Source organism: Rana temporaria, chromosome 5 (assembly GCF_905171775.1).
Source record: "Rana temporaria chromosome 5, aRanTem1.1, whole genome shotgun sequence".
Lineage (NCBI taxonomy): Eukaryota > Metazoa > Chordata > Amphibia > Anura > Ranidae > Rana > Rana temporaria.
This window is the reverse complement of record NC_053493.1, coordinates 152,597,085-152,669,173: the sequence shown is the minus strand read 5'-3', so window position 1 is coordinate 152,669,173 and position 72,089 is coordinate 152,597,085. Positions and strand designations below refer to the sequence as shown.

The window sequence follows — 72,089 nt, the reverse complement described above, 5'->3', positions numbered from 1 at the left end:
CTTCGGCGCTCACGGCACTCACGGTCCCACGGCCCCATCGACTCCAACGGCTCCACCGGCTCCTCGATCGCGGCAGGTTCTCAGGTTTGATTCCTTCTCCTCGCTCGGCCGCTACATTCAGGTATCGAGGGGAGGTGTTGTGCATTACTGGCAGCGCAGCGTCACATCGAATCGAAAAGGGGGGGTTCTGTGGCTCTCTGGCTGCATGGTAGGTGAGGAGACCTTGGGTGGGAGGGAGGGGGGGTCCTGTGGCTCTCTGGCTGCATGGTAGGTGAGGAGACCTTGGGTGGGAGGGGGGGGGTTCTGTGGCTCTCTGACTGCATGGTAGGTGAGGAGACCTTGGGGGGGGGGGGGGCGCTGTGCTCAGGGCAACCAGGGATTTCTGCATTATTTTTTCTTACTTGAAGGAGACCATTTCATCTGCAGTTCATGCCTTTTATTCCCTGCGCAGGATGTTTCTGTAAAAGTATTCCACATGGTTAAAATTTTTCACACATGTGTCCCAGTTAGGAGATATCTGTTGATCCTCCGCATCCCTCCAAGCTGCAGCTGGTTAAAAGTGTATTGCTGGGACAGAGCCCTATAGGTGTCACTCTGAGGTCCTGGTCTCCCTGGGGTGAACCACTCCAGGTGAACGAAGTGCCTTTCCAGGTAAGCCAGCCGAGCGCATGCGTTTGTACGCTTTTTATACGCCAGTCGTGGTACAATCTCCATTTCGTTTGTTATCTCTCTCAGTAAATATTGTCATTTTGATACATGTCTATCGTTTTCCTTCATGGCTATCGTTTCTTCTCTGTTTCAGGACTGTTTTCGTGCAGTCTCGTTCACGTAAAGTACAGGGTTTCGTGTCAAAACTGTTGCAGTGAGTGTCAGGCATGTCGTTTCATTCTGCAAGGGTGCGGGTTCCACGTCACTCAGCGGTCACGCAGGTGTCACCAGTAGAAGGGGGGGGGGGTCGTGGTTCCACTGGGGAGTCATCTTCCACGACGGTGGGCTGGTAAGGTTTGAGATGTTTCGTTCTTAATTGACTTGGTCGGTGGCAAGTTCTCCTCAACCGGCTGGTATGGGTCACCTTCTCCATCTTTTCATGCTTCACGTGGCACTTTCGTAGTACACTCGTTGTACCTGGTTCGTCCAGGGGGGACTGACGCGCTTCAGTCCCTTGCATCTATTGTTTCAGGTACCAGACGCAAGGTTTTCCTGTTAGGTGAAGGACTTCCGGTAAAGGTAAGCCGGGATTCCGGGAACCTAACCCGATCTGTCCCAGGTCATCAAGGGTCTGCCTGCCACTGAGGGTTGCCTAAATCGTTTAGGTTGTAACGGGTTGAGTTGCTTCGTTTTTAATTGACTTGAGCAGTGGCAAGTCTACTCACCCGTTCGGATCCTTTTTCATCACCCATATAGTTACTCAGCAGCTCCTAAAGCTTGGGACCTGTCTCGTTTCAAGGTCCGGGGGGGGGGCCTGAGTGTTTCGTTTTTAATTTGTCTGCGTCGGCAGATGGCTCGGCCCTCCCAGTGGGGGGGGGATTAGGTTAGTTCCGATCCAGGTTAGGTGGGTTCAAGAGTGGGGGGGGGGGATTAGGCGGTGTTTTTCTTTATTGGTCTGTGGAAGGCTCTGTCACGGTGTTTGTTTTCCATCAATTTTCAGGGCATGTCGCAAGCGGCGGATATCGAGGAGTTCGTCTCGGGTTCCCCTGCTTCAGCTAGGGGGTCGGCGAGGGGGTCAGATAGGGGCTCCACGCCTACCTTGAGAGCCTGGACCGTGCCAAGATTGATTGCAGAGTTACGGCGCAGGGGCATTTCCCACCCGGCTTCGGCACGCAAAGCCGAGCTGTTCAGACTTTTGTTCCCCTCCCCGGCCAGTACAGACAGCGCGGAACAGGTCACTCTTCGGGCCATGGCCGCATCCCTGACGCAAATCCATTCCACCCTCAACTCCCTAGCATGCTCTTTTCAGGACCTGAGGGCCAGGGTGGAAGTGCTGGAGGCCAGCCCAGTTCCTGCCCCAGTGGTCCCGGCTGTTCCGGAGGTCTTGGTAGTCCCTGAGGCTCCCACGATTCCTGGGCCTCTGCTATCAGGTACCAGTCCCGGTGTCCCTTCTGTCACCCCAGCACATTTCATCCCGGCAGGCATCAGGAAGGACATCCTTGATGGGAAGGACGTCAACCTGGCGTCCTTGTTGATAGCCACTCATGACATGGCAGACAACAAGTCCTACGCCTGTGGGGACGTTTCTGTGATTATCAAAGCCAGGGATCATAGACTGAACCGGAAGCTTTCTATCCCCGAGTTCGTGCTGGCGTTCAGCTTGTTTAGGGATGTAGTCAGCTCTGCGTGCCCCCTCAGAAGAGAAGAGTTGGACCACTATCTTTACGCTGTTGTGGAGTTGGGTCACAAATTCGGAGGCTCGGCGTTCTATGACTACCACCGTTCATTTTCCGCCAAAGTGGCCGCTTTGTGGGCCCAGCACCAGGTGGTGGCAGTTTGGAGCCGTGTAGATACGGAACTGTTCTGCCGCCATTTTGCAGGGTTTGAGGTCACCGGTTTGCGCCACCTGCCAGTCGTCATCCCACACGGCCTATTGGTGCCCCAACTCGGAAGCTTCGGCCCTCCCGGGCACTTCCAGAGCATTCCCCGGGTCTCTCCCAGAACCTGCGCAGGCACCCACTGTTGACAAATTGGGCCGGCCTATCCAGTATTTGGGGAAATCCCCTATTTGCAACAATTTTAACCATGGGGTCTGCAACTACGGTCAGTGCCGGTTGCTACATATCTGTTCAGGATGCTTCAGGGCCCATCCGAAGTCTACCTTTTCACTGAGGCTGACAAAAAATAGTTGACTAAGCCGCATCAACGTTGGGTTGCTGCAGGACTGGCTGTCCTCCCACCCATCCGCAGAGCTAGGCCCTTTTTTGGTGAAGGGTTTTACTCAGGGCTTCCACACCGGGTTCATTACATTGCCACTGCAGACCTTCGAATGTCCCAATTTCAGGTCATGTTGCGGGGACTTGAGGGCGGTGGACACCTTACTACAGTCCGAACTGGACAAGGGTTTTGTCATCGGCCCTTTTGCTGTGTCTCCTTTCCAGGCTTGGAGGGTCAACCCGTTGGGTCTGGTCAAGGGAAAGTTCTCAAATAAACAAAGATTAATCTATGACTTGTCCGCCCCTCATTGCTCCGCTGTTCCCAGCCTCAATTCATTAATTCCATCGGAAGAGTTTTCCCTTAAATATGCGTCGATAGATCAGGCCATCCAGTGAGTCATCGAGGTAGGGCAGGGCGCCTGGCTGTCCAAGGCAGACATAGCGGACGCCTTTAAACTCCTCCCGATCATGCCGTCACTCTGGCAGTGGCACGGGATCAAGTGGAGAGAGTTGTACTATTTTGCCACCAGACTCACCTTCGGGTCCAAAAGCAGTCCATGGCTTTTCGATGTGTTTGCCCAAGCGCTTGAGTGGATTCTCGTCCATAAGGAGCGATGTCATGCGGTCATCCATTATCTGGATGACTTCCTCCTCATCGAGAGTCCCCGGCGCGCCCCCTTGGATTTGCAGAAACTACTGGCAGTTTTTTCTGCACTCAATGTGCCCCTGGCTACCAAAAAACTTGAGGGCCCGGCGTGGACTCTCACCTTTTTGGGGGTCATTTTGGACACCAAAGCCATGCAAGCCAGGCTCCCGGCTGACAAACTCGCCAGGATCAGAGAGTGTATTCACACCTTCTCGGTCTCTCGGGTTTGTACCAGGGTGGAGTTGTTGTCTCTCCTGGGCATGTTAAATTTCGCCATGCGTATTATCCCGCAGGGTAGATCTTTTATTTCCAGGTTGTTAGCCTTGCTGCCATCAGCACCAGATTCGGACTCACGGGTCAAACTGGACGCAGCCGCGTTGGCTGACCTCCGCATGTGGGACGATTTCCTCCAATATTGGAATGGGGTCGCTATGTTCATTCCTGGGGAGTCTTGCTCCTCTCCCCAGGTAGGAACTGACGCGGCGGCCATGGTGGGTTACGCTGCTATTTTTGGCACCCATTGGTTGGCAGATCCCTGGCCGGAGGAGGTTTTGGCCATTCCGGGGTTCACGGAATCATCTGCCTTGTTTGAGATCTACCCCATAGTGGCCGCAGCCTGGGTGTGGGGCAGTTCTTGGGCAGGGCAGACAGTGGTGTTCTCCACAGACAACCAGGCGGCCGTGGAGATCATCACCAAGGGAAGGTCCCGGTCCTTGGTTATCATGTCCTTGGTACGCAGGTTAATCTGGTTGTCCCTGCGTCACAAGTTCCATTTCCTATGCAGGTTTATCAGTGGGGTGGAGAATGGTGCGGCTGATGCCCTTTCTCGGCTCAATTTCCCATCTTTCTTTCTACAGGTCCCGCATGCCGATGCACAGGCCACACCATCCCCACGGGCATCTCTGCTAATGCTGGACTAGACACCCTCTTGCTCGAAGCGGCAGAATTAGTTGGGGCGTCTCTGGCGAGCAACACCAGGAAGGCTTACGCCACGGCCTGGAAGGCCTTCCTGGTCTTTCAGTCTTTGCACCCCTGTGGCAACGGCATCGATGTCAGTTTTTTGTTGGCGTTTGTCACTCACTGCCACACTTGGCTGAGGTTGTCTCATGGCACCATCAGGACATACCTCGCCGGGGTGCAGCACCACCTGTCCCTGCAGGATCCCAATCATCCTTCCCCTTTTTCAGCCCACATCATCAAGGCTGCATTAAGGGGTGTCCAGAGGAGGTGTCCCCCAGTTACCACTTGCCGTCTCCCAGTCACAGGGCACATTTTCCGTGGCATGTCCAGGTTGCTGGATGGGCTGCCGTTCGGGAGGTTCCTCAGTGGGGTGCTAAAAGCAGCCATTTACTTAGCTTTTTTTGGGTTCCTCAGGCCAGGCGAATTTTGCCGTTCCGGTCCTGGTTCCCGGGTCCTTACGGTCAGTCAGTTGGGCAGACATCCACACTGTTATAATTTACTTTTGACAGCTTGTAAGACCCAGCAGGTGGGGGCTGGCACCAATGTGACGTATTTCGAGACTGGCGGGTCGTGGTGCCCCGTGATGGTGCTAGATCAGCTCAGGGCGTTGATTGGCAACAAACCCATGGACAGTCCCTTGCTCCCTTTCCCGGTGGCTCCCCTCACGACGGCCCAGTTCTCCAGCCACTGCCGCACGTTGTGGGCTAGGTTGGGGTTGAACCCAGCAAACCGGTCGGGTCATTCATTCAGGATTGGGGCAGCCTCGGCAGCATCCCGTCAGGGGATCCCGGCCCACATCATCAGAAAGTTGGGGAGGTGGAATTCGGCTTGCTATGCCAGATATATTCCAGATCCGCAGGTTGAGATGGCTCGTGCTTTCATGCACCTTACTGATTAGGTTGTCATTTTCTTGCATTAAACATATTCATCATGTACCCCTGTGTCCTTTGCTTTTTGGCCCCGTTTAGGCATACTGACCACGTGACCATTCGGCACACTCTCAGGTCTTGTTTAGGTTATCTTTCCATGTTCGCATCCTCAGTCCATGTGGAGACTCCAAGTACAAATAGTATTATCATCATTACCAAATTTTTTGTTGACCATAAAGGTGGTTTAATTTCAGCTTTTCATTTAGTGTTTCCCTTAATATTGAACCTGAAATCGAAGTGGAGAAATCAACCTAATGTGTCAGATGACACACGAGTAACAAAAATCTCACTACTTGCAGTGATCTGTCATCGTTATATGAATGAATACAATAATATCCTTTTTTTTCTTTAGGCTGTCCTAGTTATCCGTATGTAAAAGAATACAAAGTTATGGACATCTTTCAAAGTCATACCTAATACTGGTGATGATGATGATTTCAACAGTCTGGGAAATGGGGCATGGGTATATACTGGGGTAACCACCCTGACTACTTCTATAGGAGTGTCTGGCTTTATCCACCTTGTGCTGAATTGGTAGATGGTGCTTCTTTCCTTTGGTTTGCCCTAACATCCCACCTGATTGCATACTCCTGTCTGTTATCAGGGAGTGTCTCTAGTAATAGAGAGGGGAGAGGCAATAGGATAGGGTGACCAGACATCCCCAGTTTCAGGGGAAAGTCCCCTGATTGAGGACACTGTCCCCGGACCAAGTATGTCGCTGGTTTTGTCCCCAGATTGGATTTAATAGGGGGCATGGGCAATTTCAAAGACAGTCAGTGCAAAATTAAAATAAAAAAATTAGAATTGCACAACCCCCGCTCCGCCGTGGCTACTAGCATAGGGGGGTTGTATTTTTCCCATTATCTGTGCCCCTTATCATGTGCTGGTCAGAGCGGAGGGAATATTTCTTCAGTTTCGGGCGCATGCCTATTCAGCTTCGCTCGCATGTTCTTCTGCCTTGGCTCAAATCCTGGCCAGCCTCCTGCCTATCTCCTTGCCTTCCCTGGCGTGGTGATCTTCCTCCATTCCAACCATCAGGGGTTTTGTTGTCTGTGGTGCATGCTGGGGAAGGGAATAAATATTTGGATGGACCTTGAGGAGAGCATCTTTTCTGATAAGTTTAGGATTGGAGAAAAGTGCTGTTAGTTGTCTGTTCCTCGAGTGGTCACAATAGCAAGCCGCTTGCTATAGGGGCACTCATATAGGTTTGCTCCCGAGCCAGCTCTGTGTGTCCATAGACAAACAGAGAGCGCTCACTTCCTGGTCACTAGCTGAATTAACAGCAGTGGGAGCCAATAGCTCCCGCTGCTGTCTTTGAGGAGGGAGTGAGTGGAGATAGCCTCTGCTCTTGTGCACAGCACTGGACCAATGCATTTTAATGCATGAAATGCATTAAGGTAAAATAAAACCTTCAGCTTTTACAACCACTTTAAATAGCGTTTTAGGCTTGTGGTGCTCAGATACACTTTAGTCATGCTTTAAATTAACATGACTTTATGAAACAAACAGCTGCCTAGAGTTCAGTTTGAATTGTTTTACATGACATTACCAATTAAGAGCAAGCTAAAATGTGACTAAAATATTTTCTCTGTATGTTTTACATTTATTTTTTTCTCTCTGGAATCCAATCTATCGACATTTCAATACTCCTTTGAAAATACAATTTCTTCTCGGGTACAGCTACTTTCTACCATATACAGTATGTACTAAAGTCAGAATGCCAATCTTCTATATCAAAATAAGGCTTTTCATTAACAATTATACTCATTTGACCCAAAGTAGTAATTGGATAACAGGCTCATCAGGGACAGACTATGACATACTCTAGATTGATAAACTTGTCTTTTGGGAGGTGGCTGTTGTGTAAGAAAAGAGGATTTTTGGTGTGCTATGGCCAAAAGATTGACCACAAAGAGGACTAGGCTGCAAAAAGCGCCTAGAGGCGATTCAGTTTGCATGTGTAGCGCTGTACAAGTCATTCATTCATTGCTCCAGAGCATGCATGTTTGTATCGTATACACGATTGGATAATCCAACAGCACACATTTGGTGTAGGAAAATTTTAAAGCATGCTATCCAACATTTGTTTTCGCTAAATCAGACAATTGTCCAATGGAGCATACAAACGGTTGGGTTTTTCGACAAAAGCCTGCCATCACACAATTCCCGTCGGAAAATACAATCGTGTGTACGGGCCTTTAAGCTGAAAACTGTCCTTTGATTTATTTGAAATCTGTCCTATAGATCAAAATTGTAAAAATGACCAAAATATACATTTTTATTCATAGAAATTCTAACAAACTGTATAAAATGTATACGCCTCAAAAAAAAAAACATTTTCATAATTATTGCACTAATCATATTCCTAATTAGAAATGATCACCATGTTTTAAAAAATGGCGGTTCATTCGCAATTTACTCTCATTCACTACATTAATAGCCCTTTGAAAAAAAAAACGAAATCTAACTAATTAAATCTGTTTAATCATACTTTAATATTCCTGAAGTGCTTACCGGAGGGCAACAGGTCAAATACATAATGACCCGGATGCAAGGAATCCTTCAAAATGGTTCCTGATCTACAGAGACAACAGATGCTCGAAATATATTCCAGAGATGACAGCTCACATGCAGTTTTGAATAAATGGCTCTATAATTTTAAGCTATATTTGCACTATTCACCAGGAGTTCTGAATGTTCATCTAGCTGTTAGGAGATATGGGACTGATTTGCATTTCTATCCAAACTCTTTTATTTAGGTTTAGATAGCTTCCAAAACTACTGTATAGATTATAGAACAATGGTCAATGTATAATTTACTTACTAATGCACTTTATTCTCCTCTGTATACATAGTTACATAGTTAGTCAGGTTGAACAAAGACACAAGTCCATCCAGTTCAACCACAAAAAAATAAATAAACAAACAAAATAAAAAACACAGCACAATCCTATACACCCAACTCCATACCCACAGTTGATCCAGAGGAAGGCAAAAAACCCCAGCAGAGCATGATCCAATTTGCTACAGCAGGGGAAAAAAATTCCTTCCTGATCCCCCGAGAGGCAATCGGATTTACCCTGGATCAACTTTACCTACAAATCTTAGTACTCAGTTATTTTCTGTACATTTAGGAAAGAATCCTTTCTTAAAGCAATCTACTGAGCTGGCCAGAACCACCTCTGGAGGGAGTCTGTTCCACATTTTCACAGCTCTTACTGTGAAGAAACCTTTCCGTATTTGAAGATGAAATCTCTTTTCCTCTAGACGTAAAGAGTGCCCCCTTGTCCTCAGTGTTGACCATAAAGTGAATAACTAAACACCAAGTTCACTGTATGGACCTCTTATATATTTGTACATGTTGATCATATCCCCCCTAATTCTCCTCTTCTACAAAATAAGCTTTATCTTTAAAGTGGTAGTAAACCGCTGGCAATTTATTTTAATTTTTTAACCTACAAGGCAAAGTTATAATGTGCTAGTATGCATCGCATACCACCACATTATGTGAAACTTGCCCTCCAGCTGAGAGCTATCACCACTGACATGGCTTCCATCTTCACCTGGTCTTCCTTCCAGGTTCGCAGACTCCTGCTGTGTGACTGGCCAGAGCCGGGATGATGTCACTCCCATGCATGCACGCAGGAGCCGCCGTTTGCGGCACAAGACTCTGAAGTAATGGCCAGGGTAGCCATTCCTTTAGAGAGCGTGCCCCTCAGACGTCACCGGCTGCATGTACAATAAGTATCTCCTAAACAGTGCACGTATAGGAGATATTTACAATACCTATAAGTAAACCTTATTATAGGCTTACCTATAGGTACAATTCATGCATGGGAATTTACTCCCACTTTAACTTGTTTCACAAATGCTTAGGCTTCTATGGCAACAACCTGAATTTGACCATACAAGAGTTTACTGCTGTACTATTGTCAATCAATTTCCATGAATCTAATATGATTATTATATCATGTTGTTATTTATTTAGTATCATATGATCTCAACAGGAGATATATATATATATATACACTATATTACCAAGCATATTGGGACGCCTTCTGTTACATGCACAGTTACAATCAAACATGACTGCATACCAAGTGCACAAACAAGGTCCATAAAGACATAAATGAGTGAGTCTGGGTGGAGGAACCCTACATACTAAGACTGGGATGCCATTAAAGTTCATGTGCGTGTAAAGGCAGGCATTCCAATACCTTTGGTAATATAGGGCCAGATTCACGTAGAATCGCGGTGGCGTAACGTATCATAGATACGTTACACCGCCGCAAGTTTTCAGCGCAAGTGCCTGATTCACCAAGCACTTGCGTGAAAACTTACGCCGGCGGCCTCCGGCGTAAGCCCACGTAATTCAAAGGGGCGTGTGCCATTTAAATTAGGTGCGCTCCCGCGCCGGACCTACTGCGCATGCTCCCTTTTGAATTTCCCGCCGTGCTTTGCGCGAAGTGACGTCATTTTTTCGAAAGGCGACGTGCGTAGCATACTTCCGTATTCCCGGACGTCTTACGCAAGAAGGAAATTTTTTTAAATTTTGACGCGGGAACGACGGCCATACTTTATACAGCACATACGTGTGCTGTGTAAAGTTAGGGCAGCTAAAACGACGACTAACTTTGCGACGGGAAACTAGACTAGCAGCGACGTAGCGAACGCAAAAAACCGTCGTGGATCGCCGTAACTACTAATTTGTATACCCGACACTGGTTTACGACGCAAACTCACCCGCGGTATTGCATCCTAAGTTCCGACAGTGTAAAACAATTACACTTGTCGGATCTTAGGGCTAACTATGCGTAACTGATTCTATGAATCAGTCGCATAGTTAGGAAGACCCTAAAACAGAGATATGACGGCGTATCAGGAGATACGCCGTCGTATCTCTTTTGTGAATCTGGGCCATAGTGTATATATGTCCTGGATGGGAAGCAGTTATACCTTGATCATGGCTGTTGCTGCTGCCATAATACTGGCATTGTTTTTTAGAGCCAGCATTTGGCTTTCATGTAATAGTGATTCGAGCAGCTTGGCAGCCCCCCTGCCATCATTCCTGGATCCTCTCGTTTCACTAGGGAGCCTGGGACCACTATAAGGGGTGGGGTCAGCTTCACACAGAAGAGATGGAGGAACATCTATTCCCTGATCTTCTCTTTGATTCATAAAGCCATACATAATGAGGATTTTATCACGTCCAGTTCAATGCTGATGCCATTACAGCCAGAAAAACATCTGATCAAACATATCTCTGTTTGATCAAACGCCTTGGAGGGCAGGGGAGAGATCAGGGGACTAATAGACCAAATTTATCACAAGGGGTGTTGCTCATCTTTTGTTATAGGTGTGTATGTGAAATGAAAAGAAAAGTGTAAAACAATTTAACTTAACCACTTGCTGACCGCGCTATAGCTAAATGATGGTTACAGTGCGGTCTTCCAGTTCTGGGAGGCCGTCATATGACATCCTCCCATGATCGCACCTGCGGCACCCACTGTGGAGTGCAGGCGGCGCACTTTGTGATCGCCGTGACCTCCAGACACTGCTGATCACAGATTGAGGTCACAGCTGATCACAATGAAAACAGAAACTGGTTATCGGCATTCCTTTCCTCACACTGACAGCATGAGGAGAGCCAATAACTGGCTTGTGTAAAAGGGACACTTACACTGATTATACGTGCAGTCCCACCAGTGCTACTAATCAGTGCCATCAGTGCTGCCAATCAGTGCCCATCAGTGTCACCTATCAGTGCTGCCTATCAGTGCCCATCATTTCCTTTTTGCACAGGCTAAGAAGTTAACTTTATAATGAAAGGTATGGAGCCGCCTACCCCCAGTTAGTGTTTATTTGGTAGTAGAACAAGAGTGAAAGAGAAAAAAGAAAAGCTATAAAGAGAAGGGGAAAAAAAAGGGAAAAAGTGAGGAGAAATCCAAGGTGGTGCAAAAGTCTGCCCGAGAACAGGATTTTAGGAAGAAACATCTACTGGATGAATTAAAGTCCAAAAAGAGCTTTCCCTTCATCAGAGAGGACAAACATATTCCACAATCCCCAACTTTTTAAGTATTTTTTGGAGTTATGTTGCGCCGTAAGTATCAAATCTTCTACCTTATTGATTTCCTCTACTTTATGGAGCCAGCAACTCATAGTTGAGGGTTGCGGGTTTCTTCTATTCAGGGGGATAAAGATTTGGTGGCATGCAACAGGTGACATACAATTGATTTTTTATAGATTTTCTCAGGAATTTTTTAAACATGTAATAAGAAAAAAGCTGGACCCTCAGGAATCTCGTGAACACTTGAGTAATCCTCCGGACCTCTGTCCAGAAGTGATTACGTTTAGGGCAGGACCAAAAGATATGGAGCAACATTTCCCTCCCCTCCTGACATCTCCAACATTGAGTATGGTACCACCTAGTCAGAATTTTTAAATTTGTTTCCTGAATTCTTGTACTAATGGCTGATTTTAGGGAAAAAATTATAGGTGCAAAGTCAGTCTCCACCAAGCTCTCTCAGGGCCTCCGCTTGTCGTCTCGGAGTGCCAGCTTTCGACCCGCCTCCTCGGCCATGTTTGGCCTTCTTCGTTAGTCTCTTGTCCCGCGTGGAGAGCGGGGATTCAGGGGGGCTCCGTTCAGGTAGGGGATGGAGAAACTCTGCATACCAGTCAGGCAATTCTATTGGGCCAAGGTCTAGGGCCTCACAGAACTCAGGCAAATCTGAGGGCACACGAAGCGTAAACTGGTGACCGTTGAGGGTAACATTCAGTGCGAAGGGGAGCGCCAGGTGTACCTGATATCTTTGTCCCTCAGCTTGTCTAAGAGGGGGCGCAAAGCTCTCCTGTTCCGCAGGGTGATTGGGGAGAGATTCTGAAAGAGCATGATGTTGGCCCCATTGAAAACAAGTTGTTCACTCCTCCGCGCCTTGTGCATAATTTCCTCCTTGAGCCCAAAACTTTCAAGGCAGCAGATTATGTCCCTCGGGGGGGCTGTGTCGGGCCCCCTAGGCCTGAGCGCTCTGTGTGCCCGCACAAAGTTAATCTCTGCATCCTCCTGTCGCTCCAGGAGGCTGTTAAAGACACTGCGTAGCATTGTGACAATCTGAGCTGGGTCTACTGACTCCGGAATCCCCCTCACCCTCACGTTGCACCTCCTACCTCTGTTGTCGAGGTCCTCCAGATGACGGTTCATATCAATAAAGTGCTGTGCATGAACCCTCGCTGTCTTCTCCATCCTCTGTATGGCTCTGTCCCTGCGTTTCCCGGCTGTCTCCATGGCGGCCATCTTCTCATTCAGCACGAGCATGCTGGTCTTAAGATCCGTGATGGCCGCAGAGAATGCAGCTTTGATGTCTGCCGCTATCACAGACATGTCCGCGAATGTTAAGGGATGATCCGAGGTGGATTTATTCCTGGACGAGCTCTCCGGGGCCGATTGGGAGTCGTCGCTGTATTCCTCCTCATGGCGGGTCGGCGCCATCTTGGGCCCAGGCACAGCGCCGCGTCCCGCCGTCCTCGGTTTAAAGAGTTCCTCAATGTTCTTGGCCGAGTAGGACACTGAGCTGTGGCGCGGGCGAGAGTGTGGGGTGGTGTACAGTCTTTTGCCCGGCATCTGGACGCTGATGGTCGGGTGAATAGCTGCCAGAAGGCCGTGCTTGTTGAGGAGCTCCTTCAATGTGTGACCATCCTCGCTGCGCGCCAAGCCACGCCCCCGGGAAAAAATGATAATGTTTTGTCGCTGTTGTGGTGTGAAAGTTCGGTGTTGGTCTGTTTTCAAATGTTTCAGGCAAGATAAATCTGAAGGGGTAATCAGTAAATTGTAGGTTTTGTAGAGAGCCTGTGGTAAGGTTCCTTCGGAACAGTACTCCTCAAAAGTGGTCAAATTTCAACTGAAACAAAGAATATAAATAATGGTGCAGTTGACATGCTCTCCAGAAGGTTAAATGATAAGGACCTGAGGTTTCCATTAGAACTTCAATGGAGGGCCAACAACCAGCTGACAAAAAGTGAGATGCTTGGTGACATCCAGTTTGGTGTAAGATTCGGAATGTCTGTTCATGAAGGTCCGGGGGAAAATGTGGATTCCTTAATGTCCAGAGAGTCCTGTGTAGATAGGGAGGCTTTTGAAAAAGGAGCTTTTACAAATTGTAGCTCCTATCATAGGATGTACTTTTAGCATGCGTGATAACGCTTAGTAACAATACGGGGTTCCATTCAAAGGTATGTCCATTTGAGTTTGCTCAATTTGAGCCCAAAGTTTGACTTCGGCATGACAGCGCCAATCAAGGAATCTACTTAAAGTGGTTGTACACCCATGTTTAATGAGCACACTGCTGATCATTGCCTTATGGGCCTCCCAAAGAATACTGGCTGATGGCAAATATTAAACAGCCAATACTAGTGTACATCTCTGGCTATATCTACTTGACTTGTTTACTGGCAATTTTGTAAATTTACAATCCAGTGGCGGAACTACCAGGATCGCAAAGGTCACAGTTGTGACTGGGCCCTTCCGTTACATCACCGTGGGGGGCCCCGCAACTCCAGGAAGTGAGCAGCTGCGGGACCCTGCAATGGGGATAAAGGGCCCAGGATCAGTGAGAAGAACCCCAGACCCGGAGGGAAGGGCCCTGGGACCAGAGGTCAGGAGGGCCCTTCGTGGTTTCTTGCACCAGGGCCCTGAAGGTTGTAGTTATGTCTCTGGGTTAGTGGGTGATCTGCCAGCAGGTCAAGATCATCAGGTAGGTTATCGTAATTGACAAGGATCTACATTGTTGGACGATGTGATTGATTTGAACAAGATGAACTTGTGTTTTTTTTTTCAACCTGACTATGTAACTATGTAACATGGAGACAAAGTGCCCCCCTAATGTCAAAGGAATGTGGCCTGGCATGGTTTGGGAAGGGAGCGGATGCACACTTGCTGCCCACTTTTTCCCAGCCACCTCAGCTGCATGCCTGGAGGGGGACTCAACACGTTTTTTTAAAGAGACAGTACTTAAAAATTGTTTCATGAGGTTCCCCCTAAATTTCAAACCAGAACCGAATCCAGGCATACAGCCTGGGTGGCTAGGAAGGGGAGGGCAGCAAGTGTGCACCCCCCTTCCTGACTCATACCGGGCCCCATACCTTCAGTATTGGGAGGGGAAGGAACCTTACACAGTCTTCCCCCTCTTGTTAAGCACCTTGTTCCCATGTTGAGATCACAAGAGCCTCATTCTCCCCACATCTGCTCTAATATTTGTTTTCAGTCAATTCTACTGTTCTCCAATTATTAATTTGCAATACTGACATGAACAAAGGCATACACATGGTGCAAACTCTTCTGACTGTGCCATCAGTAACAGGACATGCTGAGGGAATTGGAAATGATACATTGCTAATAATTATTAGTACCAAACATACACTGAACACGGTACATTAAAGGGATTTTTGAAGTTTGAAAATGTAAATATATTTGATTTTCAGACAGCTTATATTTTCCCTAAAAGTTTATGTGTTGCTTTCTCTGTGGGTTTTTTTATGTATGCATGTTTTACCTTGCTGGAAAAACTGACACCATAGCCTTGAATCTACTTTAATGCAAAATACAGGCAAGCTTAACAAACTCATTATCTGGTCCTGCATTTTCTGTTCCATTATGATAAATACTTTCTCAGAGTGGACCAGTGGACGATAAAGGTAAATCAGAGGAAAGCCAAAAGTTCATGGGCAATCAACAAAGAGTTATTATGTCCTATCAGTGCATTTATTAATGAATATTTTCTTTTTCACTGTTAATGATTTAGGCAACAGGCAGGTGTGTTATTTTCTTATACCATAAATTATCTGTTATATGATATATATATATATATATACTGTATATATTCATATTCCTAGTATGCTCCATGGAAATGTTGGACTGCTGTGGTGACTAGGGATGAGCTTCGAGTTCGAGTCGAACTCATGTTCGACTCGAACATTGCCTGTTCGCCGAACAGCGAACAATTTGGGGTGTTCGCGGCAAATTCGAAAAGCCGCAGAACACCCAGGAAAAGTCTATTGGAGAAATCTAAAGTGCTAATTTTAAAGGCTTATATGCAAGTTGTTGTCATAAAAAGTGTTTGGGGACCTGGGTCCTGCCCCAGGGGACATGTATCAATGCAAAAAAAGTAAAAAAAAAACAGTGTTTTTTCAGGAGCAGTGATTTTAATAGTGCTTAAAGTGAAACAATAAAAGTGAAATATTCCTTTTAATTTCGTAACCTAGGGGGTGTGTAAAGTATGCCTGTAAAGCAGCGCTTGTTTCCAATGCTTAGAACTGTCCCTGCACAAAGTGTCATTTCTGAAGGATAAAAAGTCATTTAAAATTACTGCTCCCAAAAAAACAGCCGTTTTTAAAACTTATTTTTGCATTGATACATGTGCCCAGGGGCAGGATCCGGGTCCCCAAACACTTTTTAGGACAATAACTTGCATATTAGCCTTTCAAATTAGCACTTTAGATTTCAAACGTTCGAGTCCCATAGACTTTGATGGGGTTCTAAAGTTCACACAAACTTTTGGTCTGTTTGCAGGTTCTGGTGCAAACCGAACGGGGGGGGGTTCGGCTCATCCCTAGTGGTGACCCAGTTTTAAGCCTAACTCCGGGCAATATAAAAATTGGAGGGGGCAACAAGTCCAGAGTTGGGCTTTATGGCCTTAGGAAAACACAAACAATGTTTATGTTTTTGAGCACTACCGTATTATGTCACCAGTTAGGTAGGCTACAAACATTAAAGCGGGGGTTCACCCTAAAAACTATTTTCTAACATTACATTGACATGACTCTCGACAATGACAGTATGCCGTTTTTTTTTTTTTGCTGTACATACCTTCGTACAGCTATTTTCTTCCCTGGCTTCCGGGTAGTAAATCCCGTGGGAGTGGGCATTCCTATCCAGCAGGTGATTGACGTGATGACAAAAACTACCTCCCCCCGTCGCATAAGGAGCGTCACGAGTTGCCAAAAGAAGCCGAACGGCGGTGCGCAGGCGCCGTATAGCGCCGACTCGCCGCTCGGCTTCTTTCGGCAACTAGTGACGCTCCTTATGCGACGGGGGGAGGTAGTTTTTGTCATCATGTCAATCACCTGCTGGATAGGAACGCCCACTCCCACGGGATTCACTACCCGGAAGCCAGGGAAGAAAATAGCCGAACGAGGTATGTACAGCAAAAAAAAAAACGGCATACTGTCATTGTTGAGAGTCATGTCAATGTAATGTTGGAAAATAGTTTTTAGGGTGAACCCCCGCTTTAAGGCTGGGTTTACAACTGAACATAGCAGGAACTTGCTCACGTTTTTTTTTCTTTGTGCATTTTGCGCTGCCAGCGCATAGGAGATGCTCCTGTATGCAGCTTATAACATACTGTGCTATTTTCTAAAGGGGACTGAGAGCTCTAAACGGATACAGAAGTTTTGGGAGAAAATACACCTTTACCGAATATATACGACCCATCCAAGAGATACTAGGCACATCCCAGGAGGCAAACAGTATTGCATTTTTCTTGTCACAATCTATGTTTCTCTGTACACAATTTTGAAATATTTGATGCTTTTGATTTCTTAAAACGATACTAAACCCACAACCAAAATTATAATATTGCAGCTTACCAATCATTAGATTGGGTGGTTGCATCAGTTTTCTTTTCTATTGCCTTGTACACACGACCGGTTTTCCTGGCAGGAAAACTGCCCTGAGAGCTTTTGGCTGGGAATCCCGGCCGTGTGTATGCTCCATCGCAGTTTTTCCGACAGGAAAACCGCCGGGAATCCCAGCAGTTTTTAAGCCGGCCGTTTCCCTATGGGGAAAACCTGCAGTGGAACATACACACGGCTGGTTTTCACGACCAAAGCTCTAATGGCAGTTTTCCTGTCGGCAAACCCGGCCGTGTGTAGGGGGAAAAAGCTCCGAGCAGGTTCTCGGTTTTCCGGCGGACTTTTTACCGCCGGGAAAACCGATCGTGTGTACAAGGCATTTGACTTTTTTCCCTCTGTTTTCACCTGGTGGTCTAACTAACACACCTCCTGTATTAGGGAGACACAGCACAGTGTGGGTAATGGGTAGTATCAAATGTATTAGCAGATTTATATACAGTACACTAACAAATTGAAGCCAAATTCCAGCTCACACTTTATAATCAGTTACAGCAAACAGTTTTTTCCTTTTGGGATAAATAAAAGCTGATAATTTTAACCGATTGCCGACCGCCCAGCGTAGTTTTACGGCGCCAGGTCGGCTCGGCTGCGCAAAATCACGTAATATAACGTGCTGTTGCATTGCGCCCCCTGCTCGCCCCTGGTGCTGATGCGAGTGCCCGGTGGGCGTGATCACCGCTGGGCACCCGCGATCGCTCGTGACAGAGCAAGAACCTGGGAGCTTTGTGTGCAAACACACAGCTCCCCGTTCTTTCAGGGGGAGAAATGACTGATCGTATGTTCATACAATGTATGAACAGTGATCTGTCATTTCCCCTAGTCAGTCCCACCCCTCGTTCAGTTAGAACACAATGAGGGAACATAATTAACACCTTGATCGCCCCCTAGTGTTAACCCCTTCCCTGCCAGTGACATTTTTACAGTAATCAATGCATTTTTATAGCACTGATCGCTATAAAAATGCCAATGGTCCCAAAAATGTGTCAAAAGTGTCCGATGTGTCCGCCATAAGGTCGCAGTACCGATAAAAAAAATGGCAGATTGCCGCCACTACTAGTAAAAAAAATATATTAATAAAAATGCCATAAAACTATCCCCTATTTTGTAGACGCTATAACTTTTGCGCAAACCAACCAATAAACGCTTATTGTGATTTTTTTACGAAAAATATGTAGAAGAATACGTATCGGCCTAAACTGAGGAAAACATTTTTTTATATGTATATTTTTGGGGGATATTTATTATAGCAAAAAGTAAAAAATATTAATTTTTTTTTTCAAAACTGTCGCTCTATTTTTGTTTATAGCGCAAAAAATAAAAACCGCAGAGATGATCAAATACCACCAAAATAAAGCTCTATTTGTGGGAAAAAAAGGATGTCAATTATGTTTGGGAGCCACGTCGCACGACCGCGCAATTGTCAGTTAAAGCGACGCAGTGCCGAATCGCACAAAGTGGCCCGGTCATTGACCAGCAAAATGGTCCGGGGCTGAAGTGGTTAATCACCCCTGCTATTGTTATGTGGTTTGTCTTATCCACGTAGACTGATACATTCTGCTGGAGAGTTTGTGCTGTAAAAACCAACAGACTTGCTGGCCCAACAGATGATAATAGAATTAACAAAAAATCTCCATTTGAAATCATACTTTACTTTTACCAAAGAGGAACAACCACAAGAAATTATAAACGTATATTATGTTTATTATAAAATCATAACATTATACATAAAACCATTGAAAAAAGAGATTGCTCTATGGTTTTATGTATAATTGTATGTATAATTTTAGGATTTTGTAATAAACTTTATATACTTTTGTAATTTCTTGTGGTCGTTAATATCTGGTAACGGTAAAGTATGATTCAAATGTGGATTTTGTAGACGATGGTTAAGATGGATGTGGTATCTTTTATAATTAGCTGATATTCCAATTTTTGCCAGAAAATACAATTAAGAAAGCCTAAAGGAAGCTAATGCAGCCATGACATCTAAGAATTGGTAAGCTGCAAAATATAATAAATGTTTGCTTTTGGGTTTATTACTGCTTTTAACTGTTTGCTTATTATTAAAGTAACAATTTAAAAATTGGTGAAATATCCTGTTGGTGGTTTCAGGGGTTCGTTCGGCTTGATAAAATACTTGTTTTGATACTCCCTGTTCAGAATACTTGAATTTGAAACATTAAGTGAACTAGTTCTGAGCTCAGGAGAGTTAGTTCATTAATATTCATTAATAAGCGGGGAACATGTAAGTGACTTGTTCTATTTTCCACTTACTGAATCCTGTGCATGCATTAGTTGGGCTGTAGGGGAAACGAGCAGCTATGTTAGCAGGGAGAGACTTAAAATAGATCAAAATGGGAAATGTTTCAAAGAAGATTGTGATGTTGCTTATAGTAAACAGTCAAATATATATCCTTATTTTCTAACCATAGTAGAACAATTTTGAGGCCTCATGCACACTGGACATTAAAATAACATTATAAAAACGCCAGTAGCTTTGCAGTGAGTTTTTCAACTTTTTTTATAAAAAAATCAACGTTTTTGCAATAGCGTTTTTTAGCGTTTATTCACGTTTTTAGCGTTTATTCAAGTTTTTTTGCGTTTTTCCATGTTAGCGTTTTTTTGGAAGAAAAATACTTTTTTTAATGGATCAAAAACGTTAAACTATGGTGAGTGAAGTTTTTGAGCGTTTATCTGCGTTTATCAACGTTATTCAGCGTTTATCAGCGTTATAGCGTTTTTACAGCTGAAAAACATCTCTCTGAACCCACTTGTTTCGGGGTTTTTTTTACTGCTCAAAAACGCCACTGCCCAAAACTGCTGATAACAGCCTATGTGTGCATGGACACATAGGATAACATGATGGAGAGTTTAATGACTGTAGAAAAAAACGTTTACAGCCAAAAACAGCTGCTGTAAAAACGCCAAAAACGTCCAGTGTGCATGAGGCCTTAGAGTGGGCATTACATTCAGAGGTCAGAGATTTGATGTGCCAAAAGTTCAGCATGATGGTTTAGGAAGGGTCCTTTACATTAAGGCCTCATTCACACAAGCGGCTTGGGGTGGTAAAAACAGGCTATTGAAAGAAAGAAAAAAGAGAGAATTCAGACACTCAGGGTTGTATGTCTGGCGCAATGCTTTTCTTTGTGGCAAAAATGTTACCCCTGTCGCATTCAACATGCAGTACTGCAGCCAAATCTTACCCATTCGAATTAATGGGGCGACATCGCAACTGCGAACCAAACGCTTGTATGCACAGACAGGTATTCAGCCATCTCTTATTTTATATTTTGTTTAAAATGTTTGCCCCTCCTTTCTGCACTGAACAAAAAAATAATTATTTTAGAGATGCTTGTTTTTGCAGTGCACTCTGCGCTTCTGGCTTTGTGGCCTAGTCTTGAATGATATCCTCACTGCCTGACGCCTCCTGGGATACCCACGTCACAGATCCCAGCGGGCTTCAGGTCAGTGTAAAACCCACTGCAGTGAGAATTATCAGGAGACCAGCTGCTCGGGCATACAAAAGACAGCCGGCCTCCTGATGGTGTCATAAAGATGATGGCAGCAAGGGACCTAGAATGTGGCGGCTTTCTCTGTATTTGTGGGTGGGTAAAGTGTTTTATTCCAGCTCAACCCACCATAAGAAGGGATTAATATTACAATCAACCTTGCTCCTCTCAAAATGATTGCAAGGATTCTTTATTTGTTATGATTTTTTATTTAAAGGTGTGCAACAAATAAAATGTTAAAATTGCAGAACATACAGTCAATATACGATGTTATAGGGACAGCCAATACGCAGATATAAAAAAAAAACACATTAAACAACTACCGCAGGATAAAGCTATGTGAAGGCAAATAGTAACATATATGACAGAGCACTTGTACGTTAGTTTATGGAACCCTCTTGTTGGGCTGTGCAGGAACCAACCTGGCATTAGAGGAGAATCCCTCTAACTTCCAGAAGAAGCTACGGATTCAAGGGGGGAAATTTGGGTGCAGAGTATCAAAATAGGGTCTGCGCATGCCAATTTTTAGGTAAATAGGTATAAGAGATAGAAAAGCATAAGTGAGGAAGAGAAAAGAAGCAAAGAGAGAGAGGGAGAGGGTGAAAGAGAGAGAGGAAAAAATGGGAATGGGGGCGGGGTGGGAAATAGGGGGGGTGGAGTCACCCCTGGCGAGTAGGGTTTGGTCAGTGTAAATCACAGGCAAGCGATATAAGTTATTGAAGGAATAAATCGGAGAAGCAGTAGAGATCCTAGTAGAACCATTTAAATATATGTTCCTCAGACTTATCCCGAAGAGCAGAGGTCAGGTCTTCCATCTGTTCAATGTCATCTACTCTTGCGAGCCATTGGGCCACCGTTGGTGCAGACTGTTGCTTCCACAGACATGGGATGCGCAACTGTACAGTCTTAAGAAGGTGTTTGAGGAGGGACTTATGATACCGTTTCCTTGATAAAGGGGTGAGGATAAGTGGCACTGAACTGGCTGTCAAAAAGCTTGGAGCTTGAGGCACTTCCAAAAGATTTGTAAGATGGTGCCTGGGTGTAGGCCACAACGCCAACAGTGATCAGTTTGATGTGGAAATAACTTAGCCAAAGCTGACAGTTCTATAAAACGCATGATTATTTTGTGCTCCTTTTGAGGTTTGGTAAAAGTGACTCACAGGTCTCTCTCATGCCCCGTACACACGGTTTTCCCGGCGGTAAAAAGTCTGCCGGAAAAACCGAGGGAAAAGCCGAGAACCTGCTTGGCAGCTTTTTCCCCCTACACACAGCCGGTTTCCCAGGCAGGAAAACTGCCATGAGAGCTTTGGCTGGGAAACCCAGCCGCGTGTATGTTCCATTGCAGTGTTTCCCATAGGAAAACTGCTAGGAAAAAGACCACCGGGAATCACGGCAGGAAAAAAAACATGTTCTCATTTTATGACTAAACATGTTCTCATTTTACGACGAAACATGTCGGGGCATGGTCAGTAGGTCACTACTACAGTCTACCCTGAATTGTTCGGACGTGGGACGGTTTAAGACAGGACAGGCACCTCAAACTCAGCATTTCACTCCATTACACCATAAGGGCTGTGAGTACGATTTTGGGCTGCTCGATGGTCCGCCGTGACCACTGTCATATCTGGAGAAGTTTTTTTGCTCATCACTTTTGATTTACGTTTGGAGTTATACACTGCTTGGTTTTCAAGATTGCTTGTGAGTGGATAGTTTGGAGGATTTGCAATATGTTTTATTAAAGTTGTTTTACAATATCACACTATTGTGCACTTTTTTCTTTTATTATTCATGTGACAACCTCCCTGAATTGTACTGCTTTGGAACCGATTCCTGCCTGTTTGACTCTAGGGATCCCACTTAAGCTCATTTGCCAAAACACGAGAGTGTGAGGCTAATTGTTGCGGTGAGTGCGCAGTCTCAAAGGGTGGTGGATTCACTTTTAACACTTGGTGTGGTGGAAGAATATCAGAAGACTTCTTGTGTGGAAAATATCACTCACCAATTACAGTTTCACTTGTCTTCATCAAGTTCACGGACACATAGACTTTTATATTTGTGCATTTCAGTTCAGATTTGTTTGTTTGCACAGGTTTATTCACATATAAGGTGTGAGGTCCCGTACACACGAGAGGATTTATCCGCAGATACGGTCCAGCGGACCGTTTCCACGGATAAATCCTCTCAAAGATTTCCGCTGATTTCGATGGGATGGAGTGTACACACCATCGCATTGAAATCCGCGCGGAAATCCTCTGCCGATGACGTGTCGCGCCGTCGCCGCGATTATGACGCGGCGACGGGCGCGACGCTGTCATATAAGGAATTCCACGCATGCGTCAAATCATTACGACGCGTGCGGGGAATCCCTTTGGACAAATGGATCCGGTAAGTCTGTACAGACGAGCGGATCCATCCGTTGGAATGGATTCCAGCAGATGGATTTGTTGTGCAGCACAGCAAATATCCGATCTGCTGAAATCCATCCCAGAGTAGATTTCTCCGCGGAAACAGATCCGCTGGCGTGTACACACCATAGGATCTATCTGCAGAAACCCATTTGCTGGGATTTATCTGCGGATGGATTCTATCGTGTGTATGGGGCCTAAATCACGTTATTTATTCATTTAAATTGTTTATGTGATTTATGTAAGTGCTGCTTTTTTACATATTTTGATATATTGTTTACACATAGGTGTCACTATAGGTATTTTTTTATAATTAATTATTTACTAAGTTGCATTGATCAGGCCCGTCATAGATGATTAAGAAGCTAACTAGCATTGGAAGTTTATTATTGAGCAAGCAAATGAAAGTATTTGTAAATATAAGTATAAAATCATAACTGTATATTATTAGAATAGGAAACTGACTCTACACAACACAACTGGACAGACACAAATACAGTATACAGTTGTACGTTTGGCAATAAAACATAGACCTGCTTAAGTAGTAGAAGAACAGCTAATTAGAAGATGTGGATGTAAAACGGACACAGCTACTGCTTCCTACTGATGTTTAACCAGAAATACTAAGTAAGTCTGCCTTACATCATGCATGTTAATTAGATCTGGGACTCACATGAGCTTCACTTGTTGTTAAAGTTCACATTTTTTTCATACCGCAATTAACTTAATTTAGATTGTGATGTATGGAGAGAATTTAGCATCATAAGCAGCATGGAGAGAAACCATAGCTGATTACAGTATGGAGAGTGAAGAGTAGAAAATATGGGCAAGGTATATGCTATGCATTGGCAACTAATGGTTATAGATTATAGATTATAAATGGAACACTATATTATAATGTGTTACCCTTGCTGATATATGAATACCACATTAATATGTACACTCCTAAAATCTAGCCATCAAACCTGTTGGCCTATGAAAAATCTACTGCTGACATTTCATCTAGGCCATAGGTGTCAAACACTAGGCCCGCGGGCCAAATCTGGTCATCCAGGCCATTTCATGTGGCCCTCGCACCTCTCCTGCAGCTGAAGGAGAGCTCCAGCCCTCCTCTGGTCCTCCTCCAGACCCTAATGCCCCGTACACACCATCACTTTATGTGATGAAAAAAAACGACATTTTCTGTGAAGTAAAAAATGACGTTTTTGAAACTTCAATTTTCAAAGACGAAGTTGCCTACACACCATCGTTTTTCTCACAATGTTCTAGCAAAGCGAGGTTACGCTCACCACGTTTTTCCATTGAAGCTTGCTTCATAAGTAGCTTCTGGGCATGCGCGGGTGAAAAAACTTCGTTTTAAACGACGTTTTTGCTACACACGGTCAATTTCTGTGAAGTAAAAGTTGACGTTTTGAAAAACTACACATAAAATTGAAGCATGCTTCAATTTTTTTTGGTCGTTTTTTAGAAGACATAAAACGACGTTTTCCCCCACACACGGTCAATTAAAGTGACGTTTTTAAAAACGTCATTTTTTTTCATCACATAAAACGACCGTGTGTACGCGGCATTACTTTCTTCTTTTAAGCAATGCATCCAGCTTCTTACCAGCAGCAGCATAAGGAAAAGGGGGGTGCACTGTGATGTAAGGGAGATTGGCGGACTTCACTTCTGATGGTGGGGTGGCTCTTGACATCTAATGTAAGGGGAGGGGATGCGCTGGACATCTAATCTTACAGATACAACCAGCCCTTTAAAGGGCAATCATAATGCTGATGCGGCCCACAATGAAATTGAGTTTGACACCCCTGATCTAGGCACTTGTGTTGCTATAATAATCTGGTTGGTCACCAGAGTTATCAAATAACAGGTTGTCTTTGCTGGTAGATACATCACTTGGCATGGTATTGGAGGGAGTCATCCAATGGTAAGCATGAGTCCGCACCCAGACACTGAGTCTATAGAGTTCCCAGTCTTCACCAGTTGTTCACTCTATGGCAGTCCTTGCCATCCCTCTGAAAAGCAATCTGCAGTAAATGGCTTTTTGGAGGCATTTGACAGGTGGTGCCTCCTCACTACCTGACTTAACCCTGTAAATGCCACACCACACTGCAATCGAATATACTGCATGTGGTTGAGGGGTGGTTGCGCACAGCCCCATAGACCTGCATTGGTTGCGTTCAGCAGCAGTAATACCTGATGAATGCAATATGCAACACATTTTTGGTGTTGCCTTGGCATGTGTGCAGCTCTGAGTGGCTGCATATCTGTGTTCAGGTGGTTGGTCCGGGGGTCAGTAAAACCCCAGCTCAACTGCCTGGTTTTACTACTACTGCCCATGTGAATGAACTCTAATCATGATATGGATTGTGCTTATTGCAAGTAAATGTTTTTACCCCCTTAAAAATTAGGGAAAGGCAGACAGGCAAAATGTAGTGGTATACTAAAGTGCAGGAACACCCAGAAAGTGCACCAGGGGAAACATGAGCTGGGGAGGAAAGCACCCGCAGCGTGAGTCAGGGTTGACCCAACAAAAAGCCAAACGCTTAATGCCAACTGCACCCAGGGCCGGGGCTACCACTAGGCAAGTTAGACAGCCGCCTAGGGCGCACTGCTGCCTAGGGGCGCCCGACCGCTGATTTCCCTCCACGTCTGCATGCCCTGTGGGCTGCAGCGTGTAACTAACTCAGTCTCAGGCAGCGTGTAACTGCTCTGTCTGGCCAATAGTGTAATTAGAGGCACAGCGCAGCACTGGAGCCAGCGCTAGAGGAAGCAGAGACGATGCTTACTGTATAGGGGCTAAATAACCATACTGGAATCAACTAGGGTGCTGCAATGACTCCTGATTGGTCACAGTGTACAACATATATGAAATACTCAACCCACCAACAAGCTTGTTTCAAAGGGGTAGATTCAGAAAGCAATTGCGTCTGCGTATCCATAGATATGACTGGCATAAGGCTCTTATGCTGTCGTATCGTAGGCTGCATTCTTACGCTGGCCGCTAGGTGGCGTTCCCGTAGTGGTCAGCGTAGAGTATGCAAATTGCATACTCACGCCGATTCACAACCGTACGCGCGCCCGGCGTTTGAATTTTACATTGTTTGCGTTCGTCGGTTTCTGCGTAAGGCTGCTCATGCTATTAGCAGGAGCAGCCAATGCTAAGTATACCCGTCGTTCCCACGTCACGCTATTTTTGAAAATTACGTCGTTTGCGTAAGTGAATCGTGAATGGCACTGGACGCCATTTACGTTCACGTTGAAGCAAATGACGTCCTTGCGACGTCATTTACCGCAATGCACGTCGGGAAAGTTTCCCGACGAAGCATGCGCACTACGTTCGGCGCGGGAACACGCCTAATTTAAATGATCCACGCCCCCTACGGGATCATTTAAATTACGCGCGCTTACGCCGGCCAGTTTTACGGAGTGCCCGCGCAAATTATGGAGCTACTGCTTTGTGAATGAAGCGTAGCGCAAGTAATTTACGGAGGCGTAGTGTTAAAACGGTACGCTGCGCTTCCGTAAGAGTGCGCAGCCCTACCTGAATCTACCCCAAAGTGTAAAGCAGTTTATTCTTCTACAATCACAAAGAAAAGCAACATTTGGGACCACGCAGGCACCCTTCCTCGGCCATGTCAACGCTGGGCTGCTTTTCTTTGTGATCATACAGGAATAAAGAACATTGCAGTTTGTAACAAGCTTTTCAGCGTGTTGGTGGAAAGTTTCATCCATGTGAGTTTGGTTAATGTAGATGTGCTTTATTTAAATGTTTGGAAAGTTGTGTGTTTCACTGTTTGGGTTCCTAATTCCTGGCCTTCAGTGGCGGCCCGTGCATTGTGGGCGCACAGGCGCCGCCCCCTTTCCTTGCCGCCTACTTATCCAAGAGCCCATGAGGGAGTTTTTTTTAATCGCCTGATTAGAGCCAGAGGCTCTAATAGGCTTCAAAAAAGGGTGGGCTCGGGGTGCAGAGAGGGGTGCACCCAATTGTGTGACCATAGCGAATACTATTTTGCTATTTTCACACCACAGTGCCAAGCAGGAGGCAAGTCAGTGAGACCCAATTGGCCAAAGCGCCAGGCAATCCTATTGGATGCCTAGTGCTCTGGAAGAGGAGACACGCTGGAGCCGCCACTGACACCACACCACAGCAGCCCGCACAGAATCAGGGAGGAGGAGAGCACACCACCACTAAGGGCTGGGCCTCCTGCTGGAGGGGGGTAAGTGCCACGATCCCCACACCGGGGATGGGGGGGGTAAGTACTGCGACTACTGCGCTGGGGGTAGGGGGGTGTAAGTGCTGCTATCCCAGCGCCGGGGGTGTGGGTGTGTAAGTGCCGCGATCCCTGTGCCGGCGGTGGGGGTGTGTAAGTGCCGCAATCCCCGCACCAGGGCTCTTTATACCTATATATATCTGTAATGCTTGGCTATATACCCTATCTGTGATGCTGACCTATATACCCTATCTGTGATGCTGAACAGTGGCGGCTGGTGACGTTTGCGAAAGGGGGGGGCGCCAGACCCCACCCTTCCATTTTCAACCCTCCCACTTATCATAAGCCCCACCCCTTATAGAATCCACCCACTCCGTTCCCTGTATTTCACCAATGGTGTCAGGAGTATATAGCCCAGCGTCACCGGACAGGATATATTGCCCAGCATCACAGATAGGATATACAGCTATACAGCCCAGCATCACAGATAAGGTATATAGGCCAAAACAGCCTTTGGAATACAGAGTAAAATTAAAAAAATATTATCAATAAACTGTTTTAAATTGCCATAGAAATATACAAGTATATTTGTAAGCCAATCTTAATTTTTTTGCCAATTACATGGAGTTGGCAGATTTCTGCCATTCACAGGCTGTGTCACGCCCCTCCAGTCTCTGTCTAGAATAAGAGGGATATGGAGCCTCCATCAATCTATGTATAATATTCCACCCCCATTGTGTTTAGCTAGGAGGAGGGAGGGAGTGTGCTCATTTACCTACACAAGTGTATAGACTCACATGGGCTGCTAAGGTGTGATATGGAGGAAATGCATAGGGAAATAAAAAACTGAGCATGTGCAGAGCTGACAACACTGCTCTGCAAAATCCCTAGCTGCATTGGGGATTTGGATATAAGGTGGAGATAGAGAGCAGCAGGATCAACTCGTTTTTTTTTTTTGCAGAATACAGAAAACAAATCTCATAGTGACTGAGTATGAACAGCAAGTAATAACCATTTACTGATATTTTTTTATGATGTGGGTTTGGTGAGTCAATGAACCTACCCACCAGCATGTCTTTGGAGTAAGGGGGAACCCCATGCAAGAACAGGCAGAACATGCAAACTCCATGCAGCTAGTGTCCTGGTTGTAATTAGAACTGAGGACCCCAGCGCTGCAAGGCAGGTGTGCTAACCACCAAGCACTGTGCTGGCCACCAATATATGCATTATTTTCTGCATATTTCGTTGACACGCCACTTGACAAGGTTTTCCTAGTGAAGAAGGTTTCAAGATTTCCAAAAAGTCAGAAAACTGTAAAAAAACGTAAAAAATAAAATGTGTCTAAAGTATCAGAAACAAATATCCTAGATCCTTGGCCAGGAAATCTCTACTGATCCGAGCGCACAACGGTACCAGAAGATATATATATATATATATATATCAATTAAATTATATAGTGATCTTGCAGTATAGCAGCTATTATAAACCAATAGAGACTAAAAACAAGTATACCTCATTCTTCAATATAAAAACTGATAGAATAAAATATTAACAGCGCTGTTAATATTTTATTCTATCAGTTTTTATATTGAATAATGAGGTATATTTGTTTTTAAAAAATAACATTGCAAGAAAATAATTGTCTATGTTTATATGTATCCTGATCCATTTTACACTGGCAAAAATGAATATATAGGGCCAGATTCATGAAGACTTACGACGGGCGTATCAGTAGATACTCCAACGTAAGTCCGAATCCCCGCCGTCGTATATTTAAGCGTATTCTCAAACTGAGATACGCTTAAATATTGCTAAGATACGACCGGCGTAAGTCTCCTACGCCGTCGTATCTTAGCTGCCTATTTACGCTGGCCGCTAGGAGCGTGTACGCTGATTTACGCCTAGAATATGTAAATCAGCTAGAAACGCCTATTCACGAACGTACGCCCGGCCGTCGCAGTAAAGATACGCCAATTACGTAAGGCGTTTTCAGGCGTAAAGATAAACCACCAAAAAGATGGCGCAGCCAATGTTAAGTATGGACGTCGGGACCGCGTCAAATTTTTTACGTTTTACTTTGTTTGCGTAAGTCGTCCGTGAATGGGGCTGGGCGTAAGTTGGAGCATGCGCACTGGGATACGTACTGGAGCATGCGCCGTTAGTAAAAAAAAACGTCATTTACGTGGGGTCACAATGAATTTACATACAACACGCCCACATCTTACACATTTGAATTAGGCGGGCTTACGCCGGCCCAGTTACACTACGCCGCCGTAAGTTAGAGCGCAACTTCTTTGTGAATACAGGACCTGCTGCTCTAACTTACGGGGGCGTAGTGTATCTGAAACTACGCTACTCCCGCCTAAATCTCTCTGAATCCAGCTAATAGCATGCAACATGAGCTGCAATATTATTTTACTAAGTGGCAATCAAATTACAAATGTGACTACAAAAACTGTGTTTGTAAATAAGATTATTTTGCTACACACGCAGTTAGGTTTTGGCTTAATTCTTTATAGACAGTTGGCTTCAGGTTTTGCCTAACCTATTTGTAACTATGAGAATGGGGAAACTGGAGAATAGAACAAAAGAATAGTAAAACTCATGTTCAGGAATTTTACAAACTGTGACCCAAATGTGCCATCTAGTGGTAGTTTATGCTAACGACAGTCACCAAGGCTTAAAGGGGTTGTAAAGGTTTTTTTTTTTTTTTTAAATAACAAACATGTCATACTTACCTCCACTGTGCAGCTCGTTTTGCACAGAGTGGCCCCGATCATGATCTTCTGGGGTCCCTCAGCGGCTGTCTCGGCTCCTCCCCGCAAGAGCTAACCCCAGTGCCGTCTTAATAGCATCATGGGCCCCTGGGCAAAGTAATGCTCTGGGGCCCCTACAATGATGACAGTGCAGGTAAACAGACATCAAGTAGGTAGGAGGCAGACTTCCTCCCCTGTGTATCTATCACTCCCAGTGCCATCAAGGGGCCCCCAAATTTGGGGCAGCGTGGGCTCAAGGACCAGCCGCTTTGGGGAAAAACAGGGGCCCCCCGTGCAGCTGGGGCCCCTGGGCAGTGCCCAGGTGTGCCCTCTCATTAAGACAGCCATGGCTAACCCCCATTTTGGGAAGCGTTCTCCCAAGGGGGTTAGCTTGCGGGCGCGCTCTCGTGATACAGTCAGCCTTATAGACTGTGTATCACTTGGCCCCATCCCCAGGCGCGCTACGTCATTGATTAGATTGACAGCAGCGGGAGCCAAAGGCTGCGCTGCTATCAATCTCCAATGAAGAGCCGAGAAGACAGGGGCAAGTAGCCAGCGCGTTCATGACGTGGGACTTTTGAGGGCTCAGGTAAGTAAACCGGGGGGCTTGTAAGCATTGGATGTTTTTACACATAAGATGCATTAAGGTGAAAAAATGCTAAGCTTTACAACCTCTTTAACGTTGTAATGTTCACTACAGTATAGTGGTGATCATGGTCCAGTTACTGCTTGTGTTTGCCTTCGAGACTTTGGTTGGGTACTGAACCTCCAAAAGTCGGTGTGGGTGCCGACTCAGGTGGCGGTGAAGCTGCTGGCATCCTGCATGTGGTTGTCGCTGCACTTTTGCATGCGAGTCCTGGGTCTTATGGTAGCCTCCTTTGAGATGGTACTGTATGCTCAATTTCACACTCGAGTCTTGCAGAAGGAGATCCTGTCCAACTGGGACAAGTCTCCGTTGTCCCTGGATTGTCAGATCCGGGTGAGCCAACTAGTCAGGGCTTCCCTGGTCTGGTGGCTGAGATCTTCGGCCCTTCAGTCCGGGAAGTCGTTCCTTCCTTTTCACTGGACGGTGACGGACGGACGCCAGCCTGACTGGTTGGGGGGGGGGGGGGGGAGTTTGGGGTGTTCAGTCGACACAAGGTCGCTGGACACAGGAAGAATTCCACCTGCTGATCAATGTGCTGGGACTTCGGGCGATCAGACTGTGCCTCTCCACATGGTCTCAGAGACTACAGGGGCATCCAGTCAGGATCCAGTTGGACAACGCCACGGCGGTGGCGTATGTCAACCATCAAGGAGGAACAAGAAGCTTGGCTGCAGCATTAGAGGTCGCTCACATCCTTCGGTGGGCAGAGCGGAGCGTGCCAGCCGTATACATTCCGGGCGTAGAAAACTGGCAAGCAGACTACCTAAGTCGCCAGATGCTGGACCAAGGAGAATGGTCGCTACATCCGGATGTGTTTCATCTCATTTGCCGGAGATGGGGCATGCCAGACGTGGACCTCCTGGCTTCTCGACTCAATCGTAAGGTATTGAGGTTTGTGGCCAGGTCAAAGGATCCCTGGGCGGACGTGACTAGGGTTGCCAACTCATCCCTTTAAAACAGAACACATATTAATTACACAGGTTCTGAGGCTAATTTAATGCAAATAAGGCACCAAGTGAGTTTAATTACCTCCTTAATCAGCCACAGAACCTGTGTCATTAATATGTGTTCTGTTTTAAAGGGATGAGTTGGCAACCCTAGACGCGACAGACGCGTTAGTGGCCCCGTGGGGTCAGTATCGTCTAATTTATTCCTTTCCCCCTCTGAAACTTCTTCCGTCTGCCTCGCAGAGTGGAGACCGAAGGAATCCCTGTGATTCTAATTGCCCACGATTGGCCTCGGCTTCCATGGTACGCCGGCCTAGTGCACCTGGTGGCGGATGCCCCTTAGCAACTGCCGAGGAGGTAGGACCTTTTCTTGCAAGGTCCTATAATTCATCCTGCTTTACAGTCGCTGGCTTCAACTGCGTGGCTGTTAAAAGCCAGGTAATGATTGTGCGACCACCACTACCTCCGTGCGATTTGAATCTGGTGCTCTCGGTACTTCAGAAACCTCCCATTGAGAACATCAGAGAGATTCCTCTTTTGACACTCTCTCAGAAGGTTGCCTTTCTGGTGGCCATGACTTCTGTCAGGAGGGTTTCTGAGTTGGCGGCCTTGTCTTGCAAGTCCCCCTACTTAATCCTTCATAAGGATAAAGCGGTTCTACGACTTCAGCCTTCTTTTCTTCAGAAGGTGGTTTCGGCTTTTCCTCTGAATGAGGACATTGTACTTCCGTCCTCGGCCGTCGCATCCCAAAGAGGTTGCGTTACTTTCCTTAGACGTGATACGTGCTCTGCGGGTGTATCTGTCTGCTACGGCTTAGTTTCGGAGGTCAGACTCACTGTTTGTGTCTGTGACTGGTCCAAAGAAAGGCCTGGCGGTCTCGTCGACCACCATTTCTCGGTGGATCAGACAGATTGTGATTCAGGCTTACGCCCTTAAAAGGCGGGCGCCTCCCTTTCCTGTCACTGCGCATTCGACCAAGGCAATTGTGCAAGGTGGCGACCTGGTCGTCCGTTCACACTTTCACCAAATTTTACAAGGTTGACGTCCATGCATCAGCGGATGCTTGCTTCTGCCGCAAGGTTTGCAGGCGGCTGTTTAAGGTTGCAACTCCTCTGTTGAGGAGCTTTGTTTGTTCGATTGCTGTTCCCACCCCTCGTTTTCTGACACTGCTTGGGGATGTCTCAAATGTCAAGATTTAAGGAAGCTGTGTCCGTCCATGGACAAAAGAGAAAATAGGATTTTTGTACTTGCCGTAAAATCCTTTTCTCTGAAGTCCATGGACGGACACAGCACCCACCCCTCCTTTTAAGTTTGTAATGCTTTTTTTATATATCTAACCTGTCTGCCTAGCCCTCATCTAATAGACGGAACATAACCCAAATGTCAAGATTTAAGGAAGCTGTGTCCGTTCATGGACTTCAGAGAAACGGATTTTACGGCAAGTATAAAAATCCTATTTTTGTTTTTTTTTTGCCATTTTGCGATTAGCGCATGCACAGCAGGGAAACAGGAAGTGAAGCTGCACGGCTTCACTTATTCCCATAGCGAAGATTGCGGCGGCAGCACCGAAAGCCGATGGACGGATCGGCTTTGGGTGCAGACATTGAGGGCGACCTGGACAGGTAAGTGGCAGTATTTGTAGCTGCAGACTTAACAAAAAATTCAAATATCGGCGGAACTCCGCTTTAAGGTAGAAACTGACTGTTGTATAAAAAGCAGGTGCCTTCAGGGCACATCCACACCTGCAAAATGTACCCTTAATGTGTACACAGGAGAACTTATGCACTGTATGGCTGTTCGAAATGTTCTTGTTCTTTACATAGACTTTTGTATTGTTAAGAGAAAAGGGTAGATCAGGTTTGAATTGGTTGAGACAGGAATACAACTTCTATGCCCAGGGAAAAAGATCAGTGTTGGCTGTGCTCCTAAAATAGTGAATGTTATCTCTATGTTTCCATTAGTGTCTGTTGAAGCAAAGGCAACATTAAAAGGGATCCTTTGTGTATATCCACTTCCCGACTGCGCTATTACCAAAAGACAGCTACAGCCCAGTCATCTAGTTCTGTGAGGGCGTCCATGTACGTCCTCCCGAAACCATGCACCCCTGGGGTGCAGATCCAGCACACTCTGTTAACAGCTACTTGCAGTTAATGGAACAAGCAGATTATTTGTATCCAGGTCGATCACCTGCAGGTAATAGCTGCATTTCCGAAAATGCTACAAATGCCTGCAGGCGTGGTCATCCTCCCATTCATTGCTTTGCATGCATCTACAGGAGACTGTGGTCAGCACCATATGCAAGTGTGAATAAGGAACTGTTCAGTATCTACTACTCTTCTGTCAATCCCTCCACTGGCTTCTGCTCACCCAACAAATTAAATTCAAAATACTAACATCTTACAAAGCCATCCACAACTTTGCCCCCAGCTACATCACTCACCTAGTCTCAAAATATCGACCAAATCATCCCTTTTGTACCTCCCAAGACCTCTTGCTCTCTAGTTCCCTCGTCACCTCCTCTCATGCTCGCCTCCAGGACTTCTCCAGAGCCTCTCCCATCCTATGGAACTCCCTACCCCAATCTATCCGAAAACCCTCCTCTTCAGAGAGGTCTATCCTGCCCCCAACTATCAAATGTACTTTTATTTTCTCCATCAGTTCTTTCCCCACAGTTATTACATTTTATATCATCTGACCCTCCATCCTAGATTGTAAGCTCTAATGAGTAGGGCCCTCTGATTCTTCCTGTACTAAATTGTATTGTAACTGTACTGTCTGTCCTTATGTTGTAAAGTGCTGCTCAAACTGTTGGCGCTATATAAATCCTGTATAATAAAAGGTATAAGCCTGGAACATCCTAATCAAACTGAGTTATTAGAAATTAAATGAATACAACCAGGCATATGCAAAACTGAATTTTTAATATCCTCAACTTTCATCCAACACAAAACAGGACAGAGAACACTTTTTTGCCGGTTCCTTTCTAATTGCAATGACAAGGAGGGAAAAAAAGTCTCAAACACAGAGCCTTTACATTTTCACAGCCCAGCCTACTAAGGTCATCTTGCAGCCATCTGGGATACTCAAGTGCAATTTATGCAAAAAATTCATTGGTAAACCAAGATGGCCGTTTCCGTTTTCTCTCAATAATCCTCTTTTCTTCATCTCCTGAATGTGCCTTTTCGCCTTCATAGAGGACAACTGACTCCACGGTAGGAGAATTGAACGGTCCGCCTTCTTTGGCTTTTATTTCTTGCCTTATAAGATGTGTTTCATGTCGAACCTTCTCATAGCAAAATCCACATAGCACATGTTTCAGTTTCAAATGACCACATTCGAGACATTGATCAATGTTGTTCTGCAAAAGAATAAAAGATGGTTATTGGGGTAAGGACATCAAGGTATGTGAATGAACTCCTACATTACTAAATATTTCACTGCTTAGAGCAGGATTTAAAAAAAAGTACATTTCAGTTTCAGGGGAAAAAAAAAAATAGGCTGGCACTTTGTTTTTTTCATCTATGCATATCTGAATAGACTAGACCACCCTGCTTCCTTTAACATTTGTGTATTTCTGTACATTTTTTTACAATTATTTTTGAGTAAGGGTTAGAATCTTGGTCATGTTTAATTTCTATATGCATCCCTAATGAGGAGATTGTTCTCCCCACTTTCTATTGTAGATAACACTAGCCACTGGGACAGGAAGTGAGCACATTTTCCGAAAGAACAAGGACAGCATTAAAAACCTGGGCAAACGATTTAGCACCGAACTCCAGCCTTATCTTCAGTTCAGCAAAGTTGTAGAATCCTCTCCCGACTGACATTGTTTACTTTAACATCACTGCAGTGCACATTGTGAGCTTCTTGCAGCAAGTTAGATAGAGCCCTCCTCGTTTCCTGGCTGGGGGACATCCAGCTCTTTTCCTCCACAGTGCTAATGTCTCTGACCCATCCCTTTTATGCACTGTATTTCAGTTCTTTCAATCATTTGAGATTCTTCCTCACATATGGGCATTAGTCTGCACATTAATGCAGCATTCCTATGAACACCCACTCCTCTAAGACGGACATACACCCGTCAAGGCATTTTGATATTTGCATAACTCCTCCCAAGATCCAGCCCACTGCTTGCACTACGGTTTCATGAGATGAAAACTGACTCAGAGTGCTGTGTTGTGTACAGGAAGCTATGTACAGCACCCTGCTGGCCCCTCCCACCAGCCATGATTTGGCCACATTGCATAGAAACCCTGGGATGACCTTACTAGGTCTAAAATAAGGTTTTTATAAAAAAAAACAGAAAATGAGATTGAGAGATGGATAGATATCTAATCACTTGTATGTTGATGGAGAAAAGGAGAAACCAGAGAAAGCAAAATATATCCGTTACTTTCCTGTTCCAATAGGACTTAGGGCCATATTCTGAGTATAGTTACGATGGAGTATCTCAGGATACTCCATCGTATCTCTCTTTTTTGGGCCGCGTATCTATGCGAGTGATTCTTAGAATCATTTTCGCATTGATATGCTTAAGATCCGACATGTGTAAGTCACTTACACTGTCGGAACTTAAATGTAATTACTCCGCCGGCCGCTAGGTGGCGTTTACGTTCAGGTCTCATTTGTTTATGCAAATGAGCCCAATACGCCGATTCATGAACAAAATTGCCTCGCGTAACCGTCGCTAACGTCGTTTGCGTAAGGTTACCCCTGCTATATGAGGGGTAACCTTACGCCAGTCCCACGTAGGCCATGTTAAGTATGGCGTCGGGTCCGCGTCGTGTTTTCCCGTCGTTTTACTAAGTCGTCCGCGAATACGACTTTACGTCAATGACGCACACGTCGGCGTCATTGACGTTTTACACCGAGAACTGGAGCATGCGCACTGGGCTATTTTAAGCCCGGCGCATGCGCAGTTCGTTCGAATCGGGGGCGCGCTTAATTTAAATACAAGCCGCCCCCTTGGATATACGCGGGGATACGCCGGGCCAATTACACTATGCCGCCCCAAACTACGGAGCAAGTGTTTGGGGAATACAGCACGTGCTCCTGTAGGTTGGGGCGGCGGAGTGTAAATGGCTTACGCGCCGCCCGTCTACTTTCTACCAGAATATGGCCCTTAGTCAATAGAAGTAACAAAAGAAAAAAAAGTGAAACTTTTTAAAGCTGATTTAAAATAGTATGTTTGGACTAAGCTGGTTCAAATGAAATATATACTTCAATAACTAATGCTGTGGCTGTATACAGCCTCAGCTACATACAGTATACAGCGCTGTGTTTTGGCAGTAAACGGAAACTTGGCAACCCAATCCTTGAATAAATTTGAGTTCAGCTATTCACAGCAAGCTTTGTGTTCTATGAATAAATAAAGCTTTCTCTGCCTACCTCAGCCAATCAGAGGAAGCTTTGCCAAGCAGCTGAGCACGACTCGATTTTGTTCTTGGGGAGGGATGGGAAGTTCCTGTTTTGCTGCAAAGACCCTGCAATGTATACTGTGTGTAGCCGAGGCAACTGTTGGGGAATAAATAGTTTGTTTGGGCCAGTTTTTTATTAAATTTTTTATTGAACCCCAGGAGCGCTTAGCTATATTGTGCCAACATGCACACCATATTAGCACATTGTGGCATACTTAGCTAGCGCACTGCTTGGAGGGGATTGCTTGCCATCAGCACTCCCGTCGGTCACAGGGCTATCATCATCTCCTGATCCTCCTTAACCACTTAAAGACCCGGACCATTATGCAGGTAAAAGGACCTGGCCCCTTTTTGCGATTCGGCACTGCGTCGCTTTAACTGACAATTGCGCGGTCGTGCGACGTGGCTCCCAAACAAAATTGGTGTCCTTTTTTCCGACAAATAGAGCTTTCTTTTGGTGGTATTTGATCACCTCTGCGGTTTTTATTTTTTGCGCTATAAACGAGCGACAATTTTGAAAAAAAAAAATGCAATATTTTTTACTTTTTGCTATAAATAAATATCCCAAAAAATATATATTAAAAAAAAAACATTTTTTTGCACAGTTAAGGCCCATACGTATTCTTCTACATATTTTTGGTAAAAAAAAAAAAAAAAAAAAAAAAAAATAATATCGCAATAACCGTTTATTGATTGGTTTGCGCAAAAGTTATACCGTTTACAAAATAGGGGATAGTTTTATGGCTTTTTTATTAATATTTTTTTTACTATTAATGGCGGCGATCAGCGATTTTTTTCGTGACTGCGACATTATGGCGGACACATCGGACACCTTTGACACATTTTTGGGACCATTGTCATTTTCACAGCGAAAAGTGCTATAAAAATGCACTGATTACTGTGAAAATTACAACAGCTGGGCTCCTAAAGGCAACGTACCTATACGTGCCTGTGCCCAGCCCTGCCATTCTGCTGACGTATATCGTCGGTAGGGGGTCCTTAAGTGGTTAAGGAGCCTGACTCTTCAGCAACTTGATTGACTGAGCTGCGATTATGCCATCTGTGTCCATGAGCATTTGAGTCACATCATCTCAGCAAACAGCAGCGCTGCAAATGTATGTTGAGCTGCGCAAGCGCGGCTCAGTGTACTTAGATGCTGACAGGCAGGGAGAAGGGTTTATGACAGAAGAGACCAATAGGGTCTCTTCTGTCATAAAAATCATACTTGACAATTTGTTCTTTTTTGGGTTTAATCCCACTTTACCACGGTAAAGTATAACTAAAAGGCAAAACTTTTATTTTTAGTTTTGGATAGAGTAGAGAGGGATTAGGACCCCTGTCAGTTTGTATTGCTGTTTGTACCTCAGTTAGGGAAATTTCCTTAAAATTTGTAAAAGTTTCCTCTCACTTCTTGTTTTGGCTATGGAACAGGAAATTAAGCTAAATCTCTATCCAAAAAATGGGGGATCCAAGTAATTATTTACAGACAGTATATGATGGCATGACACACAATTACCTGGGATGATGGGGATAGACCCATTAATCTTCACTATTAGGACACCATTTTTGTCACGGTTATCAAAACTCCTAATGCAACCATTATGAAACAAACATCCCTTAAAGCTTTGTTTGTGGTGGCAATTGACCCACAAAAGAACACATTATACTGTATGTCACTATGCCCCTTCAGAATGACTTTGTGGCTGGAGCTTAGTTTAGGGGTTAGTATAAGGCTTAAGGGGTGTACACACGTGTCGAACATTGGGCGGCATCAGCCGATTCAATAGAAATCGGACAAAATTTGGCAGCCGGCTTATGTCCAAGTGGCATGACCAAAAAAGGTCTGTTGATCACCACCCGATCAGCACTCTCAGCCACACACACGCCATCTCAAAAGTGAGTACACTCCTCCCATTTTATTATATCTTTTCATGTGAAGAAATTACACTTTGCTACAATCTGAAGTAGAGAGTGTACAGCCTGTCAGTGCTCAGACCATACGCCGCAGACTGCATGATATTGGTCTGCATGGCTGCCATCCCAGAAGGAAGCCTCTTCTAAAGATGATGCACAAGAAAGCCTCCAGACAGTTTGCTGAAGACAAGCAGACTAAAACATGGATTACTGGAACCATTTCCTGTGGTCTGATGAGACCAAGATAAACTTATTTGGTTCAGATGGTATCAAGCGTGTGTGGCGGCAACCAGGTGAGAAGTACAAAGACAAATGTGTCTTGCCTACAGTCAAGCATGGTGGTGGGAGTGCCATGATCTGGGGCTGCCGGCATGGGCAGCTACAGTTCATTGAGGGAACCATGAATGGCAAACATGTACTGTAACATACCGAAGCAGAGCCTGATCCCCTCCCTTTGGAGACTGGGCAGCAGGGCAGTATTCCACATGATAAACGACCCCAAACACACCTCGAAGACGACCACTGCCTTGCAAAAGAAGCCGAGGGTAAAGGTGATGGACTGGCCAATAAGGGGTGCCGAATTTAATCGATGCATCGCGATTCGGGGTGTCCCCGATGCAGCATTGAAGCATGCGACGGCCAAATCGATGTCAGGTGTGACATCATCCCGACTTGCCCCGCCCCTCCCAGGAGAGCGCTCCGAGCGCGGCTGTCAAAATAACTGTTTAATAAATCCATTAAGTACCCACCACCGTATGTGCTTTTTTAAATATATGCAACTCCATACCTCATTTAGCCTGTGTATATGCCGCTCATGTGACTCCCTGGCCTGCCTCTCTCCTCCTACAGTACGTCTCCCCTTACGTCAGCCCCCCCCGCCTCACTTCTGATCTGATAGCTACAGTCGGTGGGTGGGGCCAAGAACTGCCACCGACGCCAGGAGAGGCAAGACTTGAGAGGAGAGAGGCGGACCGGGCCAGGCAGTCACATGAGCGGGATATACACAGGCTAAATGAGGTATGACACCATATATTTTAAAAAGCACATACAGTGGTGGGCACTTAATGGTTTGTACTGCATTTATTACAGCACAGTTATGTTAACAGCAGTAAGAGTACAAATTTGTTTGCACTCTACTTACACCGGCTCCTACACATGCTCTGTGCTGACATTTCCCCGGCTTCCTGTTTGCACATTCCACCATGGTAACTCCTAGTGTGCTGGAAGGTGCAAACAGGGAAGCCCATGGGAACTGACTGTCAGCACAGAGACAGTAGTACAGGGATAATATAGAAATAGAGAACTCCGCTTCTGTCTGATGGACTTTACAGGATTAGAGATTTTTGTTCACTTTCATCTGTATTGTTCATTGTAGTAACTTCACAGGGCTGTTTGCTGTGAATTCTAATCCCTCCTGACCTCCCAGCAGCCATGTGCGTGAATTCACCGGATTAGTAAACTACTTAAAGCGGAGTTCCACCATTTATAAAAGTCAGCAGCTACAAAAAGTTTAGCTGTGGACATTTAATAAACAGACACTCACCTGTCCCACAGTCTATCAAAGCCCCGCTCCTCTCCCCCTCTCCTTGACGCTATCATATCTACTGTGGGCACCCGGCCGTGACAGCTTACGGCTTCACGGCCGGGCGTGCAGTGCGCAAACCGCACTGCGCTTTGCCATTGGTCAGCCAATCTTCTGGGACCGGTGATGTGTCCCAGAAGATTGCAAGGAGGAAGGGCCGCCTGATCATCGTAATCGTATCGTGAAACCAGTGAAGATGCACACCCCTACTGGCCAAGCATGTTTCCAGACCTAAACCCTATTGAGCATCTATAGGGCATCCTCAAATGGAAAGTGGAGGAGCACAAGGTCTCCAACATTCACCAGCTCTGTGATGTCATGGAGGAGTGGAAGAGGACCCCAGTGGTAACATGTGAAGCTCTGGTGAACGTCATGCCCAAGGGGGTTAAGACAGTGCTGGAAAATAATGAAGGCCACACAAAATATTGACACTTTGGGCCCAATTTGGACATTTTCACTTAGGGGTGTACTCACTTTTGTTGCCAGCAGTTTAGACATTAATGGATGTGTGTTGAGTTATTTAGGGTGAACAGCAAATGTACACTGTTATACAAGCTATACACTTACTACTTTACATTGTAGCAAAGTGTCATTTCTTCAATGTTGTCACATGAAAAGATATAATCAAATATTTACAAAAATGTGAGGGGTGTGTGTGTGTATGTGTATATATATATATATATATATATATATATATATATATTTATTACACACACACAAACACGAGATCCAGGTAGAGGGTGCGCTTGGGCATTATTGGTGGCTCGCTACCGCTGTAATCACGCCCACAGGCAGGTACCGTAGACTGGATGTCCACCGGCACATACCAATCAAGCAGAGAGGCAGAATGGTGGTCTGCCTATGTAAACAAGGCAGATCGCCGTTCTGACAGAAAGGAAGGCATGGCACTAGGATTAATGTCTTCCCCTAGTAAAAGCATCTCCTACAGTTTAGTAAAACACTGTTTAAACACTGTTAACATATTGATCGCCCCTGATGGTAATCCCTTCCCAGTCAGTGTCATTAGTACAGTGACTGTGCACTAATCACTGTATTAGTGTCACTGATCCCCAAAAAGTGTCAAAATGTCCACTGCAATATTGCAGTCCTGCTATAAGTTACTGATTGCCGCCATTGCTAGTAAAAAGAAAAAATGAATAAAGATATCCCATAATTTGTAGAAGCTATAACTTTTGCGCAAACCAATCAATATACGCTCATTCGGATTTTAGTTACCAAAAATATGTGGCAGAATACAGAGAAATTCGCTTTTTTTCAATGGAGGACATTCATTTTATTTGGGTAGTTTCACGTTGCTAAAAATGCCCTAGTCACAAAGGGGGCAAGTCTTCCAGAGGTACTGTCTGTATTGAACTGTACTGCAATTGTGCTGTCCCCCCTCTACATTGTAAAGCACTGTGTAAACTGTTGGCGCTATATAAATAGTGTATAATATAATATTATTGTTTTTAAAACGTGTACAGTACGTGTATAAAGGTTGCACTCTTTTAGATAATCTAAATAGGGTGTCTGTAGAGTCCCACTTGCATATTATTAATAATAATAATAATAATAATAATAATAATAATAATATTATAATATTTGGAGAAACAGACCCCTACTTCAAATCTCCAGTGGTCTATTATTCTTGATGTAAAGCTCATTTACTGCTTATTAAGAATTCGTAAATACACGAGTGTCCATAGCCTGCCTCCAAGTCCAGTTTAAAGGGGTTGTAAAGGTAAAAAAAAAAAAAATCCCTAAATAGCTTCCTTTACCTTTAACTCAACACCGTAATGCGAGGCTTTCTCCCTGGTGTGGAGTGTCGTGCTCACCCCCCTCCCTTGGACTACAGGAGAGTCATGACGCTCTCTACGTTGCAGATAGAGAAAGGAACTCTGTGTTAGAGGGTGTCCCGACTCTCCTGTATTCCAGGGGAGGGGTTGAGCATGACACTCCACACCAGGGAGAAAGCCTCACATTACTGTGTGGAGTTACAGACAGAAGAACAGGAAGTGAGGATTTCTCAGAAGAAATAAGGACATTTAAAAGCAAAATCGAAAGGATGAGGTAAGTGAAGGAGGACTGCACTAAGGTAAAGGAAGCCATTTAGGGAAAACATTTATTACCTTTACAACCCCTTTAACCACACGCCATCATATGACGTCCAAAAAGGGGATCTCTTATCCCGGGTGGACGTCATATGATGCCCTGTACTTTGTGCGGTGATATCTGAATGATGCCTGCACTCAGAGGCATCATTCAGATATAATTTTGTTCCAGGGGCGATCCTGCGCACCATAATTACGATCATAGCGGCGGTTCCACCGCTTGATCGTTCTTATAGGTGGTGGGAGGGGACATCCCCCCCCTCCCGCCCCCATCCGGTGCTTCTCTGGGCTCTCCTGTGCCATCGGGGGCCCGGAGAGATGATCGCCGTGCGCCGGATGGGAGGCATAGAGATGACTGGTGACCAGATGGTCACCAGTCATCTCTATGACCGTTGGAGGCCCGTGTACCCGTAAGTAAACAAACCGCAATTGCGGCTAGCAAGAATGAGGTCTGTGAATTTTTTTTCACGATCTCATTCTTTCCAGCCTGGAGGAAAGATGTGGGGTCTTATTGACCCCGCATCTCTCCTTAAAGAGGACCTGTCACACACTATTACTATTACAAGGGATGTTTACATTCCTTGTAATAGGAATAAAAGCGATCGAAATATAAAAAAAAAAAAAAAAAAAAGTGTAAAAATAAAGTGTAAATAATAAATAAATAATAATTAAAAAAAAAATTAAAACGCCCCGGTAGCTCACGCTCAGAAGCGAACGCACACGCAAGTCCCGCCCGGGTATGTAAATGTCTTTCAGAGCACACATGTGAGGTGTCGCCGCGTGTGCTAGAGCGTGTGCAACAATTCTAGCACTAGACCTCCTTCGTAACTCAAAAATGGTAACCTTTAAAAATTTTAAAGCGTCGCCTATGGAGATTTACACGGTTAAGGAGATATTTTCCAAAAAATGGGCACCGATTCTACGGCGGAAGCGCACTGAGCACGCCCCGTTAGTGAAGGCGACTGTGCCGTCACTAGCGGCTCCGGCGCGCATGCGCGGGAGTGACGTCATCTCTGCTCCGGCCAGTCACAGTGCTGGAGCAGCGACACCGGAACTCACTAAGAGTAAGTAATTCATAATGAGCTAGTATGCTATGCATACTAGCTCATTATGCCTTTCTTATGCGGTTTTCCCCCCCCCCCCACATTTTTTTTTAAGAGGGTTTACTTCCTTTTTAAGAGGTAGCCAAAAGAAAAGCATTACATTTACCAAATATCAGAATGCCAGGTTGCAGTATTTCCTTTTTTTCATTCAAATTTAAGTTTATTTTCAATAAAATAAATACATACATTTGTATTAAATTAGCAAGAAATAAGTCAATAGCACGCAGAAATATAATAATTTAAAATACATTTCAATTCATAATAATCATTCCTGTCTTATTAACTGCCACTTATATCTATCCATCCTATATGCTCTACACCATGTGGTGAAAGTAAGGCAGTTCACATAAGCTAAATTAAAAGACTATTTCAAAGTAATACTTTAAACTTGAAAGAGAAACAGAATATTTTCATATATCAAGGAATTCCTAGGTCTAGCGTTATCACACAATAAGTTCTATAAGGGATAAAACTAATTGAGTGTACCAGATTAAATTACTTAGAATAATTAAAGGATAAGATATCCGGAGTGCATCAACCTCTCCGACACCCCTAACGGGAACTTTCTGTGTCCAAGAGGTTGAGCAAAACCTCCAATCCTCCCTCCCTCCCTCCAATAACTATTACTGGAACTCTCCGATAACCGAAAACAAATTTTCGGAATCCCCATCAAATCTAATTATTTCAAAGGTTTGGTAGAATCCTTCAATTACTTAAAACATAAACTTATCTTTTCAAAATAAAACAAACTGAGGACCAAAAATCTTAAGGATTCTATCCCCAGAGATAAAATAATGAGATAAAACCTAAGAAGAATCAAAAGAAAAAAAAGAAAGAGTGACAAAAGACAAGAGAGGAAGTGAAAAAAGAAAGCCAGAAGAAAATCAGGAGAGATAGAAAATTAGGTTGCAGTATTTCCATTAGGGCTGCAACTAACTATTATTTTCATAATCGATTAGTTGGCAGATTATTGTTTCGATTAATCAGATAATAGCCTTAAAAAAAAAAAAAAAAAAATTGCACTTATAAAAAATTTTGGGCCAATTTGTTGTTGGGCAGATTACAAAACACAAATTGCCGCAAAAATACATTACATGCTTTTCTGCAGCTTCTCCATTGAAGTATTTTGAACCAAAAAAAAAAAAAAATGTTTAAGTTAGGCTTTAAACAAATATTACCTTTTCTTTTATAAGTTTATTAGGATTTCTTCGTCGACAGCGATTTACTTCAATAGTTCTCCTGGTTTTAGGTGCAGCCATCCAAAAGATGCTATCCAGAAAACTGGGAGCATTGTCAGATCTGTCCTCCCCTGCCTCAATGGGACTTGCTACTGGAAACTGAATAGCTAAAGCTGCAGGAGAAGAATAAACTTAATTTAAAAGAACCCTTTAAAAATAACAAACAATTATATATATATATATATACACATACACACACATACACACACAGTTATATTTGACAATCCAGTAGATTCGAAGCTTACTTGAGAAATCTCCTTTCATGTTGCGATTGCTGCCAGTCTGTTGGTCATCTCTTTCTACAACTTCCCTGAATGAGCCAATGGCAGAGAGCGCTGATAGGAGAGTTCTGGCGGGGGGCGCCGTCTCCCTATCAGAACACAATAGCTCAGCGGAGGAGATCGATGCACTAACTTCTCCTAGTTAGTACAGAGGCTCTGACCGGAGCCGACACTGCCATTGGTTACATTACACGAGGCCGCTGATTCAGTGCTGCAACCCAAGACCACCGACCCCTGTTATCCCTCTGCAATGACATCATACTCCTCACCCTCCTGAGAGGACCCTCTGGAAGCCATCCAATAGGAAGTGTCCACATCTCACAGGTAGCAATGTCACTAGGGTTGCCAACTCATCCCTTTAAAACAGAACACATATTACACAGGTTCTGTGGCTGATTGAGGAGGTAATTAAACTCACTTGGTGCCTTATTTGCATTAAATTAGCCTCAGAACCTGTGTAATTAATGTGTTCTGTTTTAAAGGGATGAGTTGGCAACCCTAAATGTCACACCCACAGAAGGTCACCTCCAGAAGAGAGGACTGGTGTCACTTAAAGCGAATCTTCACCCTCAAATGAAAAGCCGCCATAATCTAAACCGGGGTTAAAAAAAAAAAAAGTGAGGGTGAGAAGGTTCTTTAAAGCGGAGCTCCACCCTAAAGTGGAACTCACGCTGATCGGCACCCGCCCCCCCTCCGGTGTCACATTTGACACCTTTGAGGGGGAGGGGGGTGCAGATACCTGTCTAAAGACAGGTATTTGCACCCACTTCCGGCCACACGCTACGGGCAAAAGACGGGTTTTTCTGACTTCCCGTCTGTCGCCCGTTGTGTGCTGGGAACACTCTGCTCCCAGCACACAGCGTGTGAGCCAATCGGCGGGCGCAGTGCGACTCGCGCATTCGCCGTAGGGAACCGGGTAGTGAAGCCGGAACAGTTCCCTCACCGAGGATGGCGGGGGGAGCAGCAGAGGACGAGCGATCGCTCGTCCTCTGCTGCGATCGGCGCTGGACTCCAGGACAGGTAAGTGTCCTAATATTAAAAGTCAGCAGCTGCAGTATTTGTAGCTGCTGGCTTTTAATATTTTTTTATACTGGCACATCCGCTTTAACGCCTTATAGGGAAATGACAGCAGGATCTCCTCTCATCGTATGATGTCACCCCAGTGTCACCGCTCTTGCGTGCCCACGGGGGACGCGCAGCATAGGGATCGTGGCTGTGCCCGCAGCTCTTTACCCATGTGATCGGCTGTGTCCAATCACTTGTAAATACGAAATTGCCATTTATCAGCTCTCCTCACACTGACAGAGTGTGAGGCAAGGAGAGCGGATCAGCGGCATCTCCTCGCAGGGGAGACTTCACAGGTAATCAGTGCACTTATGATCAGGGCCCTAAATACAGTGTAGTCCCAAAAGTGCTGCCGGTCTGTGTCCATCAGTGACACCAATCAGTGCTGCATTTCAGTGACACCAATCAGTGAAGGAGAAAAATTACTTTTTTTTTTAAACAACATTTTTGGACATTTGGCCAACTGTCATTAAAAGTGCGACAGCGCTGAAAGCTGGCCCGGGCAGGAAGGGGGTAAAAGTGTTCTGCTCAACGCTGCAAAAATTTAAAAAGCCAGCAGCTGCACACAGGCGGGTGGGGCGAGTCGGAGTCAGAAAAATCAGGGGAAGTTAAACTTTTTGGTGGAACTCCGCTTTAATGCATTCTTTGCATCAAAGCAGTCCTTTCGTAGTTTTTTCAACTTTCCATCTATTAAATCTTCTGCCCTCGTTGTTTTAACATTCTTTTTTTCTGCCAGTAAATACCTTTTACAACCCACTTCCCGTTTCTTATCTGGTCATCATGCACAGCTCTCTCTCTCTCTCGTGAGAGTTTGCCAGGGAGGGCAGATGAGTCATAGGAGGGCCAATGAAAGCTGCAGAGCTGGAGGTGTGCCTCTGTGTAAATCCAGGAAGTGAACAGGCAGCAGCTTCAGCTGCCCACAGTTAAAATGGCTGTAGCCAGACTTAGTGGAGGGAGATTTCTGCAGCATATTTGGCAAATACAGAATCACAGTATATATAGAATAATATGCAAAGTGGTTAAAAGGAAGCTTGAAAATGGCAAAGATGTTTTTAATACCAATGATGTGAGCGGGGGGGGGGGGGGGGGTGCGAGCCCTGCCATCTGTGTCAATGAACGCAGCAGCGGGACTCGTTAGCATGCCTGCATGGGTGCCTCCATGGAAAGCGGCCCTCTGTGGGGGCACCCGATGAAGAGGAAGGGCTGCTCTGTGCAAAACCAACTGCACAGAGCAGTACAACATGCATGTTATGAAAAACAAAAACCTTTACAATCACTTTAATCACACGTTCAGGCAAGCTATAGAAGGTGTTCAGTGACTTCTGTTTTTGACTAGTTGAGGGCGCATTTCTGGAGAAGGGCTTCCACATGGAGCATGTCATGTCCTAATTCCATCAATCCCCCACCTAGATGTACTCACCATCATGGCAGCCCCTAGATATCTATACCTGAAGGCACACATACCTCCAGAGCTGACCTATACACAGGCTTGTGTAGAGTAGTGAAGGTGCCTTCCATTGTGGGGAGGACAGCACACACGAGATAACTAGTTCTCAGACTCTGTCTAAGCAGAAGAAAGCTGATGTCTGGCTGCTACAAGCACGTAGAAATGAAATGTCACCTGGATGGAAAGGCTGCAGACCCAGAGCCCGGAGCAGAGTCTCCTCTGTTCTTATCCAACACCTCAACAGCAGGTTGAAGACACCTCCGGATGGTCCTAAGGGTAGCGCCATCTTTCCCTTGACCTCGCTCCTGTCACAGAACAAGCGCGCATGCGCCGTAGCACCGTCCAAACACAACATGGCCTCTGCCAGCCATCCTTTACGCACCACAGCGCATGCGTCACCGGCTTCGGCACATAAAAGATCCCGTAGTACACTGAACAATAAAATAGACCTAATAAATAGTTATCTCTGACAAAATAATCAACGAGTCTGTTGTTGTTTCTGAACAGCAGCGGCGCGTATTGTACTTCCTTATACTACATTTCCCGGCAGGCACAGCGCGGCCCCTGACGTAGCGAGGAGTAGGGCGCTCGCCGCGCGTCTCACAAAGAGGAGGAGCGGAGTGAAGATGGCGGAACGTGGATACAGTTTCTCTCTGACTACTTTCAGGTGAGTGGGATGCTGAGGCGCGGACCTACCGTTGTGTGAGCCGTATAGTGTCCGCCGCCCATTGCCAGTCCGTTCTCTGTGTTCTCCCGGCCTGCCGCCCCTTCTCACCCCGCTCTGTATACCGCCAACCGGCACTTTGCACAGTCACTCCGCCGCCTGGCCGGCCAATCACAACGTGCGAGGCGCTCTGTACTCGTGCAGTATGCACAACTGTCATCATTACGGGGACCGGGGGAACATCCTGCTCCAGATCCCCTCTAGCACCTACTCGTCCCATAATGATCATTCCACACCGGGGGGGCTTCAGGGCCTGGAGCTTCTGTCATAAGGAGCCCTCATGACACTGTCTGTGTAGGCCGACCAATCACATTCTCCCTTTCATTTAGAAGCAAGAAAATGAGATTCTGATTGGTGAGACCATCAAAGCTTTCTTATTCTGTAGGTTTCACCAGCCTGCTGTGTCCCCCCTATTATAAGGCTGGGAGGTTGTGACTTTTTTTCTTTCTTATATGGCTGTCAGGCTTTGTATTTGGTGTCCTTGTGTCACTTTCTGTGCTGGCCTGTTCTAGTATTAGCCCTGGGTGCCATTCGCAGCTTATTGCTGGCCATGCAAAGCTTTTCTTCTTGTGGCCCGTGTAACACAGCCGCTAATTAGGGTTGCTACCTCATCCCTTTAAACCTGAACACATATGAATTACACAGGTTCTGAGGCTAATTTATTGCAGGTAAGGCACCAAGTGAGTTTAAAGCGGAGTTCCGCCAATTTTTTTTCATAAAAAGTCAGCAGCTACAAATACTGCAGACTTTTAAAATAAGGACACTTACCTGTCCAGGGCACCCAAAGCCGATCTCTGCCTTGGCTCTCGGATGCTGCTGCTGCCATCTTTGGTGAGGGAGTCGGGAAGTGAAGCTTTGCGGCTTCACTTCCTGGTTCCCTACTGCACATGCGTGAGTCACGCTGCGCGATCCAAATGGTCTCTGCTGTCTTCTGGGACTTATGTGTCTCCCAGAAGACAGCAGGGGGAGCAGGAAGTGGCGTAGCTACCCCCAGATAATGCAGCTATCTATTCCCCCGGAAGTGGGAGCAAATACCGTATTTATCGGGGTATTGCGCGCACCCCTAAAGTGGACCCGCATTCCTGTAAAAAACACATTTTAGTACTTAGTTTTGGTGTCTTGCGCGGCGGCCTCGTCGGGTGCGGCTTCGGGTGTCCTCTTCGTCAGGCCTGGCGTCCGTCTGCGGCTTCGGGTGTCCTCTTTGTCAGGCCTGGCGTCCGTCTGCGGCTTCGGGTGTCCTCTTCATCAGGCCTGACGTCCGTCTGCGGCTTCGGGTGTCCTCTTCGTCGGGTCCGGCGTCCTTCTGCGGTGTCCTCCCCGCTTTCCCGCGCCGAGTTTGAACACTGCGCCGGCATATACCGGGCAGGCTCAGCTACTCTCGCACTCACGTCCTGTACGTCCAGGACGTGAGCGCGAGAGGAGCCGAGCCTGCCCGACTATACACGAGTGTACTGCGCTCGGTATATGCCGGCGCAGTGTTCAAACTCGGCGCGGGTATCGGCGTATACCGCGCACCCACGATTTTGCCCTGATTTTCAGGGCAAAAAAGTGCGCGGTATACGCCGATAAATACAGTACCTGTATTACACAGGTATCTGCCCCCCTGAAAGGTGCCAAATGTGACACCGGAGGGGAAGAGGGTTCCGAAAAAACAGAAGCTCCATTTTTGGGTTGAACTCCGCTTTAATGCATCAAGATAAGAAACCTGTGTGTAGCAGGCCCCTCCTAATACTTACCCTGAGCCCCTTCTCTATCCAGCGATGTCTGGTTTCCTCAGCCAACTGGGACTCTCCTCCTGTTTGGCTGGGGCACAGCTACGGCGCCATTGGCTCCTGTGGCTGTCAAAGTAAGTTTGGCCAATCAGGGGAGAGAGGGGGCAGGTCCGGATGGGGGCTCCGTGTCTGAATGGATACACGGAGCTCTGACTCGGCTCAGGTGCCCTCATAGCAAGCTGCTAGTCTATGGGGGCACTCGTCAGGAGGGAGGAGCCAGGAGCAGCGACGAGGGACCCGATCCAGGCTGCTCTGTGCGTATCCACTACAACAGAGCAAGTATATTTTATTTTTCTAAAGTGAGACTTTACAATCGCTTTAATTAAAAAAGTCAAATATAAAACAATTCTATATAAAAATATATCTTTTTGAAAATCGTTAATTTAGTTTTCGGTCACGTGCATCCTGAATATTCTGTTAAGACACTAAAATTAAAATTTTGGTGCACCAATAGTGCCAATGGGTCTGTTGACACCCGCCAACATCTGATCCTGTCCACTAAAAACAGATGGATGGGGATCTGCTCCCTATCCGTCAATTTGATCAAATGGACAGGCAATTTGTTTACATCGGACTGGCCATAGAGGAGAGAGCGGGTTGTGTCTACTCTGAATACGCAATGGACATGGACCTGCCATCCACCTGCTCAGCGGGGGATCAGAGGACAGATTTGCCGCTGAGCAGGTAGACTCCTACAGACAGAACACCCCTGTGCGTCTGTCTGCTAAAAGCAGTGCATTTGCCTACGGTTGTGGTAATGCATGAGGTGCGCACATTCCTAAACACAAATATATGTGGCCCTTTCCTAATGGGAATATTTTGCACCTTGCATTGATGGGAGACGGATTTATAATGTGTATCCAGAGCACTTTCTGAATGTCGGAGACTTTTCCCACAGCCCTCGGGGAATACGCTCCAAATACAAGATTTGCACTCGTATAGTGAGGATCGTGCAATCTACCACCAATATTTTGGTCTGAATTTCAATATAAATTTTGGGTGAAAATCTGCCTCTATTTGTTCAGTTGTTTTACAGTTGAAAGTGGTTAAAGTTGTAACTAGCATTGTGGCTGACAAGCTGAGTCACTTCCTGAATTTTAATATTTCTGGAAAAGTGAAAGATCTCACCATCAGTTTTAGGCCTGCTTCACATTGATGCTACTTCCATAAAGTAGCGGCATTTCAAAGTAGCAAGGTCAGCGCGATTTCAGGTGCTACGTGATAGACATCTGTGTGGCTTCATGCACAGAGGTCTATTGAAGTCGCACCTGAAATCGACAAAAGTAGTACAGGAACTACTTTTGCAAAATCTGTGTCGCACTGATTGGAACAGTGCCATTGCCTCAATAGGCTGAGATTTGTCATGCGATTTGCTCTCTCACCTAGGCTTAGTACAAGAGGCCTAGTTTAGTTCATGTGCTAAGGTCAAGAAAAAAGGCATTGTAAGTTTTTTTTTTTTTTTTTTTTTTTTTTTTTGTGGAACACACGCACAGTAGTTTTGATCTACCTGGGGTGGGGGGTAGCTGCATGCCAAGTGTACCCAGAATTAGCGAAGCCTTAATGCTAATGTCTTGTACTGCGATTTGGCTTCGTGTATGTATAGAGATCAGTGTTTTGGGGTTCTTGTCAGGGGATTGACCACCTGCCAAGCAATAATGCTAACAAACCTTTCTTCTTCACTATGGAAATGTAACCAGGACAGACACCCCCCCCTCGGCCCCGCCATGTCACAATACCAGGCGGCCATCTCCTGCCCAGCGATCTTCTGGCTCTGCCTGTCACTCACAGAAGATTGAGAAGCCCCAGCAGCCTAACGGAGTGCCGCCACTCGGCTGCTCTGTCTTCTGAGTGACAGGCTGATGTGATGACGCCCTCCCCAGTCGCCAGGCACTGGTCAGGCTGCATTTCATGGGCACTGGTCAGGCTGCATTTCATGGGCACTGCTCAGGCTGCATTTCATGGGCACTGGTCAGGCTGCATTTCATGGGCATTGGTCAATATTTTAGTACACCATTTTGGTTTAGAATATTTTTTTTTATTATTTTCCCCCTCTAAAACCTAGGTGAGTCTTATGGAGCAAAAAATACGGTACTTGGTGAGAGATGAAGTTTAGTTTGAGGACAATCAGGGCACATATTAAGTTTAGGGATGTGTTTTCACTGAGCAGGAATGACGCAGCTTTTCAGCTTTCACTTTCACTATCAGCGGTTGGGAGGGGCTGAGTACAGAAGGGGAATTCTGAAAGAGCGAGAGAGTGGTTGACTACTGAGCTGTAGTATAGAATACCAGCAGTTGTTCTTTGTTTTCATGCGTCTTGACAACGGTTTTCGTGCACGTCGGTTATGTACCCTATTCACACCAGTGTTGATGTTGCATAGGTTTTTTTTTTTTTTTTTTCGCACAGAAAACTGCACACACGTTGCAGATTTCTGCGCATGAAAATCTGCACGTGATACAAGTGTTGTGAAAACGGGGCACATAATGAATGGTGTGTGTGTGTGTGTTTTTTTTTTTTTTTCTTTTGTACTTTTGCAGAACACGTGCAGAAAAACTGACGTCTGCACCATGGTGTGAATGAGGCCTTAGTGTAATTTATGTCTGCTATCAGTCAGTGTGAATCACTTCTGACATGGTTTTTCCTTCCACCCAAGAGAAAATGATATATGGGGGGGGGGGGGGGGGGGGTTGGGTTATCTCCAGCTGATTAACACCATCAGCTCTGTTCCTATGTTTTGTGTGGATGGGGGGGGGTCTCTTCTCTCTTGCATCCAATCAGCTCTCAGCACTCTCCTCGCTGAACTTTGCTGAGTGTAGGGCTGAAACAGCTAATAGATTATGAAAATAGTTGTCGAATATTATCATAATCGATTTAATTGGCCTGCATGCAGAATGCATTATTAGTTTACATTTCAGAAAATACAGTGCAGCACACATCCAGGTCAGTACACCATGCATACATGTTGGTATACCCCGTGCAGCACACATAAAGGTCAGTACACTATGCATACAGTACATATTGGTATACACTGTGGAGCACACATACAGATCAGTAAGTGCCTGAGACCTTGTGAATGTGTTTGTTTGAGGAGCAATGCCTCATGGGTCATGTAGTCCTGTACAGGCAAAGGAAGTGATTCAACCACTTCAGCTATAATTTTTTTTTTTTTTTATCCCCCTTCATGACCAGACCATTTTTTGCTATGTGGCACTGTGCTACTTTACCTGACAATTGCGCAGTCATGCAATGCTGTAGCCAAACAAAATGTATTCAAATTTACACAAATACAGCTTTCTTTTGCTGGTATTTGATCATTTTTTTATTACATAAACAATGGCTAAAAATTATATTCTTTCTGCTATAAAACATCAAATAAAAAATAAAATCTCTTCATAAATGTGTTCTGCTACATGTCATTGGTTGAAAAACTCCCAATAATTGTATATTGATTGGTTTTTGATATCATGAGGATATGCAAAGGTATGTAGTAGCTCATCTTGTGGCAATGTCATACTGGCACTTCCTGCCCACACCAGCAAGATGTCACTGCCTCACTAGTGAGTGAGATCCTTCCACTTTTTTGCGAACACGAAGATTTTTTCCAAACCAACAAGATTTTACTTTCTTGGTGGTCCTTCACCAACAATCGCGCTTTTGGGCCAGCAAACGTCTCCTCTCCAAACCAGTAAGATTGTCAAATCGGAGAAAACGGGATGGAGCAACAGTTTTATTATAGCCATTTTTGTGGAGGTTTGTAAAGTGCACTTTGCTTTATTTTATACTTCTAAATATGGATTTCTATTAACAGCTGTAAAGAATATATACTTTTGTTTACTTGTGTTCTGAGTCTTGGCTGGTATTTCCGAAATGGTATAAGGGTCCTTGATTTAACAGTTCTTTTTGTTTTATTTTAGTCCATCGGGAAAACTTGTACAGATTGAATACGCTTTAGCTGCGGTAGCTGCAGGAGCACCATCTGTTGGTATCAAAGGTATGTTATAAACTGTCGGTTCCAGTACCTTTTTTCAATTTAGTGTTGGAGGGTTTGAACTTTGGAAGCTGCCCCCAAAAAAGGGCAAGGAGGATAAGAACTAATTACCGGTATTTCCTATAGACTTCCTGTAGCTGAAATGTCCCCCATTACAGACTTACTGGGGGAAATATACTAAAACTGGAGCACTCGGAATCTGGTGCAGCTGTGCATGGTAGCCAATCGGCTTCTAACTTCAGCTTGTTCATTTAGCCTAGGTTCACATTGATGCAATTTGACATGTCAAATCGGCAGCTATTGCCGGCGCCGCACTACTTTTGCAAACTTCGGGTGCGATTTCAATAGACTTCTGTGCAGGAATCGGGATCGAGGTCTCTGAAATTGCCCCCGAAGTCGGACTGGCTTGTGGGGATGAAATTTCAATCTCGAAGCAAGCAGTGTGAACATAGGCTTAAAGCGGAGGTTCACCCGTATATATGACTTTTTCCCCTTAGATGGATGCTTGTTTTGTCTAGGGGAATCGGCTAGTTGTTTTAAAATATGATCCGTACTTACCGTTTACGAGATGCATCTTCTCCGCCGCTTCCGGGTATGGGCTGCGGGACTGGGCATTCCTATTTTGATTGACAGTCTTCCGAGAGGCTTCCGACGGTCGCATCCATCGCGTCACGATTTTCCGAAAGAAGCGGAACGTCGGTGCGCAGGCGCAGTATAGAGCCGCACCGACGTTCGGCTTCTTTCGGCTACTAGTGACGTGATGGATGCGACCGTCGGAAGACTGTCAATCAAGAAGGAACGCCCGCTCCCGAAGACCCATACCCGGAAGCGACGGAGAAGATGCATCTCGTAAACGGTAAGTACAGCTCATATTTTAAAACAACTAGCCGATTCCCCTAGACAAAACGAGCATCCATCTAAGGGGAAAAGAGGAAAAAAACAGCATTGGGTGAACTCCCGCTTTAAGCTCTGACAATAAAACCTGGAAGCTGATTGCTTTCTTTGCAGAACTTTTGCACGCTTCAAGTTATAGTAAATCGAGCCCATTGTGTCTGTGTGGCCATTGTGGTAGAGGCAGGCCTATCCTTCATGCAATAGCTGTTCTCACTGATGACTGGGGAAGCGCAGAAAATCCAAATCCACATAATGAATGGAGATTTGTGCACTGAGGGTCCTTGGGTATAATTTTTTTTTCCAGCTACGAGCTAAATATCAAATTGCATGTGAAACAATATTTGATAATTTTTATTATTGTTTTTGGCTTCTCACTGAGATTTTTAGTGCACGTTCTTTTCAGACATTTTATTATTCACTGTATGAACAGAGTTGTACACTTTTGTTTTCCAGCTGCAAATGGTGTTGTATTGGCAACTGAGAAAAAACAGAAATCAATATTGTACGATGAGCAAAGCGTACATAAAGTGGAGCCAATTACCAAGCACATAGGCATGGTGTACAGTGGCATGGGCCCAGATTACAGGTGAGCATCAATGGAAGTAAACCTGATTGTGTTTAATAGAAAATTAAAAAACTGGAATACAGAACAATTCTGGTTTTAAAATCCTCTTTACTGCAACTGGGTAAAATGATGGTGTTCTACTCATGAAATGACTAATTTTACCCAATTAACAGCACCATTGTTGTCTGCAATAGGTGTACTTTTTGCTGAATTTGCATCATTTTGCTGCAGTAAAATGCACGATTTTTGATAACGCTTGAGCTTGCATTGCCGTTCATTTTGAATGGTAGCACTATAGAGAGGTGATAAACTGTGCCGATAAAAAAAAAGTCCGCAATAGTCCTCACGTGACATCAGGACAATATGTAAGCAATTGATATCTTCCAACACCTGCACAAATGATTATACAGTTATAGGTAGATCCGCTCAAAAAGGTCCATATGCACTGGCTATAAATGACACTGCAGCGAATCCACAAATCAATGACGTTCCCACCACCATATACCAAAGGGCAAGCACAAATACACATTCGGCTATAACCCAGCCGCGGCCTCTAACTTCCAGGAGAGTGAAGATAACAGGGAACAGACTCTCACCAGGGATGAACTTCAGCACACCTAAGGTTCCTTCAATGTAACATGCGGTCCGTGGAATCATTCACATAGCATAGACGGAAGAAGAGGGACCATAGCGTAACACTGTAGACACTGTTGCATTTATTAAAGTAATGTACTTACAAAACACAAGATTAAAAATCGCATGTAAACTTGCTGGCCGGCAATGTAAGAGCCCTTCCTCCCCACGACGACTGCGTGCCCTCCCAGATCCGTTTTGTCTTACGCTGACATTCTTGAGTCTGTTTCCTGTTATCACTCCCCTGGAAGTTATAGCCGAACGTGTATTCGTGCTTGTCCTTTGGTAAGCGGCCATTTGTATATGGTGGTAGGCACTTCATTCATTTGTGGATTCGCTGCGGTGTCATTTATAGCCAGTGCATATGGATCTTTTCTGAGTGGATCTACCTATAACTGTATAATCATTGGTGCAGGTGTTGGAAGATATCAATTGCTTACATATTGTCCTTATGTCATCTGAGGACTATTGTGGACTTTTTATTTTATTTTTATTGGCGCAGTTTATCATCTTTGTTATGTTTATCCCACCTTTAATTGCTGCCTTTTATTTTTTGTTTAATTTAGTACACAGTCTAGCGTGGTTTTTCCTCTTTTTTTTTTTTTTTTTTATAACCACTATGGGGAGGCTTGAAGCGTGTGTTGTGCTACATTGGAAAAAATAATTCAGGTCCATTTAAAATCTGCTTTACGTTGGCAGCCCACTCGGTGACATTTCGCAACACTTGTTATAGTCATTCTTGCCATGCATTGTGGTTATTATTTCAGTGCATTGAATGGCAAAACGCCACACTAATGTACATGCATTGCTACAACACAAACATCTGAATAGGTTAACACTAATGATGATTATGCAGTGCTCTTTTGACATGTGTGTTGTAATCTATAATATAATTTTTTTTTCCTCCCAGAGTCCTTGTTCGACGAGCCAGGAAACTAGCCCAACAATATTACCTTGTGTATCAGGAACCTATTCCAACAGCACAGCTAGTACAAAGAGTGGCATCGGTTATGCAGGAATATACACAGTCTGGGTAACGTTTAATTGCTTTTCTTTGTTGAAACTACAAATTTACCTCTTCTTTTTTTTTTTTTTTTTTTTTTTTTCTGGTGCCCCTTTAAGAAATCTTGTAAATATGCAGAGATTATGTCTGAAGAAAGTGGCAAATCCCATGTTGCCTCTTTGTCCACCTTCCCAGTGTAAAACTTAAACTCTTGTCCCACTGTAGCCCCAACTATGAAGGATATGATGTAATAAAGTTGCATCTTCCCAACCCCACTGTAGACCTGTATATTGGAAGCTGGCCTGCTGATTGTGTTCTTGGTTGTATGTTTTAATCTGGCAATTAGTTTACCCGCCAAAGGCCACATGAAACACTGACTACAGAGTGTAGGAAGATAATACCACTTCTATCCTGTTGTATTTTACATAGGAGTTGCTCACTGTGAATAAAATTTTTGCTGTAAACTTAATTTCCCCTTGACATGGAATACATGTAAAAATGTGTATTGTACATATGCACACACTATACTTTTTACTATCTTAATGTATTCTATGCATTAAGATAATAAGCATTCTGTGTGCAGCAGCCCCCCTAAACTCCCTTAATACTTACCCGAACCCCATCTCGATCCAGCGATGTTGCACAAGAGAAATGGCTGTCCTGGCCTCCCCTTCTTATTGGTTGAGATGGCAGCAAGGCGCCATTGGCTCCTACTGCTGTCAATCAAATTCTGAGCCAATAAGGAGAGAAAGGGTCTGGCCACGGCTCTGTGTCTGAATGGACACGTGCAGCCTCAGCCCAGGTTCCCCCATAGCAAGCTGCTTGTTGTGGGGGAACTTAACAGGAGGGAGGGGCTAGGAGTGTCGGCGAGGGACCCAAGAAGAGGCGGATCGGGTGCTGCTATGTTCAAAACCATTACACAGAGCAGGCAAGTATAATGTGTTTGTTTTTAATAAGGGAAAAAAAGACTTTATCACTTTAGTGAAAAGTAGCTTGGTGGTTTTGTGCTTCTGCAGTATAGTATATAGATTGGCAGGGTAAAAGCAATAGTCTGCAACTGAAACTAGGGTTGTACCAATACCGAGCATTTGCCCGAGTACTTGGGCAAATGCTCCGATGCTTTACCCGATACCTGGACAGTCGGGGTGATCGGTGTGGAGTTGTAAGCACTGATCACCCTGTATAAATTTAAAGCCAGAGCTCGCTCAATCTATACAGCGGTGATCAGTGCTTGTAACTGCCCCTAAGGCCGCACTGATTACCGTTGACTGTCGCCGTATCCTTGTTCTCCTCAGTTTCGCCCTCGATCTGTCAGGATGGAGAGCAGAGATGAGAGCTGATAAATCCGGCTGCTTCCTTTTCTGAATGAGCAGTCAGTGATCACTGACTGTCCATTCACATAACTGAAACATCGTAACCTGTCTCAAAGGGGAGATGTCGGGGGTCTGTTAAGACCCCTGATATCTCAGCAAAGCCCCCCCAACAGGGGTGATTAAAAAAAAATTGCAATAAAAAAATTGTAAAATAATAAATGCACTGTAAAAAATGGGGGAAAAAACAAAAATGACACGTGTGCCACTGTCACATGACAAAAAAAAAACGGTATCTGCGAGTACTTGAAGAAAAAGTATCGGTACTTGTACTCGGTCTTAAAGTGGTATCGGGACAACCCTATCTGAAACATTAGTTTCCATGTTTTGATCTTTGAGTAACTAAATATTGAGTTTTAATTTAGTATCTTTTTGTTTTTCTGTCTCCAGTGGTGTACGTCCATTTGGAGTGTCGTTATTAATTGCAGGCTGGGATGAGGAGCGACCATATTTATTCCAATCGGATCCTTCAGTAAGTAGCACTAATGATTCAACCCTGTCATAGAACTAATTACGGTAAACAGTTTCTGGTACAGCTAAAAATCTTTGTTTTGCAACCTGCATGCTTTAATGTACAGTATCTCACAAAAAGTGAGTACGCCCCTCACATTTTTGTAAATATCTTATATCTTCAAGTGACAACACTGAAGAAATTGCACTTTGCTACAATGCAAAGTAGTGAGTGTACAGCTTGGAATAACAGCATAAATTTGCTGTCCCTTCAAAATAACTCAACACACAGCCATTCATTTCTAAACCACTAGCAACAAGAGTACACCCCTAAGTAAAATGTCCAAATTGGGCCCAATTGGCCATTTTCCCTGCCCAGTGTCATGTGACTTGTTGGTGTTACAAGGTCTCAAATGTAAATGTGGCGCAGGTGTGTTAAAGGGGTTGTAAAGGAAAACTTTTTTTTCATAATGAGCATCCTTTTCCTGCAGACGTTCCTCTTTTCACTTCCTCATTGTTTGTTTTTGCTCAGAAGTTGCTCTATTGCTTCTCTGTTCTGTTCACTTCCTGCTTGTCTGATTGTTGCTCACCACCGTGAAGGGAGGCTTTACTGCGTTGGTCGGTGACGTTCCCTCCCCCCTCCTGGGAACTACATCTGTGCGGCAGGACGCTCTCTACGTGTTAGAGACTTCAAGGAGGTGTGAATTACTGGGCGTGCCGCAATTCATACTGGGAAATGTAGCTCTTACATGAACGAGCGCCGCAAACCAGGAAGTGAATGAGAGAACAGAAACTAGAACGCCGGAGGTGATATAGATGAAGGAATTTAATGGGTATTTACTTGTTTTTTTTAACAGAATCATTACACTATTCTGTCTGTCTACCTTGCAGACATTAATTTTAGGCAAAAAAAATTTTCCTTTAAATTTGGTTTTATCGCTTTCACTCTCTTACTGGTCACTGGAAGTTCAATATGGCACCTCATGGCAAAAAACACTCTGAGGATCTGAAAAAATAAAAGAATTGTTGCTCAACATAAAGACCTTGAAACTGAGCGGCAGCACAGTGGTTTAACAGGACAGGCTCCACTCAGAACAGGCCTCACCATGGTTGATCAAAGAAGTTGAGTGCACATGCTCAGCGTCATATCCAGAGGTTGTCTTTGGGAAATGGATGTATGAGTGCTACCAGCATTGCTGCAGAGGTTGGTGGGGGGGGGGGGGGTTTCAGCCTGTCAGTGCTCAGACCATACGCTGCACACTGAATCAAATTGGTCTGCATGGCTGTTGTCATGATGATGCACAAGAAAGGCCACAAACGGTTTGCTGAAGACAAGCAGACTAAGGACATGAATTACTGGAACCATGTCCTGTGGTCTGATGTGACCAAGATAAACTTAATTGGTTCAGAAGGTGTCAAGCGAGTGTGATGAAAACCCTTGTGAGGAGTACAAAAGCAAGTGTCTTGCCTACAGTCAAGCGTGGTGGTGTGATTGTCATGGTCTGGGGATGCATGGGTGCTGCCGGCACTGGGGAGCTACAGTTCATTGAGGGAACCATGATTGTCAACGTGTACTGTGACATAGTGAAGCAGAGCATGATCTTCTCCCTTTGTAGACTGGGCCACAGGGCAGTATTCCAACATAATGACCCCAAGCACACCTCCAAGATGACCACTTCCTTGCTAAAGAAGCTGAGGATAAAGGTGATGGATTAACCAATTTTGTCTCCAGACCTAAACCCATTTGAAAATCTGTGGGGCATCCTCAAACAGGAGATGGAGGAGCGCAATGTCTCTAACATCCACCAGCTCCGTGACATGGGAGTGGAAGAGGGCTCCAACTTGTGAAGCTATGTTGAACTCAATACCCAAGAGTGTTTAAGGCAGTGCTGGAAAACAATGGTGGCCACAAAAAATATTGACACTTGGGCCCAATTTGGACATTTTCACTTAAGGGTGTACTTACTTTTGTTGCGAGCGGTTTAGACATTAATAGCTGTGTGTTATTTTGAGGGAGCAGCAAACTTATACAAGCTGTACACTTCTTTCTTCCTTTTTTTTTTTTTTTTTTTTTTTCCTTTTTCTTCTTTCTTCTCTATCACTCCTAAGAAAACAATCAGACAAGGGAGATAACCAAAAAAAATACGCACTTCTCCCCCCTCCAGACCATCACTATCGGTCCTCCCATATACTATACAAGGGCCTATCCAGCTTGTTTGCCCACCTATTAAAACAGGTTATTTCGATGATGTTCTAGGGGAGACCAAGGAGAAAAAAAAAACAGTCCTGGGTAGGGGTGCAACGGATCGTCATTGATCCGTGATCCGCACGGATCAATGACTTTGGATCGGCACACACGTGATCCGTGGCGTGCCGCGGGACTGCAGAGCAAAGCGGTAAAAAAACACATTGAAATTGTCTCCGCTCTGTTTGCACACAGCCCGCCTGCTCCTAACCACGCTGTGATAGACAGAATGCGTGTCCAATGCGCTGATGTGTTTTGTCTATTACAACGTGGGCTTAGGAGGAGGTGGGGCTGTGTACGAGCAGGAGTGGAGACGTTTAAACATACGGGCGGTGAGTTCAGTTGGTTTCTAGCAGAGACAATGCTGCCGTCCATCCGTTCCCCCCACACTTCTCCCTGCTGGCTCTGATAACCCCCCCCCTGCCGTCAGTCCGTCCCCCCCCCTCCAGCTGCCGTCCGTCCGTTCCCCCCCCCTCCCCCCAGCTGCCTTCCGTCCGTTCGTTCCTCCTCCCCCCAGCTGCCGAGTCTCCTGTCCCTGCTGCAAATAGCACACAGTGAGATGGGTGAGCTGTGCTCTTCCCATCTCAACTGTGAGGACTGTTTTTGGAGCTGACAGGGTTAACAAAGAGAACCTGTCACCTTCAATTGCTATGACACAGGGAATTGTTTTCTCTTGTGTGATAGCAATAAAGTTAAATGTAAAAAAAATAAGAAATAATAATTCAATTAATAAAAAAAATAAGTAATTAAAAAGTAAAGAAGAAGAAAAATAATATTAAAAATAAGAAAATTATACAAAAATTAAAAAAGTAAAAACGACAAGCTACAAAAAAAAGTGATAATGTAATAAAAAATAAAAAATATTTGAACTAACCGTGCCGCCCCTGCCATCCAACTGCTATTCTCCGGGGGGGGGTTCGGTTGGTGGGGAGGGGGTGCATTGCAAAACCTGGCCTTGGGGTGGCAGGGAAAGGAAATCCAGCCCTGCTGGCTGCCCTCTCACTTCTTCCACCCTGGCGAGGCGGCAATTTGGGGCACAGGGAGGCGGCAATTTGGGGCACAGGGAGGCGGCAATTTGGGGCAATTTGAGGCACAGTGAGGCTGCAATTTTTTTTTTTTGCTGATCCGAAAAATGATCCGATCCGTGACTCCTGATCCGAGGAACGATCCGAACCGTGAGTTTTTTGATCCGTTGCACCCCTAGTCTTGGGGCTGTTACCCAGGGTCCCCATAACTCAGCTAGTGTTTCTATTCTACCTCTGATCTTGTATGCCTGTTCCATTAATACTGTCTCATTTACTTGAGAATGCCATTCTTCAAATACTGGTCTATTAGGAGACATCCATTTTTTTGGCAATTGGCTAACAAGCAATAAATAAACGCACAACACAAAAAAAAGAACCCAAAAGCCCCAACAGCCAAAAAAAACTTGCATAAACGCATGCATCCATAGTTGATGAATGCAAACGCACAGCCAAAAACCCTCACTACTTTACATTACTAAAATATATATATATATATATATATATATATATATATATATATAATCATTAAAAAAAATTCACTCATATTTCAAAGGGAATTTATTTTAGTTTTTGCAGTAAAGAAAAGTACATCCAATTTAATTTTACAGGGCAAGTGTAAATAATGATTTTACAATTCAGTAAATGCAGTTCCGATCATCTAACATAATAGTATATTGGCCACTATAGTTTATTCAATACAGAATTTGAAAACAACAACTGGCTCTTATGTCTTGCCTAAGATAATAAAATGGCCATATTCGACATGTGTATGTTTGGTTTGCCATATGGATTGGTAAATATGGATGTTGGTAGGACTAGTACTCTCCATATTGGTCATCATTCGTGAGGAATGGTGTGGTATATTCCCACCCAAGGAATAACTTAAAATATTTCTTTTTTTGGGCAACCTCAGGCTTCATAGGTAATTTTGTATAATGGTAATGCTAGATTTGGTGCATGTCGGCTGCCAAATGATTTCCAACACAGAGTGCTAGTATTTTTGCATAGCAGTAAAGCACACAATGGAGGAGTTTGGTATATTTAGCCATATCAGAAACCTCTAGCCCAAAAGATATATCTAGTGGGGTTGCAGACATTGGGTATGCTTAGTAAGATGGTGTTAATCTGTTATTTCAGACCAAAAGGCTTCCCAGACTGTATGTAAAAGGTGCCTATATTGGTACAAAATCTGACAATTGAAAGCAGGGTGTTTGTAAAATTTAGGTGATTGTATGTATTTCAGTTGAATTCATGTGTCCCTGGAAGAGATGACCAAAGTGATAAATTGACTTATAATATCCTGCCAGTTATCCATTTAGTCTTAGAATGTACAAGGGCAGAATATGTGGAAATCAGTTTTTGGTGCCCTGGTTGCGTAGGCATTTAATTTCCTCTAATTTTGGAGGGGGGCCAGGTCACTCCAGCCAAATATCAGCTTGGCCACTGCAGCGTGTCTAACTGCAAATAAAAGGAAGTCTTAGAGCCGGTTCACACAGGGGCGGCACGACTTCGTGGGCGACTCGGCCAAGCGACATGAAGACGACTTCCAAGGCGACTTGCAAAATGACTTCTGTATAGGAACGGTTCTATTCACTAGAATGGGACGTGACTTGTCAGGCGGCTGCGTCGCCTGACGAGTCGCCCCAGTGTGAACCGGGTCTTGGGTACACCATATTTACTCTAAGTTTTTAAAGGATCTAAAAACATCACCTTCATATAAATAACATGATCTATATTGGGCCCAGTAGGGCCCTTCATTTATAAAGAACTCTGAGTCTTGTGTTGATGTAAAGGTTAACTGGAGCGGCTTCTAATCAGGAAAGTTTTGTTTCTTGCCTGCCCTCTCCTGCCTTCTCCGCCATTCATAGAACTTTTTACTACACACACGATGCGCAAAGTTCTGCGAATGGGGAAAATGAGATGTCATTCAACTCTGTTAACCACTTAAGACCCGGACCAAAATGCAGCTAAAGGACCTTGCCCCCTTTTTGCGATTCGACACTGTCGCTTTAACTGACAATTCTGCGACGTGGCTCCCAAACAAAATTGGCGTTTTTTTTTTTTTTTTTTTTTTTCCCCCACAAATAGAGCTTTCTTTTGGTGGTATTTGATCACCTCTGCGGTTTTTATTTTTTGCGCTATAAACAAAAATAGAGCGACAATTTTTAAAAAAATTCAATATTTTTAACTTTTTGCTATAATAAATATCCCCCAAAAATATATAAAACATTTTTTTTTCCTCAGTTTAGGCCGATACGTATTCTTCTACATATTTTTGTTAAAAAAATATGCAATAAGCGTTTATCGGTTGGTTTGCGCAAAATTTATAGCGTTTACAAACTAGGGGATAGTTTTATTGCATTTTTATTTTTTTATTTTTTTTTTACTAATAGCGGCGATCAGCGTTTTTTTTTTTTTTTTTTTTTTTTTTTTTTCGTGACTGCGACATTATGGCTGACATTACGGACAATTTTGGGACCATTGTCATTTTCACAGCAAAAAATGCATTTAAAATGCATTGTTTACTGTGGAAATGACAGTTGCAGTTTGGGAGTTAACCACAGGGGGCGCTGAAGGAGTTCTGTTTCACCTAATGTGTGTTTACAACTGTAGGGGGGTGTGGCTGTAGGAGTGACATCATCGATTGTGTCCCCCTATAAAAGGAGTGACACGATTGATGCAGCCGCCACAGTGAAGAACGGGGAAGCCGTGTTTACACGCGGCTCTCCCCGTTCTTCAGCCCCGGAGACCGATCGCGGGACCTCAGGGGCGATCGGGTTCCGGAGCTTCGGACCGGGTCGCGGGAGCACGCCCGCGACCCACGGCTGGGTACATGTACAGGACGAACCTACATGTGCCCAGCCGCAGCTTCCCTGCAGGTAATGGAATAGACACCGCTTTACATATCTCTAATGTGTATTGTGCTATATCCCAAAAAACATTTTCTTACTAAACTTCAGCTTTAAACAATCCATTTACTCTGTACCCCCAATCTTGGCGTTTTTATATACTCTCTTGTGCCATTTGCACGTAGGCCATTTAATCTAACAATGTGGTGCTGTCTTGTGAGTACTCACTCCAACTAGGGAATACCCAATCAAACAGAACAACAAAAATTCAATAGTTTCTGACTGGAATGGAATTCAGCATAGTAAGTCTGTAGTGCTTTGGACAAAGCGAAGCGCTGCATTGTCTCGATGACAAGAATTTTTAAGGCTTTATAGTAATGTTCACTAATGCTGTGTGTACTAGGGACAATGCATAACTTGTCTGTGGTACTGCTATCATTTAACATTCATTTGTTTCCTTTTCTTAGGGAGCCTATTTTGCATGGAAGGCAACAGCAATGGGAAAGAATTATGTGAATGGTAAAACCTTCCTTGAAAAAAGGTACAGAAATTGTTGTAAAATCTATGTACACATCCTTCTGTTTAACACTATTGCTGCTGCACCATAGTAGTAGCATAGTAAGGGCATTTACTTTCGGCAGATCTTCTTCTTTTTTTTTTTTTTTTTTTTTTCGTACATACCTTTTTATATTCTGATTTGGTCCAGGGCTTCCGCGTTCTGATGACTCCGGCACTGGGCGTTCCTATCCCTGCCTAAGGGTTCCAATGACTGCGGGACTGGGCGTTCCTATCCTTCGGTTCGATGATTGACGGCTTGTGAAACAGGTGACCTGTCGCACAACGCGCGTCACCAGATTTCCGGAAATACCTGAGCTGCTATACGGCGCCTGCGCCCGCCGTGTAGAGCTGACTGCGCAGGCGCCGTATAGTGCCAACTCGGCTATTTCCTGACATCTGGTGACGCGCGTTGTCAATCATCGAACCGAAGGATAGGAACGCCCAGTCCCTCAGTCATCGGAACTCGAAAGCCCTGGACAAAAACAGAATATAAAGGTATGTACAGAGAAAAAAAAATGACCTGCCTAAAGTAAATGTCCTTAGTATGCTGGCTCTGCTAGATGTAAAGTTAAATTATTATTTTTTTTTTTTTTTTTTTTTGGGTGAACCCCCGCTTTAAAGAGGTTTGAGTCTCCTGTGAAAAAAAGAAAGTCGGCAGCTACAAAAACTGTTACTGCTGACTTTTAAAAAAACAGCCACTCGCCTGTCCCACGATTCACCTGCTGTCTTTCCTTTGCACCAGCATCTTAACTGTGGGCACCTGTCTGTGCCAGCTTGCAGCTTCACAGTTGAGTACCGACTGCATATGCGCGAGCAGCGCTGTCTATTTCGAATGATCCCACAGTCTTCTGGGAATTGTCGTGTCGCTTCTGCACACAAGCTCGGCAGGACTTTTTTTTTTTTTTTTTTTTTGAGGGTTCTTGGTAATTTTCTTGCAAAAAATACAGATTTTTAACTAGTAAGCAACAAATGACAGAAAAAGGTTTAGTCTTAGGGTGGTTAAACTGACCTCATTTATAGAGGAAGTTCATCCTTTTTGATCTAAGAACAAAATGTTACTTTGTTTATAGTGATCTCTGATGTTGAGATAAACTTGGTAGGCTGCCTGGATTTTTTTCAGCTGTCAGAAGTGAGCAGAGAACTCTCTTCACTTGTAAGGCCTCATTCACACGAGGCTGCTCTGTTGCCACGGAGTCCGCCAGCTCAGTGGGAGATCTCTCTGTTGATTTCCACTCGTGGGGGGCTTGTCGAGCGCCACTTGCTATGGAGAGATCCCCCAGGACTGATGCCGACTGTATCGGCATACGTCCGATTTTAGCGGATCAGACATCAGTGGACATGGTCACCGCTGTCATCTGTCGCTCCATAGACTTGCATGGAGCGCTCGTTCAGGTCCGCCGTAAAAACGGACAGGCGGACCTAAACTGTCAGCCCGTGTGAAAGGGGCCTTATCTAGAAACTGGGAAATGCTGTTTTAAGATCGGGAGGGGAGTAGAATCATGATTTTAATTCTTTAACGATTAATCGTGCAGCTCTACATTAGAACCTATTACAAAAAAAAAGCACTTCAGTCCATCACTTTGTACACAAGTCACCTTTTCCTAGGCCAGTCCTTGTTGCATATTGTACTTATTCCGTATTGGCATAGGACTTTCAGGGGTTTTTGGGGCACTACAGCAGCTGGGGACACTGGCAGGGCGAGAGCCAGAAATTGTGGTGTTTGCTACCAAGATTAACAAATCCTTATTTTATTTTTTACATGGTTTTGAGAGGTCTGCAGATATTCAAACGCTTGCTTTCTGGGTCATTCATTTGAAATGGAAGGCCATTTTTCTGAAAATCTGTTTCCTGGTTGGAGCCGAATGGGAATGTGAACTGATATTGCTTTGTTTCATAGATACAATGAAGATCTTGAACTTGAAGATGCTATACACACAGCAATTTTAACATTAAAGGTAATTACTCTGTTGAGGTAACACTTTTCAGTGTTTGCAGTGTCCCACTTGGAAACCTATCATGAGTGAAATGTTGTTATTGCTGACCCTTTCCTGAAAAGGTAAGTTTGCTGATTGCCATGTGTACATCTGACTTTAGTACCTTGAGTCAAAGGCACTTAATACATATGTATGTAAAATGATAAGTCAGTATCTGTGATCTTCAAAGTATTATCGGTCTGTGATGCAACAAAAATTTTCAGGCAGATCACAATGAGAGAACCATACAACTATGATTTTCTGAAGGTCCGCAATGCCAGAATATCAAATTTTCTCATAATGCAATTCCCTTAATTGCTGCTTTCTCTACTCTGCAGGAAAGTTTTGAGGGTCAGATGACGGAAGACAACATTGAAGTTGGTATTTGCAATGAAGCTGGATTTAAGCGACTCACTCCTGCTGAAGTCAAAGATTACTTGGCTGCTATAGCATAAACGGCTTCCAGTCACGGTTTAGTTTTTTTTTTTTCTGCCACTAAAGGATTCAAAATGTTTCTTTGCAGATTTTTTTGCATACTTTCTTATTTCTACCTGTCTTGACAGATCTTTTTAAAATGACATGGTTCTAATCACAATAAATAATATCAAATACAACCGGGACTTTTTTTTTTCTTGAGTTGTCCATTTTCCACGTATATTTATATTGGGGGCGATTGTTACTACCACAGTCATATTTCATAAGAAATCAATATTAGGAGTATGCACGTAGTCATACAATTTTGAGACTTTGACAAAGAAAAGTTGATACATTCTCGCCCTAGTGGTAATATTTAGGTCGGTTATAGGAACTTTCATGTCCACGGGGGTTAGATAATGTCTAAGCTGATTTAGTCTCTGTTAAAACCAGGTGCTAAACCATGCCTGAAATGTATTGCTGAGCTATATGTTGCATAGGTTAAAATTCAATTAATATTTAGTGTCAGTCACTTTTACACATGCCATTGGCCAAGAGAAACCTGCAAGTTGGTTTACCGTCTGTTTTAATGGGTGATTGTTTTCTTTTTTTGGTAAAGCTGGGGACACCCCTCAGACCTCTGCATACACTTTAGGCTTTGCTCAGCCCCTTCTAAAATGCTTTTTCTCCTTGCAGGTGAGAAGCTGCTTAACACCGTAAAAGCTACGTTTTGCACATTGTTTATACGCGTTTGTCTGCTTGGTGTCAATGCATTCTATTGGTCAGAATATTTGTTTATTCTGACCATTCGAATGCATTAACACACAAACGTGCCTAGCATTTAATGACCCTTTTTGTGTTTTCACTTTTTCTCTGTTCTTCTTGCTTCAAAGGTATTGCAAAAAGCAATTCCAAAAAAAAAAAAAGGTACAAATCTAATACAAAGTGTACAGTTTCAAATATAACCTTGCAGGTCTTGCCTCCTATACATTGGTTTTCTAAATTATTATAGCAGACTATTCCACCCCCCAGGTGTTCCATCATGATTTCTTTTAAACAGGCAGGGTGACAAGAGGAAAGCCTTGACGGGTTCCCCTGGCAATATCGAAAGGGAGAGAGGGTAGACCGTACTTTATGGAAATACCAAAGCTGCCATTAAAATATCGATATCCAGTGTTGGAGTTTATGCTCAAAACTCGTCTGATGTAACATTTTTTCCCATATATCCACAGAATTGAAAGCTATTTCTATTCAGTCTGTAAATGAGAAGTTTATGCAAATTAGTATCAGTAGATTTATATTTTTTGGATGAATCCTGTCTGAGCTGTATTTACCAAAGCATAAATAGTAGCGTGCAGTAGGTCTATGATGAACATTCAGTGAGGTCTTTACCAGGCTTGGGGTAGTACCACATGCGCTTCTAACATAGTATCAGGTAAAGTATCAAGAGCTTGAAAAAGGATTGGAGCTAAAATCGCAGCATGTGGTTCATACCATGCATAACAGGTGATTTGTACTTTGTAAAGGACTGTGTGTGTTTTGTTTGGCCTGCCCTGAAAGTCTTGGGAGAGGGTAGACATTTAGTTTAACTTTTGTCATGGGGTCTCCCTTCGGGGGAGCCCCACCTTAGTACTTGAGAGTGGGTCTGTTTTGCCAGGCCCTCCAAAGAATGTGGGGTCTGTCTGGTTTTGGCCAGACGGACCAAGTGTAAGTACCTCAGGGTTAAGGTCCTTCTTCACTGGAGTACTAGTGTACACCCGTTGCATGTTTTGTGTATTGCGGTTTGTGTGTGTACTTTTTTTGGCACCGGGTGGAGTTTCTGTAGTGTGTTCACACACCATGGGCTAAAAAAAAAAAAAGTAATCGGCTCCCAAATGAATAGCCTTTCTTTCTTTATTCTTTTATTAGTGGATTATTTTTCTGTTGACTTTATTTAAGATTCCTTGCAACATCACTTGTGGTGCTCTTTTCTACAAACCAGCTATTCAGATCAGCATTTTCTTAGTCCAGCTTTGGAGGCTGTACCAGTAACCCGCTGGTTGTGTGACGCTATCCTTGAATGTGACCCTTGGGTACTGGATGCTGCACTGTTGTGCTTTCCAGACTTGTGTGTACAGGCAAAAGGTTGGCACAAAACAGGCAGGCTTCTGTCAGATAGGCTGGTATACACTCGGCCTATGTGTATACCAGCCTATCTGACAGAAGCCAGTTTCTGTTGAACCGGCCGATACTCAGCTCGTGTGTGCCAGGCCTAAAGAGTTACTAAACCTGCAGGCCCCTATTCTCTTCTGTAGTCCCTCAGTGGCGCTCTCGGAGCTCCTCCATCGAGTTAATCCATTGGAGAAGTGCTCTCCTATGGGATACCCGTGCAGGCATGCTCCCGAGTCCTGCTTCTGCATCTATTGACACAGAAAGCAGGACTCGGCCCCTCCCCCATCATTGGATTAGATTGACAGAAGTGGGAGCCAATGGCTGTGCTGCTATCTATCCAATCAGGATATGAGACGCCAGATAGAGCTGGTGTGCTCGTCCCCGGGGAGAAAAACGGGTTCGGGTAAGTAAAACGGAGGTACTGGGGGGGGGCTTTAGCACTACAGAAGGTTTTTTGTCTTAATATGCTGCTCTCTGAGGGAATATCTCCATAAAAACATGTCCACTATGCTCACTGGCATTACCTCTGCAATGCAGAATCTCAACATTAGAGTCTCACGTGCACAAGATCAGTGACGTTCGTCATGCACATGATGATTTAATTGATTCTTATGTGGCACATGACTCAGAAATAACAGCGGATCAATGCTATGCTGGTAGATTTAGAAGACAGGTCAAGACTCAACAATATTAGATCTCAAACGGTCACCCAACGGCTTCTACGTGACGATAACTTCAACTTCGATCTGTGCTGTTGCCAGAGGTGATGGAAATTTTTTTTTTTTTTTTTTTTTGTGGAGCATACCACATACCAAAACCCTTGTTTGTATCTGAAACACCCTATGTTGCTTTTGCAAGGATCGATTTTCTTTCATATAATGATAATAAAAAAAAAGGAAGCAAGCTGCCAGAAATATCCCTGCTATAAAAAATTCTCAGGGATCGCTTTATACACAGACCTATACGTAGCTGCTAGCCAAACCAGGAAACAGTTTCTGACTATAGCATGAGCACTCGGGAATAATAAAATCCTTGAGACAAGGCAATACCTACACGATTTACTCCCTAGACCAGTAATGGCGAAACTTGGCACCCCAGATGTTTTGGAACTAAATTTCCCATGATTTTCAACTATGCAGAGAACATAAGCATTATGGAAAATTAGGTTCCAAAACATCTGGGGTGCCAAGGTTTGCCATCACTGCCCTAGACAAATGTAAGCAACTACTGAAAGAATGGAAGATCATGACGCCCGAGTCCCTGCTGCCAGATGAGTTTATCCTTTCTAAGTTACCGATGGATTGGTCCTAACCGATGAATAAAACTTATTTAGGACCCCTCCACTGACTACAACCTTGCTGTGCCGCTTCTACAGGTCTTATATCTAAGTTACCAATCTCTCAGCCTTAACACTTGATGTCAACTATCCCTTAAGTTTTTAGCAGTGTTTATGCTGAACATGTTCACTGGTGATTTTTTTTTTTTTTTAACCTGGTAGGTCCCTTTTTTCTATCAGTATCAGCAATGCACAGAAAGGCCCGAGGACAGCTCGGCTGACCTGCAAATCTCGGGAATGGAGTCTTTCTGAGTTTTGCCGGTGTCCTCTGCTTTTCTGCCCATTTCCGAGGCTCTCTGGTCCTATCTCAAGGGATAAGCAGAACTGGAAGAAAGCAATACTGTAGATGGTTTGATTGAACAGAGGAGGGCCAGAGAGAAATGTAAAATGTCTGTAGAGGATTTGAGAAAATCACTTCCCAGGTA

General features: G+C 44.6%; 2 protein-coding genes across 2 annotated transcripts; one reads left to right on the top strand and one right to left on the bottom strand.

The window, feature by feature from the left end:
* Positions 1 to 34,460: 34,460 nt before the first annotated feature.
* Positions 34,461 to 48,082, bottom strand: MRPL32 (mitochondrial ribosomal protein L32). Its single transcript, XM_040353250.1, has 3 exons — positions 47,891 to 48,082; positions 44,864 to 45,036; positions 34,461 to 34,916 (listed from the first exon to the last, which is right to left on the bottom strand). Exons 1-3 carry the CDS (start codon positions 48,069 to 48,071, stop codon positions 34,653 to 34,655), a joined length of 618 nt encoding a protein of 205 aa, XP_040209184.1. The 5' UTR covers positions 48,072 to 48,082; the 3' UTR covers positions 34,461 to 34,652.
* Positions 48,083 to 48,274: 192 nt separating this feature from the next.
* PSMA2 (proteasome 20S subunit alpha 2) lies at positions 48,275 to 68,377 on the top strand. Its single transcript, XM_040353249.1, has 8 exons — positions 48,275 to 48,383; positions 54,125 to 54,201; positions 55,546 to 55,678; positions 57,201 to 57,323; positions 59,054 to 59,135; positions 65,700 to 65,773; positions 67,688 to 67,745; positions 68,102 to 68,377. Exons 1-8 carry the CDS (start codon positions 48,343 to 48,345, stop codon positions 68,216 to 68,218), a joined length of 705 nt encoding a protein of 234 aa, XP_040209183.1. The 5' UTR covers positions 48,275 to 48,342; the 3' UTR covers positions 68,219 to 68,377.
* Positions 68,378 to 72,089: the final 3,712 nt, after the last annotated feature.

What these genes read in the sequence shown, in the direction of transcription:
- MRPL32 (XM_040353250.1), bottom strand. Translation starts at nt 48,071, where the DNA reads ATGTTGTGTTTGGACGGTGCTACGGCGCATGCGCGCTTGTTCTGTGAC. An exon ending in TCTGCAGCCTTTCCATCCAG is followed by an intron (nt 45,037 to 47,890) that starts GTGACATTTCAT and finishes CTTCTCCTGCAG; the next exon opens with CTTTAGCTATTCAGTTTCCA. An exon ending in ATAAACTTATAAAAGAAAAG is followed by an intron (nt 34,917 to 44,863) that starts GTAATATTTGTT and finishes ATTCTTTTGCAG; the next exon opens with AACAACATTGATCAATGTCT.
- PSMA2 (XM_040353249.1), top strand. Translation starts at nt 48,343, where the DNA reads ATGGCGGAACGTGGATACAGTTTCTCTCTGACTACTTTCAG. An exon ending in ACCATCTGTTGGTATCAAAG is followed by an intron (nt 54,202 to 55,545) that starts GTATGTTATAAA and finishes TTTGTTTTCCAG; the next exon opens with CTGCAAATGGTGTTGTATTG. An exon ending in CAGGAATATACACAGTCTGG is followed by an intron (nt 57,324 to 59,053) that starts GTAACGTTTAAT and finishes TTCTGTCTCCAG; the next exon opens with TGGTGTACGTCCATTTGGAG.